The sequence below is a fragment of the Seriola aureovittata genome, chromosome 7 (genome assembly GCF_021018895.1).
Source record: "Seriola aureovittata isolate HTS-2021-v1 ecotype China chromosome 7, ASM2101889v1, whole genome shotgun sequence".
Classification (NCBI taxonomy): domain Eukaryota; kingdom Metazoa; phylum Chordata; class Actinopteri; order Carangiformes; family Carangidae; genus Seriola; species Seriola aureovittata.
The window spans coordinates 21,589,312-21,661,400 of record NC_079370.1 but is presented as its reverse complement, the minus strand read 5'-3'; the positions used below and the strand labels follow the sequence as shown (position 1 = coordinate 21,661,400).

The 72,089-nt window shown below is 41.6% G+C and overlaps 1 protein-coding gene across 4 annotated transcripts; it reads left to right on the top strand.

Annotated features, from left to right (window-relative positions):
• The first annotated feature begins 14,854 nt into the window (after window positions 1-14,854).
• On the top strand, window positions 14,855-62,803 carry LOC130172556 (zinc finger protein 516-like). Of its 4 annotated transcripts, XM_056381357.1 has the most exons (6): window positions 17,722-18,024; window positions 43,583-45,908; window positions 49,201-50,529; window positions 54,112-54,216; window positions 56,051-56,121; window positions 58,871-59,072. In XM_056381357.1, the coding sequence occupies exons 2-6, from the start codon at window positions 44,156-44,158 to the stop codon at window positions 58,928-58,930; spliced, it is 3,318 nt and encodes a 1,105-aa protein (XP_056237332.1). In that variant the 5' UTR covers window positions 17,722-18,024; window positions 43,583-44,155; the 3' UTR covers window positions 58,931-59,072. The 4 variants fall into 4 exon arrangements, with proteins under 4 accessions (XP_056237330.1, XP_056237331.1, XP_056237332.1 ...); XM_056381355.1 differs by lacking the exons at window positions 17,722-18,024; window positions 56,051-56,121 and adding an exon at window positions 14,855-14,922 and having other exon boundaries at window positions 58,871-62,803; XM_056381356.1 differs by lacking the exons at window positions 17,722-18,024; window positions 56,051-56,121 and adding an exon at window positions 14,976-15,143 and having other exon boundaries at window positions 58,871-62,803.
• Window positions 62,804-72,089: the final 9,286 nt, after the last annotated feature.

Here is a 72,089-nt window from a genome sequence, read left to right as displayed (position 1 = left end):
AGATAACGGTCCTACACAGTCCTGCAGGGAGTGACCAGACGCTTAATGGCGGTGTTGAAACCTTGAGCAGAGATAAATAATTTATTCTTTGACAAAGAATACCTCATTAATTTTTCATTACAGCATATTTATGGGTGAATCATGAAGATGTGATAGCTATGTCAGTTTAAATTGTCAGGTGTGTGGCGCAGGAGCTACCGTGCCTCTTCAAACAGTGTATAGATCTGACGGAATTATCTCACAGTCTCGGTTTGCAAGCTCATCTCAAGGAGAATGTGACTTTTTTTTTTTTTTTTAAACGCAAACCATTAACGTTAGGTGTTTAAATGTCTCATTAAGACGGAGAGAACGCTAAAAAGGTGAAGTGAAAGCAGGAGCACACACTTCCTTACTGTGTCTTATGGCTCATGAGAATAAAAAGCACACTTCATAAGCGACGAGCGTGCTTGGGGAATTCCATACAGTAGTAAATGTCACTACAAGATGATTCCTCTATAGGCACTGTGTTTTGTCAGGGTTTCTATGTTAGGTTGGCAACAATTGCCAGGCAGCCAGTTTGTCAGGTAACCAGTGTTTTTATTATTCTTCACACGATTTAGAACTCAAAGCCATATTCACTGTGTCAGTATGGTCATAGGTGAGATAGTGAAGAAATATTTAAACAATAGACTAGAAACATATAGCAGACATAAATCATAATGTAAGATTTTTAATTAATTCCCTCCTAGCTTTTATTCTCTGCAGTGTCAAACACTAAAAACCATGGGAACCCTTTCAGTGTGACAGAGACAATAGCTCAGAAAGTATTTACAACAGCACTTCTGACAGTCAACCATAACTTCCTGTGAGAGCAGCAACTCTAAAGACCTCTGACAGTCGACTGTAGAGACACACTGAGGGCTTGAACACACAGCTCTGTGTGTTTTGATGCCATAGTAGACAAAATGTACTCCTATGACAAACCTTAAAGAGGAAGTCCAGATTTTTAGGGCTTTGTCCTTTTCAGTCAGCGCATTGTATGTGATGAAAGACAAAATCTAATCTTTGCGTCTGTCTCTGTAATAACTGTCTAATCTGTAGACAGACAATCATACATTTAGTCATTGTTGACAGCTCGCATTGTTCTGAAAGTGGATGGTTACATACTTTTAATCGTATAATTAAATTTGGTAAAAGGCACAAAAGCACTGTCAATGCAAGATCTCTCTTCCTACAAGACATGCACCATAAGCAAGCATAATTAGTTTGTTTAGTAGTGGAAGAAGTACTCACGTCCTTAATGCAAAATAAAAAGTACCAATACATTAATGCAAAAATACTCCTCGTCTCCATAGTCCTGTATTCAAAATCCTACTTGAGTAAAAGTACATAGTATTATCAGCAAAATGTACTTGAGGTATGAAAAGTCTTACTACTGGCTCTGCAGTAAAAGTGGCTGTGTGACTGATATATTATTAGAGTGCTAACACTGCTGCATCAGTATGGAAGTACTATTGAAGCTGCTCGAGGCAGAGCTGGTTTATCTCCCTCCAGACCTTGGGGTCAGGCCCCTCCAAAGGGTCCCAATATAAACAAATTCTGCTGCACAGATTTGTTTTATTTTTTCAGACATTTCTCTAATCTTTGTTTTTTGGGGGGGTTTTTATGAAGCATTAGATACTTTTCTTCACTCTTTGGGCCTCAGACAATCAAGTTTGTTGGTAAAAGCTATTTTAGGTGGAACTGTTAACAACTTAAACTTGACAAGAGCCCAACTAGACACTTCTTTTATGCAAAGGGCCACAAGCCAAAAATGTTGGAAACCAGGAAATCACTGGTTTAATCATTAAACCTTAATGTTTATTATATGTTTTTTTACGTAAATTTTTAATTTGTAAAGTTACTTGTAACCACATCTTCCAGATAAATGCATTGGGTTGAAGTATACAGCAGCAAAAATGAAAAAAAAAAAATAATAAAGTACCTCAAAACTGTAAATAACTGCAGTACTTGACTAAATGTACTTTCCACCACTGGGTAAGGGAGTAAAAATGTTGATCTGACAGCTTAGAATTGTTGATATTTAATGTCCTTCTGTAAGTGTAACAATTGAAATTTTGTTTTGATAGGTAATGAAGAAACTAAAAGTCAGTGCTGGCATTCAATCGCAATCAAATTATTTGTCTTGATATTTTTCTTGCTAATTGTTGAACACACTTGGGCTGGGACTTACTTAGGAACAGCCAGAAGAGCCCGAGGATCTGAGGCTTCTAGAAGAGCAGTAACTCAGCAATATAACTGGGGGCTAAACCAAGAAGTGCTTTATAGGTAATCAATAAAATCAATGAAGTCGTGGGTGGGTGATATGATCTTGTCCTCAAGTATTAGTTAAAAGCCAAACAGCTGCGTTTTGTACATGCAGACAGTGTGTGATCGTTTTTTGGCTCTACCCTACCATTGAATTAGAATTTTAAAAAACTAGATGATATGAAAGCATGGTTCAACAACAGGTTGAGAGAGAAAAGACCTGATCTTTGAGGTGCTTCTCATAAAACCCCAACTATATATAAGAATAACTTGTTTTTCAAACGACAGGTCGCTGTTAAATATTACATCCAGGTCTCTTGTGCAGGTTTTACATTTGTAGACAGGGGGGCCACTGTGTTTTTGTAAAGTCTGTTTGGACTTTGGAGGACCATAAATAATGATTTCAGATTCTTTTTTTCTTTAGCTGGAGAAGGTTTTGGGACATCCAGCATTTTATTTCAGACAGACTAGATTGTATTATGAAAGTTGGTTTCCTCACTGGTCAATGCATTTGAGTATCATGTATTGATTATTATGTGTATGAATGATATATCCCAGTGGCAGCATGCAGGAAGGGGGGCAAGGATGGAGGCTTGGGGAACACCACAGGTCAGCCACACCACAACCAAAACAGTTCTGTTTACTAAATAAGATTTGAAGCAGTCTAGGGCAGTATCCCTGATGTCCACCAACTTCTCAAGGTGATCCAATAAAACAGAAAGTGTGTCGATTCAAACAGTCTCCTGCAAGATATGTGAGCAGAAACCCAATTCAAATTTATCAAAGATTTTCTGATTACTGCTAAAAGAAACCAACTTTAAATAAATAACCTTCTCTAAAAAACCTAGCAGACAGAGAGCTATTTAGTATGGATAAAAGTGTGGGACTGTTAAAAACCTTTTTAAAAAAAAAAAAAAAAAAAAAGCCTGGCATGCATAACAGCTAGAGGACTTGGCGAAAGTTTGAGTTTGATATTTGTATTGTGTTCTTTTAAGTGCACCTTCGTTATTTAGAGATTACCTTGATTTTTTTTTTTTCACTACAGACTTACAATTAAAAATTGAAAATTTCATTTTGAGTATGCTTTTGAAAAACCACAGGACAGACTTTAGTTAGAAATACTGCTCTTAATGTAAGAAAATGTTTTATTAGTGACCCCTTTGTGACCCTTTTAGAATCTTCTCACTGGTGGATCAGGTTTCAGTCTTTCGGAAACAATGCGCTAAATATACTATTTTCCTTTCCCCTCATTTTTGTTTGCATGAGACGACCTGTGAACATGCTGAAAGACAGTATGTTTCATTCAGAGCCTACATCGTAAAATACTGTTTTTGGAGATAGAAATTCCTATCCATTGTCCATCAGCTTAAACTACATTCAAACCCAAACACTCAAGAAAATGCTGTAACCCTTGTGCTTGATGGCCCATCACATGATTGAAATACACAGTAATTCCCAGTCTATGGCAGAAACGTTCCTGTGGGATTAGTGTTGTGGACAAGACTCCTTTGTTTTGGATTTCAGTCTAACATTCTTTCTGCTCTCAAATCATTTCACAACTACACAACTGCTTTCTGTTCAGCCACTAAAAACCCCGAATGTAATCAGCCCAATCACACCGACCTGCGTATTGTTTTAAACATATCTCATTATTCTCTTAAAAGCAAAAAAAAGAAAAGATAAAAGATAAGCTTAATGTGCACCACAAACTGCTTTTTCATTACAGTAAATATTTCTGCTACATATTCAGGCGGATAGCAATTAAGCGTCAATAACCGTGTGTCTATAGCCAAGCTATATGCCTAGTTAGTACAATGCGGTTGTGTATCAGAGAAAGGGGAGTGAATGAGAGACTTGCAAACGCTTTCAAGAGGGACGCTCTAAAACTTCCAATGCACATTTGTCATGCTTTTAAGTGATTTACAAATGAGAGGCATGCAGGCTTTGTGAGCGAGACAGAGAGAGAGAGAGAGAGACAGAGAGAGAGAGAGAGAGGAGAGAGAGAGAGAGGACCTTTCAGTGAGGAGCTTTGTGTGTCCCTGCCTGCCCACAGCATATAGATGGAGCTGGAAATTGTGTTTGTGCGTCATCAGTGATCATTAGACCAGGCGATACATGCAGAGCCACTTGCAGTATATGGTGACGAAGGGGGGGGGGGGTGGGTGATGATGATGAAGTCATAAATGTTTTTTATTCAGTGTTCTTCATAGAAAGGAGGAGAAACAGTAAAAATGGTGAAGTATTGTTTAACAGCGATAAAGGTTTGATTCAAATGCGTGGATATTCAAAATGTGTGTATAGGTGAAATAAGTGTGTTCATTCATTCATTCATGTCCACTGCACTCCCCTGACACCCCACCCACTCATTGCCATGCACACATACACGTGCACAAAAACACGCGCACGCATGTACACACACACACACACACACACACACACACACACACACACACACACACACAGACAAACAATTACTCTTTCATTTTCTCACACACACACACACACACACACCACCACCACTACCACTTCCACCACCAAACAGTAATAGTATACAATATCTTCAGTAAACACACCAGCTCCCAGTCAGGGACAATATCTTACTGACTTTTGACTCATGTATCACAACTTTAGTTCAGCGTGCTGGGCGGCTTGTTTCAGCCAGGCAGCCCTTGAACAAAGATGAGAGGGAAGAGAAAAAAAGACAGAGGGAGGAGGGACAATCTAAAAAGCCACCCATCCCCCCTCTCTGTAAAAAAAAAAAAAGAAAAATGCATGCCTTGCCATGATTTCCTCCCTCACCTTCCCATATGAGGCCTGTGTGTTTTTCAACTTGTACTTCCCATCTTTAAGTCCTCAAGATATGTGAAACACTCCAATTTAGATTTTATGGCATTGATTTGACTACATTTGTTTTGGCAACTTTGCTGCTCGGGGCAACAGGTTTCTGTTTGTGTATACTGCTTAGATGTGCTACTAAACTTCGATAAATGTTGTTTCAGTGTGATCCCCATACAAATATACACTCGACATGTCCTCAGTGTTTTTGGAATGAGGTCATAAACTCACAGATTTCAATGTCAGCTGTTTTGAACATGGCTTCTGTGTTGGAGCTATTGTTGCCGGCTGGAGCTCTGTGTGTGTGTGTGTGTGTGTGTGTGTGTGTGTGTGTGTGTGTGTGTGTGTGTGTGTGTGTGTGTGTGTGTGTGTGTGTGTGTGTGTTGTGTGTGTGTGTGTGTGTGTGTGTGTGTGTGAGAGAGAGTGTGGGTGTGTGTGATCCAGGCTCCACTTTGCAGAAGGGACTGGGGGTGGGTAGGGTGTTGTGAAGTGGGATGTTGCTAGCGGTTTTGGGGAGTAGCAGACCGACCCCCCCCCCACCACCACCTCCAACACACACACACACACACTCACACACACACACTCATCAATGTATGTATATAGATAGGACTAATTACAAAGTCGGTTTGAGCACTCGGGGCAATACAAACAACAGCTGTCTGTGGCATAAGTAGGAAAGTTAAACACACATTTGTGTACACAGACACACACCAAGACACACACACGCCTTGGATATAATTAGCAAGATCAAGATAAGTGGAGGGCAACTCAAGACGTCTGAGTGTGTGTGTTTTATGCAGTGCAAAACAACTATTTGTAAGTTTCACGATTATAGATAAATGAGCGGCAACTTTGTGGCAAATGTTTGTTTACCAGAAAATGTCCACAAAGTTGATCAATGTAAATCTGGTATTACTGTGAGTGATGGAACAAGTATTCAGATACTTTACTCAAGTTATTATTAAATTAAAAGATTTGCTATCAAAATCCTAAATGTTGATTTTCCTATATTCTCAATGGCTTCATCTTTTCCCTCTGTCAATACACCTTTGCATTTCCTGCATTACTCGCCTGCTAATTTGCAAAACTGTTAGTCTCTGTGGATTCTAGATGTAGACAGTACGGTTAATGTTAGCCAATGTGCTTTTTAGCTGTTCTTGGAAAGAAGTGAAGAATGACTAGAGAACCACTAGCTGTCTTATGGTGTCCATGTTGCCGTTGCCTAGCAGCTTTGTTTTCACGACTTAACCACTTGAACACGAAGCGTGCAGGACTTCACATGTTATAACCACAAGCTCACGAGATAAGGCAGCATAACTTTTTCAGCCAGAAAGCCGAGAGAGGCTAATAAGGAAATCACCTGCTGTAGCTGTTGGCTGGAGTGACAGATTGCATTTACTTGGCCTTGCATCATACATCAATAATAACATTGTTTGGGTCACCAGGTATGAAAAATCCTATCGGCTTGTATCTGTCCTTTCCATTTGCTAATAACACAGATTTCATAAATGTTCATAAGTTTATGATTTTTTAATAAGTCATCAATTATACAGTTATAACTTTTAATGAGTAATCAATGAGGGGTTCTGATCACTTATCAAGTTGTTGATGTTTAGTAGGGATTTTGTAGCCCATTTCTAAAAAACATTACTACAATATTTACTCCATTAATAAAGTCATTAGTTACAACTTATAAATCCCTTGTAAGGGGTGCCTCATTAAAGTAAGTAAGTATTAGTAACATTGATTTGAACTTCTCAGTACTGACAGAGTAGGGAGTGTATGTGGGGGTGGGTGATGGTGAGTGAGTGTGAGTGGTTGAGGGGAGGGTTAGGTGAGTGAATGTGTAAGCAGGTTTTAGATATAGCACTATTTCAGATTTTGTAAGTGTCTGCAATGCAGGTAATATGGGTCCTGAACTCCAAAGCTTCTCCAGCATGAAATCATGTTTCATGCATTGTAAGACGTGGAGCAAAAAGTGAAAAATAGTGACACTGGGAGCCACCTACATTTACTCATGTCAGTGTCTTTACTTTTGGAAGCTGAGGCAAAAAAATAAGAAAAAAAAAACATGCTCTTTATTTAACATCTGCAGCACAAAGGCCAATGTTTTAACAGTTTAGCATATTCAAAACATGATTTGTCAACATCAGATAATCTAATGCAACCTTATAGGTTTCAGGGAGCCTTAATTGTAATTTGGTTAAAAAAACAAACAAATTCATTTAAAATAATTGATCAAATTATTGTTAGATAGATAGAGGTAAATATAATATGAATATAAATAAATGAACAGGATTTTGACTTTTGTGTCTCAGGGTTTCTTTGTGTCTCATTACTGCACATTGTTAACTACACTACTGAAACCCAACTGAGACAGCAAAGAAGGACATTAATATGTAATAGAGTGCATTTAAAAACATTATAAGCATTTATAACAAGATATGGTTCCTGTTAACATTTTGCAGAACTCAGTATTGTTAGAAATTGACTATAAATTTGCTGATATAACTCTAGGTCCTTTGTAACTGTAGCTACTTAAATAGCCTGTTGATAACACTAACACACACATGATTGTTTTTTTACAAAAATTGCAAAATCTTCAAGTTGTTGTCTGCAAACACAAGAAATTGTCAATGTCATTGCTTCTGTAAATGCTCTTTTACTGCAGCCGCAAAGTTGCAAATATTCAGTTGTAAGTTATGGAAATATTCTTCAATTAAAGTTTAAAATAAATGTAAATGTATGCACATAAAACTGTAACTGCATCATTGCTTAAAAAGCAGTCTCTCGTACATTTAGTGTATTTGGGTCGCCTGAAAGAAAAAAAGATTGACAACAATCGTTCTCACCAGAAACTCACACAATAACACACACAGATGGATTGGGTTGTCAACAATTTTTTGCATCAGCCTAGTTTAACTTTTTTTTTATCACATCATGTGATGTAAGAGAAAGAAAACCTAGTAAGGCAACAAGTAACAGATGCAGCTTCTCTGTCTGCTTAAAAAAAAGCCTATTTTTATGCACTGCCCTGACATGTTTTCAAGTGTTTCACTATATAGCAGGTGCCAAACCAAAGAGTGCATATTTGAAAGACCCATAATTAACTGACTATTGACTATAACAGAGCAAGAAGAGCAGCAAAAGAGCAAGAAACAACATGCTTTTTAAAGCCTAGACTCTAATTAAGTTAGTTAGCTAACCAGCTGAGCTTTTAACACAATGAATGTATTGCTAACAAAAAGTGATTTCCCTTTACATTATAACAATCACCTATTTTTTATTACTTACATTAGATTGTCTGTGCTGTTTAAATTTCCTCTTGTTTTGTTCTCTGGCACCTTTATATTTAACTCAACTAATGATGTTTAACCCTCCCGCCCCTCAGAAAAAGTTTGCATAACTAGAACCTTAGCGTGAAATGTTTAACTGCCTTGTTAGGGGATCTCACAAACACATTTCAGCAGCAGTGCATGTACTGCTGGTTAGAGAGCTCGCTAAATTGGAGTAATAGAGCCTCATGCCAGACAAAAATGTGAGTTAAGTCCTTCAGGGCAAGGAGCTGCAGAGATAGCCAAACAAAAGATAATCAATATCATATGGTGTGTCGCCTGGAGTCTAGACCAGCCTCTCGCCGGCATACTCACCACATGCCTCTGAGCGGTTGTCTACCGCCAGATTCAATGTCAGACACAATGTCAAACAGGCAACACGTCTGGGGCAACGTGTTAATTGCAATGTCATCACAGTAATAAACATGGTGGTAATATGACAGCTTTCATCACAAGGTATCATTGTGGATGTTAAAACGTCAACTTAGCGTGAAAAGGAAACACTAAATAAATATTTGCCCACAGTCTTACACCTTGCTTTGAATTGACAGAATTTTGAAGAACTTGTAAGCTGGTGGTAACAAAATGGGAAGTCGTGTACATGGCATGCTTGGCGTTCAAGTGGTTAAGTGTCAAGAACACCGCTGCCAGGCAACGGCAACTGCTAGCCAAAAGACTCACAGAGGCTAACAATTTAGCCAGCTAGCAGGCAGGTAACATAATGCAGGAAATTCAAAGGCATAAAGACAAAAGGAAAAGATGATGGGAATAACAAAATTTTCCTCAGATGCATTATAAATTTATTATAAAAACGTGACTACAACTAAAATTATAAAGTAGCTATATGGACTCTTCTTGTGAACACGGTAAACACGACCCCATTCCAAGGCTCCACATATGATTTAGATGTTACTCAATCCAAATACACATCATACATATTTAGAAAAGACATTTTCACATAAATTATGGCAGGTATGTTTTACTTTATGAGAAAAGTGGAAGCGATACTACGAGAAGTCAGTAAAAAGGATATTATACTTTTTTTAAATTTTTTATATAGTGCCTTAGGACACGATACGCATAAACACAATGCACAATAGTGGTGGCTTCGAAGTGCACTGTGTGCCGATGTACAGGCATACACGCTAAAATGTATACAGCCTATACAAGCTTGAGGCAACTTTTCCTGTCCCCCTACTAAACACAAACACACACACACACAGACACACACACACACACACAGACACAGACACATTACCAACACCCTCTCCCTCCTCTCGATTTCTTTTAAACCTGAGGACAGATAGAGTCGCCTCTATGTTTGAGTTAAAGGGCTACAGCATGAATGGATGCTTCCTCTCTTCTGTAACAAGCTGCATGTAACACATGGGTCTCTGTCACCAGTAAACTAAACCATGCGTGCATGTGAGTGGCAAGGTAGAACAACAGCTCCCTGCCTGACTTCCTGTTTGCCTTGTGTAAGTCAGACATGGGATCCCTAATGTGAGCTCTGCAACACGCTCGCAGAGTGACATAAGATTTGATGATGAAATCCCATGCTGTGATATTCTCAGCGTATCCCTGATGGCTGTTTGTGTCTTATTGTTTGCTCCAGCGGCACCTTGTCTCTGAACATGCATGGCTGCCTTTGAATGAGCCGGAGTGTGTGTGTGTGTGTGTTGTGTGTGTGTGTGTGTGTGTGTGTGTGTGTGTGTGTGAGGAGGGGGCAGTAGTTTTGCTGTAGGGAACATGTAGCTACCTTTTGAGTGTGTGTGTTTGCATGTGTGCACTTTTGCCCACCCTGCAATCTGCTTGCACACTTTTTGTGTCATATTTTTTCATATGCAGTGAATGTGTGGCTGCACTGGCTCCTGCATCTGCGTGTGTTCAGGGCTAGTTTGTGTGCCTGTGTGTGTGTGTGTTTTTTAGAGTGATAATTCTGCTGAGAGGCAGGCAGACAGTAGGGGAGGGTGAAGGAGGAGGAGGAGGAGGAGGAAGAGGAGGAGGAGAAGACAATGTCAGCGCTGCAGTATGATCCTATATCCATCAGGCTGCCTCCTGCAGTCACCGCTGCTTAAAATGCACTGCTACAGAGACACACACACACACACACACACACACACACACACACACACACAGACACAGGAAATGGCCTCAATCACTGTAGCTCACAGTCCACAGTTTCTCATTCCAGATGGGATTATGATGTTATTATTGCACGATTACACCACATAACTATATTAGCAACAGAACACAACCTGGGACTTCTCAATCAGTCACCTTCCCTTTATACTGAGAGGACTTTTCAACAACCCTTCCCTCCCTCCCTCCCTCCCTGCCTCACACACAGAAACCACACTGTACACACCCTCAACTAACAACAGCAGGAGTCAGCCATTTACCTTTATCTTTATCCTCCGTGCTGCTGCTGCTGGACAATTAGCTATTATAAAGATTTAACGATGTTTGTGCTGTGATGTCTCGCCATTTTTATGCTTCTGACTTTTATGTTGATCCAGTGACGCAACAAGATTTGTGTTGCATTGGAAGTTTTTTTTTTTTTTGTTGTTTTTTTTTTGCAGGTGGATGTTGTGGCCCAGCTGAGAACAACACTGCTAAAATAGCAATGAATGATCACTCATGTGGGTGGATCCACCCTCACTTCCCCTCCCCACCCTATGGAATTTGATAAGATGGAAAGGAAAAGGTGGTCAAAAGAGAAGAAGAGGGGGGAGGAGAGGAGGAGAGGAGAAGAAGGGGGGTAAATTGAGAGAGATGTGCAAAATTTAAAAAGGGGAAGGAGGGGAGGAGTGTAACCAGGAAATACATGAGATCCAAAAGCTGTTTCAGATCGAGTCAACAAGATAGAGAAAGAGAGCGCAAGAGAGTGAGAGTGGAGGGAGCAGCACTTCCTCCTGTAACGATGAAGAAGTTAAAGAACCATGTCCTTCTGATTTGAAAACCACATACAGTCACAACTGAAACATCGCCTCAGGAAGAAAGAGATATATGCCAAGAGTTACGCTAAAAGGCAAAAAGGCTTCTATTATTTCACACAATCAACAGTAAAGAGGAAGAAAATGTGGATTCTGCCAGTGAGATTTATTTATTCCATACATACAAAACGTATTAAACTTGAGCTTCATTTTCTTGAGTGCAGCTGAAATGAATAAGGCGTGGCACCCTAGTCCAAAAAGGGTGCTATTTGCTTTATTCAAAAGAGGTAATGTGATATCGCTTAAATATTTCAAGTTGTACAGCGAGATGTGGGCTTCCTCCTGCTGCTCCCAGATACTGTATGTGCTCATGTGCTGGTTAGGCAACAATGCACACCACCACCACCCACCTCGCTCCCTCCCTCCTTCCCTTCACCCAACACTCCCTGAGGTATCTCCTTGAGGGTTCTCCTTGCACTCCTTTGCCAGCTGACAATTAGCATGCGGTCGCTAATGCACTACAAGCTAATTGAGCACAAGGGGGCTGGAGGTGTCAGTCACTGGAGAAGGCTTGTAAGAGCGGTGTATCCCGGCACCGAACACTGCTGCCATTTTAAGAGTGAAGTGAACTTTAGTGAAGCGTTTGAGAAAAGTGGGTCACATCATGAACAAAGGTAACAGTAAAGCAAATATTTTGCACATGTTAAGTAGACTATGAGAGGAGCAAATATGAATAATGAATTGCCTTATGGTTCTGGTTCACATTTATTACTTATAATGCTCAAAGCAAATCAACATTTCCATGTGACTTGTTTTATTTTTTTCTTGAAATTCAACCTGTAGTCAGGTGACTCAAGCACATACAATAAATGTAAATAAGCGCTGGCTAGTGTTGTGCACATCATTGTGTTGGATACCAGGGGTAGCTATTATAAGAGCTGCCCTGAGGTGTGCGTTTGTGTCTGCCACGCATGCACAAGCAGCTAGGCATGCGAGAGTGTTGCAAATGCACGCCTGCATTGTTGACTGCATGCACTGCTGGTACAGTAGGTAGTGGAAGATTTTCCCCCTCCACCTTTTTAAAGGTGAAGGTTCACTGTTTTAAAATGCTGTGTGGGTGACCTGCAGATTGAAGGGCGGTCGACAAAACGACAGAGAGGCTTCTCTGCTGACTGGTTCGGAGAGAAAAAGAGAAAGAGAGACAGAGGAGACAGCGAGGGGGAGGTGGGGGGGCACCTTGGTGTGCGTTTGGCCTGACATTCCCACTGACTTGGAAAGCAGGAATGAAGAGAGAGAGAGGGAGGCTGTTTTAAAAGACGGCTGTCTTATAACAGGAAGTATCTGAACAGTGACTCACACACACTACAGGGAGAGAGAGAGAGCAGGGAGGCTCTGTTCATTGTGTTGTGACTATGTATCACTAATATGTGTGAGTTATACATATTTATTTCCATGCATGTAATGGTGTGTGTGTGTGTGTGTGTGTGTACGTAAATGGCAGTAGATCATTTTTGGCAATGTACGAAAGGATGTGTTTTAGCAGTAGCCTATGTTAAACACATCTGTGTGTGTAAGGAAGCCCATACGCATGCATGCATGTGGGTGTGTATTATGTGTGTGAGTAGATCACATTTCAAGAATGCAGCACTGCATTTTAGTAGATATGTGTTTGTGTGCTGAACGGGCTATCAGTGTGTTCTCATGTGTGTGTTTCTTATGTGCTGAGTAGCTCATATTTCTTCAAGGACATAATGACTTACCTAATGGTCTTGATGTGTATGTTCCCCTGTACGTGTATGTCTGCACACATGTGGATGTGTACGGACATTAGCAGATATTATATTGGAGGAAGCAGCAATGCATTGTGATACACATTGGTCAATGTGCGTGCGTGTTTGTCTTTTCAGTATATGTGTGCAAATGCTCAGGGAGCCCGGGTGGAGCTCCAGAGGAGGAGGGGGGGGGCGCATATACAAAGCACTGTGCCTGCCGTCACAATTCAAGGGCTCGTTTCTGATAAGATGTCTGTGTGTCTTAAGTCACTGGTACATCAGCAGTCAGCAACAAGGCTCCCTCTCACCGCACGCATGCTGAGCAAACAAGGCTGACCTCTGCACAGCACCCACAACAACACCATGCAGTGACGGTTATTACAGGAGTTCAGCGTATACATCATAACAGCAGCATTAAGTAGATCTGCACCGCATCATTGTTTTCAGGGAAAAATGTGTGGTGATAAATGTCCTGTGACGAGGCACTCATCACTGAAGACACTGATCTACACAGATATGTAACTGAATAAACATATTTGTCCAAACTCTTTCGCACCCTTCCAGTCCTGCAGGTTAGCCCCATTCTTATTTTGGCTGACATTTTTTCGGGTGTGTCAAAAGGGAACAAATTAATAAACTAATGTCAGTATCTTTAATCTTATTTTTCAAAAGCGGAGGTCAAGTGAAGTAATATTAGAGCTACAACTTGCAGCTACATGTTTGTCTTAAAAGCTTTGTAGTTTGTATTAAGGATCTAGTGGACTAGACTGACCTTTGATTGTTGCTGTGTTATTCTGTTTGTAGTATGTATGTTGAACAGGATTGAGAACCTGCTTGACTGAAAATCAAGCAGTCAGACTGTAGTCATGCATTCCAGCAGCATTAATGTGACAAAACAAAAAGCAAATAACATAACAAGAGGTACATTTTAAATAATTGTTACACTGCTTTAAATCTTAAAATAAATAAATAAAAAGTACAGGGGAAATTCAGCTGAATAATGTAACAATATGTAGAAAAAAAAGAGGAAGTAACTTTTCCCAGCCAGTGAACCATTGAAACATGTTATTACTTCATATTTTCAGTTATTTTATAAGAAAGTGGCCATTACAGTAAGATCAGATTTGACTGCATATCCACACAAACGTTTCATTTCCTCACAAACAGCTGTCTGGGTGTTGCAACAGGGTGGATCAAGGGGGACTCTTCAGCTGTCAGTATATGACACTCGATTGGCAAAGAGTTCAATTACATCACCATCTATGATTTTGTGTCCTTGCTGAGCTGTGACGTCATTTAGACTGTCAGCATTGGTCTGAATAAATCGGTAGGGTGGACATTGTCGCTGTCTTTGCACACTTTTTTAAGTCCTTTGCACTATCAACAACTTTTCGCTGATGAGACAATAGCAGATAGTTCCATTTAATTCGGGAGGAACCATTCTGCCGCGGAATAGGGGCGTCAGGAAACTGTCAAAAAAAACACATCGTGGCACTAAGCTGACAGTTTCAGAGCAGGTATTGCGCAGCATCACGCCACAAATCGTGTGTTTATATATTTAATTTAAAAACAAAACGTATGGATGATATGCGAATAACTGCGGAGAGGAATCCCCCTTCCCACCCCCCACGGGACAGAATGGACTCGACCTACTCAATCATGCACTTCAGCATACACTGCAAAGAGCATGCTTTCACCTTTAGGATTGTCTGTGCTTCTTCTTGAAGTCACCCTGGATTATTCTTTTGGATAAAGCAGGTACGCAGATCTCACGGTTTCCCTTCTCTTTTATGCGCGTGCACAGTTTACTGGACCACTCCATGTGTTCAGACTGGGCTGTAGGTGGAAGGCGATTGTCTGATCTTGATTTATAAATAGGTTACATGCAGGGAAGGGTGTAATGGATGATTTAAAAAAAAAATACATCTTCTTTATCTCATCCTCCTGTCGGTGATCAACTCGTGGCAACAGAAGCAGAAGTGAGTAAGAAAATATAAATTTTTTCCACTTGTCATAGACACGAACTTGTACCAGCTTTGATAATACTTATGATGATCCCTGTGAATCGTCACACTGGAAGTCAGGATTTAAAAAGCAGGCTAAAGTCAGTTATTGGAATAAAAAAATAAATTTAAAAAAAGATGTGGGAATGAGCATGGCAGGTCTCATATCCTCCAACAACATCCTTGAGGTTAAGCAAACTTTCCAGCAGCTCACCATACACACTCATCTCTTCCTCTCTTCCTAGAGTCATTTTTGGACAGCACACTTTATCACCGCAGCATCAGACAGACAGATTTGTGGCAGCAGAGAGTTATAAGTACAGTGGACATGCAGCTCAGTGCAGAAAACATCCAGGAGAGGAAAGAAGAGCAGTTTCTCCTTCTCTCTCTCTCTCTCTCTCTCTCTCTTTTTGTATTTAAAGATTGTTTTATTCACACGGAGACAGACACACAGGGGTGGAGGTGGACGTTGGGGGGAGGGAGGGCGGGGGGCTGTTACCCATATTAGGAAGTCGTGTCCTACATAATAGACACGGCACAACTGCCAGTGAGCAAGGCACAGGTGCCGGCGGCCGGAACGATCGAGACTCTTTCTTGTCATTAGTATGAGGATCTGAAACCGCTGGAAGCTCTCTGCTCTGTCGCATTTCTTCTTCTTTCAGTCTCTGCGCCAGCTCGAGCTCTCACAACTCATCTGCATGCAGTGTGTGCGTGTGTGTGTGCGTGTGTCTGCGTGCGTGCGCGTGTACGTGCGTGTGTGTATGTGTGTTTTCGGGAGGTGGGGGGATGGAAACATGTGGCGAGTGAGGAGGAAGGGGGGTGTCGATTGGTTGTTTCGTGTGTGTACGTGTGATGTGATGGGGGGGGGGGGCTATATAACTTTGTTTTCCCAAATTATGATGCACCTCTAGAATGCCTGCTGTTATGGTAAAGGAACACAGTAGGAAGAGAGGTGTGTATGTGTGTGTGTGTGTGTGTGTGTGTGGGGGTGTTAGGATTAGGGGGGACAATCCGAATGTGACGATTTCTGTTTTAATTCCATTGTCTGACGTGTGCATATAGGTGACTGTACCAACCGAAGTGTGTGTTTGTGTGTGTGTTCGCGCAAAAGTAGCCCAGGTACCGCTCGTGCTATCTGCCTGTGGCACCAACATGTCTTTTTACGCACGAAACCGATTGCGCATGTATGGTGGTGAGACAGTTAGTGATCTGGGGGCAATTGTTCAGTGTCACCTCCTCTCCTCTCTGGACACTTCAGACTAAACACACACACACACACACACACACACATACACACACACACACACACACACACACAGGAGCACACCAGCTGATCCACCTGGTAGGAAGCGGTGGAGACATGAATGAAACAGGAACAGTGAAATGTGCGACCCTCGTTTGTGGACGGAGGTTTAGTGACAGGGACTAAAAACAAAGGGAACAAACTTTTTCTGCTTCTCCTTTTTTTTTTACGCCCTCGATCTTGTCCTCGGTGTTTCGCCCACACACGCGCGCGCGCGCACACACACACACACACACACACACACACACACACACACACACACACACACACACAAGGCTTCTTTCCATCCATGGTGCGTTCAGGTGCTCCCATAAACTCCGACATTTCCAATATTGACTCGTACAAGTTTGATCAGAAATACCCCTGTTATGTTAGAACGGACAAAGCTTATCTTGACTGTCTATTGTGACACGGGGGATGTTGGATGATCTCATGTGTTTATCACAAGACCATCTACGTGGGGCTATCCAGCAAACTTCCTTTAATGGTGAGGGAAATCATGGGAAATGGATTGGTCATAGGTCTTCAGACTTCACAAAAAAACAAAAAACAGTAAATTTAGGCAAAAAGATTCTGATGAAATAAACAAATTATTTAACCTATGAATCTTGTTGGTTTACCTGTAAACTTTATTATATACATTAATAAAACGTATTAATATGTAGGGCTGTAACAATAATTTCTTTCTTTAATTAATGAATTGTTTTGGTCTCTAAAATGTCAGAATACCAAGAAAATCTCCAAGATGTCAAAGTGACATCTTCAAATCTCTTCTTATGTCCAATCAGCACTCCAAAACTAAAGAATATGGACTAACATAAGACAACAAAAGAAGCACATCCTCACCTTTGTGAAACTGGAACCAGCAAATGTTTGTCATTTTTGCCAATTAATCGATAAGCCAAAGAGTTTCCAACCTATGTGCCAATCGATCAAAACTTTTACAGCTCTATCAACAACATAATGTAGGCCTGCCACCACTTGAAAAACGTTTTCTTGAATAACCTAAGACACTCAGTATCCCACAATTCATTGCCAACTCTTTTTTATTTTGATATAAAGGCTTAGTATAGACTACATAATATGAATACATATGAATCATCATATTTACAGATAGAGTAGAAAACTCCCCTTTTCTGTGGAAAGTGTATTAATAAGACCTCTGGACCTCCCCATTATTTAAGTTAAATTCCTAAGTAAAAATCACAGATTTCTCCGACACCACCTGAAGGCAGCACCAGTGAAACGACAAGAGACGAGAGAGCGAGAGAGACAGTGAAACTGCGAGGGGGGAGAGGGAGAGAGAGAGAGAGGAACCTGTACTGTGCTACAACACAAGGAGAGAGGAATTCGCCAGAGATAATAATAATTTTACGCGATTTTGGGAAAGTTGAGCCGCGGGTCGCTGTTGTCAGCCGCAGCGCCGGACGGTGGAGTGGAGCCTATCTGCTCTTTATCTCTGCTGGATCTGGACTCTTTTATATTTGCTTTTGGAGCTGCTGCACCGGTCCTTTTTGTGTGTGAGAGTGTTAGAGCTGAGCGGTGTTTTAACTGGTAAGGAAGTGACTGTGTACAATTATTATTGTTTGTAATTGGGAGGGTGTGTTCGTCGGGGCTGCTGCTACTGCTACTGCAATCTATTGCTGTTACAGACTCTTTGCTTTAACCTAGTCATTTCCTTTAAGAGTGCAAAGACAGGACTGACTAAGAAACGGACAGCAAAGTATACATGTGCTACAATGGAGATAAGGGTCATTTTGAGGAATGTTTGACTGATATGAGACTGGAACCTTGCGAAAAAAGAGCTAGAGTAATCCCTGTGATACATGAAGGAAAGATACTGTAGAAATAACAGGCAAAACGGACTTCATAAAGGAATTTTATAGTTATATTACAGACCTTATAACAATGTTATAAAGTACCGCAAGACAGCTATAAACTTCTGTCTCGCAGCAGGCGTCAATGAGTGAAAATTATAGCTATAACATAAGTGATAATAGGAAAAAAAATCCATAAAGCCAAGGATATAGATCACTATATAAGCTATAAAACATCAAGGATACGTATTATAGGCACGTTATAGGAATATTAAAGGTCTGTCATAGTGATTCTCCCTCAGGGGCAGGCTGGAGTAGTATCAGAGGAGATAGTTATGTAAAACCATAGACCATAGTTTGCAGTAGAGAGAGAGAGAGAGAGAGAGACTGTGTGTGCACGTGCTCGCGCACGCACGTGTGTCAAAACATGTCATTCCATGTTGTTAGTAGTTTGATGAATACAAATGATAAACGTTAAAAAACAAACAAACAAAAACAAAACTACACATTGTCTTATCTGATGTTGTTGGAATTTGACTTGGAACAGCAGCCTAAATAGGGCTTACTTTGTTTCGGTGGAGTTCACACACAAACACACACACACACACACACACACACACACACACACACACACACACACACACACACACAACACGTGCAGATGTACGTGCACGTGCACACCCACACAAATCACTACAATATTCTTGTTGTCACTTGCATGTAGAAGGGTGAGTTTTTCTATGTTGTTTTTCAACTTGTACACATTTCCCTGGTCTCCCTCGGTGAAGCATCATATTCTCTGTGGTATTCCCTCAGTATTCCAGCAATAATCCCACAGTGTGCATAGATCCTCAATTTTTTTTTTCATGTTTTTTTTTGCTTTCTTTACTTGACAGCATTTTTTTCCCATCTCCTTTGATATTGACTTTCTGTGTTGTGCTATTTCCCTCTGTACTTGTTGAAAGGTACAGCGTTTTCTTCTGTGTAAGGTCACACACACATACAGAAAGAGAAAGAGATAGCGAGAGAGGAGGGAGGGTGTGAGGGAGGGAGGGAAGAAGAGAGGCAGAGCGTTGTTTTGCAGACAGGATTACATTGTCTCCCCCATGTCAGATTTCAGACATTATGTTTAACACTTCTTCTAGAGCCTGTAGCTCTCACTCTGTGGTTCCACAAGTGAATACAGCCCAGACAACATCGCAACAACAATAAATGAGCTAACTTCCCCAAACTGACTGTTGGATAATAAATAGTCTATAAGAGCGCCACCTGTTCTCCTAATCATGAATAATACCAGGAATAGATTTGAAGGTAAACACATTTAGTCGGTAAAGCTTTAGGGAAGGTGGAAATAAATATTTTTCATTTAATTAATTCCTGTGTTCTGGCAGACTTTAGGTCATTCTTGTTTTTTACATGTCAGTTTCAGGGAAAGCCACAAACCTGATGACTTCAGTGTGGGAGTTTTCTTATAATGTCATGCAAGTGTCCGAACGTTGTCATGTCTGAGATCACTTGTTGACCATTGGGAAGAAAAGCGGGGGACGAACGTGACCTATGTTTAAATGTGACTTGCATGTTAGTTGACTTAGCAGAAATCTGATTCGTGTGGATACAAGCTCTTTCCACGGTTTTAAACGACAGCCTGTACAGGAGAAATTTGATTTTTTTTTTTGTTTTGTTTTTTTTAGGACGCCTGTCGCAGATGCCTCATATTTACGAAGTGATCCCTCGAGAGCTCACACATGACTCGAGTGAAGCTTTTTGTATTTGATTGCCTTTCACCATTGTGTCTCCTCTCACACACTGAATAAATGCTGCATACATTTGGCTTTTGTCAATAGGACGATTTGTCTTTTGTAAGCAGCTTGTGTGCTTGCTTTTGCATCCCCCGTGCTTTATCATGATCAAACTTCCAACTCTACCACGACTCTATCTCTCTCAAAGACTTGACTTTTTTTTCTTTTTTTTTTTTTTTTGCAAAGTTCACCCTACCCATTACACCCCCCTTTTTTCCTGTATCTGTGGGAGTAAAATTAGCAATTTCATTTTTTTTGTCTTCTCCCTTCAGAATGTGGAAGTGTTTTATTGGTGTGGCGAGAAACAATGAGGACAAGGCAGGGCTTTGTGGTGGCAGAAATGCATTTTTAACCCATGTGAATGAATGGCGCCTCACATTCCACAGCAGCAGGCCCTTTACTGAATGGCAGCACTAACTCGGCTGTTTTCATTACTCATTACTGCCTTGTGCCTTTTCACCATGGACATAGTCATTTACCTTCACCAACTGAGGGTGGGGGGGTGGGGGGGGTTCAGCACTACAAAGACTCTGTCATAGTAGATTTATTTAAGGTAATATCACTATGTTGGATGTGAGGCAAACATTTATTATTATACATTTTTTTTAAATTAATTGATAAGGGATTGGTTCTGCTGTTTTTGTCATACTCAGCAGTTAATAATAAAGCTGTTGTAATCAAAAAATGATATTATTTATGACAATGTGTAACGTTAAAGCCAGTGCTCCTAGTGATGAAGAGTGGAGCATTTATTCACATACGTCCATTTGGAGTTTGCGGAGAGCATAACAGAGCTAAAAGAGACTCAGTGTACGGCTTTATATGTTGCGCCGTATCTGCTGAATGTGTAAATAGGCAATTGCTTGCTAGCTGTTAGCCATGTCAACTTTAAACTGTGACAATATGTCAATGTTGCATTTACACCATGTTTTTTCCAAGTGGCTAAAGCACATTACTTAACAGGGATTTAAGAATGATATACTGGGTTTATGATCTTGGTTGGAAAAAAATCATCTTTCATCTGGCTTTAGTGGAGCGAGACATTTTATACAACAAAGTGAATTCTTTGTAAAGTGTGCATCTCCCGGGCTGTATCTCTGTACTGTTTTGTAAAATGGAAAATGGCTGTAGCTTTACTGCTTATTTCCATGATGAAATACATTTTTTATTGTAATACTGACAAGTGTGAGCATGGACTAAGGCCTCTGTGGGTGGTTTCCAGCGCCTTGTTCAATCCATGTCTGAAAGCGTTCCAGTGCGAGCTATAGTTGAGGTCTACATGTGCATACTTATGTCATAAACTGAATCCTTTCAGTTCTTTTTAGAGTGTAATTCCTACCCTGCTTTGACTCTGCTTCTTCATCTCTGTCCAAACTGCTCATGTTAACGTTGTGCTGCTTTGAACTAGAATGGATATGAAAAAAAGTAAAGGCATCAAGTCACAAGTGAGATATGTTTTCCTGCTGAGTCAGTTAGGCAGAAGTCTTACACATCCTATTCTCTCTGTTTTTTTTTTCCTCCCAACTTTTCCTTGTGCTTCAGATTGTATCAATCCTTTTCTACATGAGAGCAAAGATGTATCTGCGTTCACAGGCTTAAATAACTTTCTGTGGCATATTGAGGTTGGATTATGACGAGAGGCTGCAAACAACAAGTGCAAACTCCATTTTAACAGCTGTTCCTTTTTTTTTCTTTTTCTTTTTTTCTTGGGGAAACAAAAAGAGAATTGCGCGTGTCTTTGCTGGTGGTCCAGACAGTCACATCATTTTAATACAGGATCTAGTGTCTATTCTGTGTTGATGGCATTGATTCCCTGCTGCATGGTGGGGGTTTCCACTCTGAAAGGGCAATCTCTCTGTGTTAGCCTAGAAACACCAAGCTCCTGGATTGAATTATAAATGAGCCCTCCATGGGAAACGTATTGCTTACTGCCTAGGATAATCAGAAGGAATTTAGATTTCCTGCAAATTGTCACACTGCACATCTGTAGTAAATGTCTATGTTCATTCCTTATGAAAAAAAAAAAAAAAAAAATCTTGGATGCCAATTTTCTTGGAACTTTGGTAACAGGTGTGTAGTTAATACCTTTATTTGGGTCACACCTGCATCCTCACCACCCATATGGATCAGTAGACTGTATGCCAAGCAGCACTGTCCAGGTAGTAAACTGTGAAGCCTGATAGCTGTCCAAATTAGACCTAAAGAAAATGATGTAGTAATCGGAGGATTAAGATTGGGGGGGGGGGGTGTTAGAGGAGGTGCTGGCGGGAGGGATTTAGGCACAGGGCCATTTTACCCTTCACCCATGGTGGTGGGGAGGGTAGAGAGGAGCGTGGTAGTGGTGCTGCATAGGGCTCAACTGTTGCATATACAGGTACTTTTTCATTAAAGCTGCCTGTCGTTGATATTTTGTGCTGAGATTTTTATCTTCCAATTGTACGACGATGAGAAAAGGTCTCAGTTTTTTCCCCAGAAGTTCATTGTTGTTGTTCAGTGGTGGAAAACCCCTCTCAAACAGTATGGCATCGTGGGAGATGGTCATTAGAGGTCTGTGTAGATTTGGAAAAGGGTTTTTTTTTTTTATCACATAGAAAGTAAGTAAAATATATAACAGTATGCACATGTATTCATTTGCTCCATTCTTGGAGCATTATGTCTAAAGAAGCAAGTAAACTGCAGTGAACAAATAAACATCAACTCTACTGGAAACAAAAAAAAGCAGCTACAGTGATGTAGAAGCTTTGGAGCACACTTCTTTTTTCTTTTTTTATTTTACCAGGAAGTCCTGGCCAAGATAGTTTCCATACAGACAAACATGAAATACCACATTTATGACATGATAGCAATATTTGAAATCAATGGCTTTTCAAGAAAAACAGCTACACGTCTCATCCACCGCTTTCTTTATGACGCCCTTAAAATTTTCGATTGTCATTTAAATTGCAGAATCCAAAATTTTTTTTCATTTTGACAGTTTTGTTTACTGTAATTATTTAATATAGCTATATGTTTTGACACTATGCCATCATCAGGCTAATTAATAAGAAGATGACGGTGTTATTTATACACGTCTTGATATTACCTAAAGTTAGAATAGCTGAATGTGAGTCTGGAAAAAACCCACACTAATTAGTCGTAGGTATGTTCATTTTTTTAATAGGTGTTAACAAAAGGCTGCATTTTTACACATCCACAGCTGTTTAACATTGACAGCTTAATGCAAAACAATCAATGACAACATCAATTAAAATTCGAAGCAGAATAATTAAATGGTCAAGATCAAATTAAATTGAATATTGAAGTAAACTTAAGGAATAAACCTGCTCTTCACTCACAGTAATTGACATGTTTTCAGTAAAGATTTGAAGTTCATGTGATGAGCACAATCTCTAAATATTTTAGCGATGATAGAAGGTGATTACAGTTGCTCAAATGTGCATCTATGAAAAACACGTCCAAGTGGTTTCACAAAAATGTTTTCCTCTGACTGTATTTTTTTGTTTCTCAACTGTATGTTTTTGGAGTAAAACCTCAAAGTTAAAGCCAATAAAATGTAGCATTTGTAGCCACTAGTGAAATGCCTTTATGTAACCATTGTAAAAGAGTCAATAATAGGTAAGCAGTCCGTGTGTGTCATGACTTCTTGTGTTTGTGCTTGGTCTTGATCATCTTCATCTCATGTGGTTGTAAGTCTGCAATAACCGCTGTCTGCATCCTGCAAAAAACCCAAATGGGAACATGCCCAGTCAGACTCCCACTGGCTGTACTGACTAAATAATAATTTCAGTAGCTGTCCAAAGACAAGAACCAAATCTGAAGCGGACCACACTGAGTGGCTGTTAATCTGATAATCAGGGTCGGATATCGACCCCATTTATCAGAGCAACTCTGTTTGTATTAACTGAGGGCACTCACAGTAGCATTGGCCTGCAGAGTTGGAGCTCCTTGTCAGTGCATAGATTTCATCAGTTGAATTGAATAGGATGTGTTGGGAGTTTTACAGAAAACAGAATCTCACTTCAGTTCAAATGGAAGCACATTAACCACATTGCAAGCTGCATTATCCATCACCGTCACTCAAGCTGGTTTCCCATCTTACCCATTATTGATGATCCAATGAAATAACAATCACAGGCACACAGCGCTGAGCTGAATGTGCTGGATTCATTAGCAGTGCTTATCAGGTTTGAGCTGACATACTGATCATAGTTAATAGATTTCTGCCTGCGTCTATGAACCGACGCTTGGCATTGTTGCTGTGATTGCTGCGGGATTAAAGAAGAGAAATAAGCTTAGCTGGGAGAAATAGCCCAGAGAACCACGTGGCTGTGATCAGGGATTGAGAGAGAGAGAGAGAGACAGAGAAAGAGAGGGAAGGGGAGAGCTGGCGGTGGAAGGAACAGCACTCTTTGTCCAGCCCAGATGTCACTGTAGTAGACTACCATTATTGATCCACTGCTTTGCACACACACACATCCCGCACACCGCAAACACACACACACACACACACACACACACACACACACACACACATGCACTCATACCTTAATTAGATAGCATTAAAATGGGAATTTAAGAGAGGGTGCTGCCAATCCTGTTACATAAACACTCCTTTACTTTTAGAAAATGAATGTCTCAGTACACATTATCCTTTCAACCAGCATCATACAGAGCACTCTGAATGATTGAAAACATGTAAAATAGATCCGTTTAAGCATATTCTGCTCTATCTTACACAGTGCATCACATCTTGTACTCGCCTAATCATTCATCATCATATGAAACCAGCTTTTCTTGCCTCTGCATTCTTTCTGCCTCATATATCTAGTCTGTTTATCTCTGTGAGACTGTGGCCTTCCTCCAATTTGATACGCCACTAGATGATATGCAAACTTAGCATGTAGGTGTCTGTCTGTGTGTGTGTGTGTCTGTGTGTGTCTGTGTGTGTCTGTGTGTGTGTTTTGCAGGGGTGACGGTCGGGCATGGTAGGGAGGGGACATGACAACCAAACTTAATCCAAACTCACAGCAGCCCAGAGGGCCGTAAGGGTTGGGTGGGGGTTGGGTGAGCCGTTTCCTAAGCAGGAGAGGCTCCTTTTTAGCATTCACCATCCTGTTCCAGTTAATAAACACACTCTAAATGGGAATAAACAATAAACAACACATTAAGTCTGCGAATAAAAAAAAAAAAAAAAAATGAATACACAGGCTTTAATTTATCCAAATTGGATTCTTTTTAAGATTCTTTCTTATGAGAAAATCCTCTAAAGCACAGGAAGTCGTGCTGTGTTTGCAGCTGTTTTAGAGTAAAGAGTAGTTAGTTAGCCAGGTGATGTGCAGACACAAAAGGAGCTTCACTTATAGGAACTCTAACAGAATAATCCAAGATTTGATTGACAAGTGATTTCTGGGAAGTAGGCAGCAGAAATGACAGGACACGAGGACTGAAGTTGGAAAGACACACACAAAAAAAACTTTCATTCTTACTTTAGTTTCAATTTGATTCAAATAAACCGCTAGCTACCTGCTCCTCCCCTTCACACACACATACACACACACACGGTATTGTCATAACTCCCTCAAGGAACTACTTTTGCTGCTCCATTTGAGTATGAAAACAACTTAGAATATGACAAACATATATGCTCCTCTTCTCTTTTCACTTCATTTCAACTGCCCCACATTCACTGCATTGTTAGCATTATCTATCAGTCTGCAAAAGTCTTTCTCTCTCTCTCTCTTTTGTACAGAGTTAGGGAGAATTGGGAGAGAGTGGACGTAGTTAGTGCAGACTGAAAGCCAGTGATGTTGCATGTCTGACTAACTTAGGGAAACAAGCTGGAAATGTCTCCAGGCTACTGCAGCTAATCATTCAGCCCACAGAGGAACTGATCGTTAGCCGCTGATGTCAGCCTAACCTTGCCGCGATGCCTTTCAGTGAGTGGGAGAGAGGGGGCACAGGATGGATGGAAGTTTGGACATGATCCTGTCAAAAATGTTTGCTTTTCTGATCATAATAGGGCAGGAAGACAAAGACTTGTCAATTATGAGATTTTGACATATTAAACCAACAACAAGTAGTGTTGTAGTGATTACTTTGCTTTTTAAATGAGCAGGACTGAACAAATGCTGCTGTTGATGTGCCTGCTTGTCACTATTGTTAGGTCTTTGGAAATGAAAAGAAAGGCCAGACTCACTCATATGGAAATATAGGGGCAGTTTGACTTCTGCCAGAAACTGGTTGTCTGTCTCAAAATGAGTCAAAGGGATTAAGAATAATAACAGTTCGGTATAAAAGCTTTATTATAAGCCAAATGGAAGAGCTGAAAAATCCAAATGTGGGCATTTCCTGTGATAGTGAAATTTAACCCTTATTTGGGAAGCATCACTATCCCAGTCTTACTCTCTTCATTTTTGTAAGGAAGGGAATAAACAGGCATGAGGAAACAGGATTTAGGAAGTAGTAATAGGAGCGACTCTGGCAGAGTCAAGCAGGCTTTAGGGTCACTGAGGACGGAGGTGAGGAGGAGGAGGAGGGTCGCCTAGGGGCTAATGAGCTCTCCCCAATCCAGAGATACAGTTGAACACCAAGCATGCGTGCAAGATGAATGCACGCTGGATGCAGGAGCAGGTTGCAGGCCATTTGCATCCATCATCTATGCTGAGGGGTTTCTATTCAGCAAGAAAGGGAAGAGGAAAAATAAGTAAAAGCCTTCTTTTTTTCTTTCAGCCTTCTCTTATTGTTCTGTCTCCTTTTCACCTAAATGGCTCTCAGTTTGACAAGATGCACACAGTAAATAATAGTAAAGGGAAATTGTACCCATTTTACACATCAGGGGAATAGCCTACTGATGCCTTTGTGGAAAAAGTTGTATGCAGCCTTTGGTGGCTCCAGAGGGATCTGCTTAAAGTCTGATGAACTGCCTCAAATGATGTCACTCGAGTCAGCATTGGGTGGGGTTGAAGTGTGGCATTAGAAAGAAACGAGTTTGCAAGACCTCTATAGCCTGCTCCTCATGTCTGCTGGACACTACATTAGCCACCACTAGCATAAAACGCCCAAGTCTTCGACCGAACTCTCGTTGGTCTTGTTGCATTGTGGGTAATGCAGGCACTAAGGAAGAAAAATGTGTGGAATACACAAGTGAGTATCTCTGGTTTTGCTGCATACATTTTTAATTAAACCGTCCATCGTCAATCTGACAACGTTAAAGAGGTGCGATGCTCAATCGGTGAGGTCCTCTTTTTAAATGTCCGCACAGTGGCTGTACATACGCCGGTGTGTTTGTATCCACTGTTAAAGAGTAGAAACATCAGATTTTTCCTCGTCCAGATTTGTGCTCTCTCATTGTGTTTCCTGGGCTGCTGTTTGCTACTTACCTCAGTTCCCAGCTGCTTCTCTGTCTGTCTGTTGCTCGGGGGCCTTGCAGTCAAGTACACAGGGAAGAAGAGACCAAAGACAGGGAGCTTTTTAGTGCCCCTCCACCTCCCCACCACCACCACCACAACACACACACAACCCCACCACACCACGTCTACCAGCAGCAACAGCACCACCACCACCACCTATTTCCATTGGCTCTTGATGTTTTGTAAAGAATCCCCCAGCACACTCACACCCTCCCTTCAGCTATCCCCCTGGCCTCAGTGCCCTGTTCCCACATTGTATCCAGATGTGAGGAGGATAGTTGAGGGGAGGAAGGTAGGGGCCCCTGGTAGTGCCCCCCCACCCCCACCCCCATCCCTCACCACCCATCCCCACCCCCGACTCCCCAACCCCAGCCCCAAACACACCATCCCAGCCAAACACCATCCCAAGACTGGAGTTTTCCAGTATAATCAGCTGAGGACTAGAAACAAACGAGTGAGACCTACAGAGTAGATCCCGCTTTATTCAGACACTTAAATATTCCGTGATTTTTTGAGTTGTACGTACAAGCACAAACATCTGTATACATCGTCATGGCCTTTTGTATCATCAGTGACTGCTTCTACGTTTTTCCCTAAAGCTAAAACCATAGAGATGAAAATCTGTCGCTCTTGAGGCTGACTGGCTGTGATCATCTAATCCCCGGCCGCAGAACTCTATTTAAAGAGCACAGCCGTTAATCCCATCAGATTATACCTGACCAACTCCACAAAATCACCCAATTAATAGTCTTAAGGATGGCCACAAAAGCCCGTCTTTCCTAAAAAACATTGAAAAATCGGACCCATTTATATCGTCTTAATCTCATACTTAGTCACCAGCAGGAAGACGGGCAGGGGTCAGCCTAACCATAGCTCCTCATCTAGAATAAGAGCTAACAATGGGAACACCATATCTGCATTTTCCTGTGAGTAGAAACAATATTTTGCTCTTAACCAGACTGAGAAATCTTAATCTGAAATGTACATCACTACAGCATTACACATGCTATAGGTGCACTATCCCCTAATGTGGTTATTTAAGGCTGTAGCTGGCCTCTGCGCATACTCTGATATGACTCCTTGTTAATACTGATTTGTGCCAGAAGTCCCACAAGCAGTTGGTATGCTTAGGTTTAAATACCTAGGCAGCAGGCTCCACAGGCACCATTGTCCCAGATAGATCTGAGGTGCAATTTTGTGTGCTATACTTGTATGTATTAAAATGATTTTTGAAGGCTGCTACAGCCAACACTTTAATTCAAGCATCAAATAATTTTGTGTCAAATTTCAGTATTTTTAAAACTGACATTTCTTTTTTTCATATTAGACTCTTTTCCAGTGTGGAAAAGCCCTTAAAACACCATTCATATCAACAAATATTAAAACAAGTGTTTCTCCTTATTGTGTGGAACAAATTCAAAATACCCCACTCAACAAGTGTGCTATTGATTAATTCTACAGTGAATAACTAATCAGTTAAGCTGCAGTGAGTAGTCTTTGTGTAATCTGCAATAAAAGGCCCTCATCATCTTATTGTAACTATAAATCTCTTGTGTATAGTGTGACACAAGTGCAGCTCCTAATTGCTGCTGTTGATTAAGTATTTACAGTGGAACCCCTTCTGATCCTTTCATAATATTGTCTGTACATCACAAACCATCTCTCTGTTCTGTCTTTGTAAGCTGCTGGGTCTTTGTGTTTGCCAGTTCATACCCACAGCTCAATTTGATTTGCTGATCATAGATTCATATAAATGCATATAACTTAACCAGCAGACTTTCTCTCTCTTTTTATGTGTGTGTGTGTGTGTCTCTCTTTAGAAGTGAGTCGTCTCCATTTTTAGTAACCCCATCCACCAGTCTTTGACTCTGTGTTTTGCATAGTGTGTTGTGTAAAGCTGCCCACTGGTGCGATGTGGAGAGAATGACAGTGTGCGTAATCCTCTGTCGCTTATTTCTTGTGTAACAGGCCTGTTGGTTTTTAGTGGTGGCTGACTGGCTGGCTGGCTGGCTGGCTTAATGGCTGTTTTGCTGCCTGACTGATGCAGGTAACTCCCATTGGAAGCGCCTGCTCTCTCTAAGGAAAGCTGCACAAACATGACTGCTTGATGCAACCACGGCTTTCTCCTGTGGTATCCTCTCTTGCTCCTCTGAGGTAATAGTCCTACATTAAGTGGAGTGCAGAGTGAAGCTGATATTTTGTGCTGTTTTGCACAATTGTGAAAATGGATGAAATTCACCACAGCTATCTAAGATTTATAGTCAAGTCTTTTTTTTATTTTTTATTTATGTAGTGCCAAATCACAACAGAAGTTATTTCAAGGCATTTCTCATATCGTGCAAGTCTAGACTGTACTCTTTATAATCTTGACTATAGAGACACGACAATTCCCACCATGAGCAAGCAGTGCTCATGGTGGCAGTGTCAAGGAAAAACTTCCTTTTAAAAAGCAGAAACCTTGAGCAGAGCTAGTCAGACTTCTCCTTCTCCATATGCTGGTATTACTGCGACAGTGACAACTGCTACTATTATGTGACCTTAGTATCCCTTTATTTCTTATATTGCCCTGATTTACTAGTAAAAACATATGACACAATACTATTTTCTATGTTAAGAGTGTATTTTTGGAAAGATACAAACATCATGTCATATGCAGAGACTCCATTCAAATTCAGACACATACTGTGTCTCCTGCTAGTTGATGAAGGCCGAGGCCAAGCTAGCAGCCTGCACTTTACACTGCAGTTTGGCTCGTCCATGATATCAGGGTGAGTCCTAGAATAACCATTAGTCATTGATTATTGGTGTGTAATGTGAACTGACGTAGAATAACTACAGACACTATGCCACTATGCTGTGTGCATTATAAGAACAACATATAAACATATATAAAATCCTCAGGTGAATGATAGCCTGACTCTTCAACTCTTCAACAAAGCTGTAATTAGGCACAGTAGTATATTGCTTTGAGCTAAATGCTAACATAAGCATGCTAACACACCCACAATACCAATGATAACATGATGGTTTCTAGCAGGTACAATCTTTATCATACTCACCATGTTAGTTCTTTGCGTGCTGACATTTACTAACTAGTAGCAAATCAAAGTACTGAACAAATTGAAGTTTTGATGGATCTATCTATCTATCCATTTATCTATCTATCAGTGCGGTGCTTAACAAAGACACAGTATATTTCCTATTTACTACGATATTATGCCTAGGAGAGCTCCATTAATATAACTAAAAGGAGAAGCAGTAACACAGCTTTAAGAAAATAGCTATGAAATAAGTAAACATGAAAAACAACAAATTCCTTGAGCATGCCAGACCAAACTCAAAGTGATTGACTCGGTATAATATGCTGTAATTGCTGTGTACCCCATGTGAAAGAGTTTTATAAACCCTTCCCAGACACTGTTTCCAAGCCTATGGAAGACAGTTTCCTTCATTTGGAATAAAAGCTGGACTTTTTATTTGGCAGCAATTTGTTACCATTAATATCCCAGTGACATTATGCAGCCCATTACCAGACAGGTTGTCAGCCTGACATTCATGCCAGTGTGGGTGCTGCATGCTTCCAGATGCCGACCTGGTAAACCCACTACTGTCTAAACACAGCAACTGGTGCAGATCAGGTTGTGCCCGTGAGCTTTATTGCAAACAGGCGGGTTGAGGAATGCTGCTTGTTTATCGACAGGATGCTGTGATCTGGTTTTCTTAAGCCCACCTGCATCAGAAGGGAAAATGAACCAGAGGAATGACTGAATCTGGTACACAATGGAGTTTTTTTCCCCTTATTTTGCAACGTTTATATCTTCCCGCATATGACTTTCTATCATATGTCATGGATGTAATTCTCTTAGTCATCCTGTTATTCTTTTCGTATTTTGAACTTTATATATATATATACAGTATATGTCATCTATGTAGGTGTTGTTTTTCTTCGTTCTTTGTCATATTTTTCGAGGAAACATGTCACATCGTAGCCGCCGTCATTTTTAGTAGCTGCTTTCATGAAATTGTCTTTTCGAGTCAAACCTCTGGAGACAGATGTTTTCCGTCATTATAGACACTGGCGGAATTTTTTTTTTTTTTTTCACAGGTTACTCAGGCACAGATATTGGAACTACTAACCTTTTGGTGGGACATTTCTTTGATTTTTAATGTTTTTTAAACTAAAACATCTGTCAAAGCAGAGGAAAATGTAACTCAAATTTTCTTGAGAACTCAACATTTCCCACACACATCCACCCACCCTCGCACAAACACACACATATATACTGTTGCACACACGCCTACTTTGGGTACTGCACACTGAAGCTTGATTGGAGCGGTGGGGTTGAGATTGTAACTATACTAACAGATTGTCTCTGTAGGACTATTGGATGAATGTTGAGAGAGTGGATCCTGGCCAGTTTCCTGTGCTGTGGTTACACTGCAAAGAATATATGTCATAACAAGCTGTGTAGTCTGGTATTGAGTGCTTGAGTCATCCCTTTTTAATGAAAGTTTGAGTGACAAAACACCAGACAGCGCTAATAACCAGAGAGACACATTTGTTTTTGTACCAATCTTCTCATTAGGCAGTAGTGATCATTAGTTCAGATTCCAAAGAAGTGAGAGTACTCCTGTATGATGGACATTTTCTGCAGTGTGCAGCCCACAGCCAGCATTTCTCTCTCTTTCTTGCTCTGTGTCTGCCTCGATCTCTCAAATCTCCCTCTCTCTCCCTCTCAGTCAGCTCTTATTATCCCAATCCATCTCCTGCCGTGACTTTACATCACTATTTACCACTTATCTTCCCTCTGCTGCCCTCCCTCTCATTATTTACTCTGCCTTTTCTACTCTCCTTGACATGCATCTCTCTTTAGATGCTGCCTTGTTTTCCTCAATATTAGTTTAGAGTTTTTCCACTGGGCAGGTTAACAAGCCGGCATGATTTCATCAATGTGAATCAGTCAGCCTGATAAGACGTGACCCAGATGGGATCTCCAGCTCTTTTTATACAGCCATCCATCACGACCCCATAGCCACATAAGCCATCTCTCATAGTAATGCCTGTCATTCTGTGTATGAAAGAAATGTGTCATGTAGCTTCAGTGCACTCTCTAGAAAAACTCTCTGTCCTGCATAAAAGAGAACGTTTGTTATTCTCATCTAGCAGCCCCAGTTCCTGTGTGGTGCTTCTTTTTTTCTTTTTTTTTTTTTTTATTATTTTTGGCTATGAAATCCTGGGCAGATGTTTCAGGACACACACACACTGGCTTGCACACACACAAACAAAAACACTCTTAGAATATTCCTTTAGGGACTTATGATGGTCAATAATGAGTTTATGGTAACCTTAGTAAACTTTGAAATGCTTATAATAAGCCCACAGGGAATCTGAATATGTCTGTAGGACAAAACAGAACCTTTATTGGAAACTCATTACACTAATCTTTTTTGTTGAATTTCTTTTGAAAGAATAGTTTGACATTTTGGGAAATACTCTCATACGATTTATTGACAAAATTAAATGACAAGATAAATACCACTGTCATGTTTGTACAGAAGCTAAGACCAGCACCTTACCTTAGCATGTATGCTAATAGCAGGGGAATACAGCTAGGCTAGCTCTGTCCAAAGGTGAGAAAATTCATGTAGCCTACTAAACCATTTAAAGCTCAATAATTACACATTATGTCTTGTTTGTTTCCTGTACCAAGGTTATATGCTAGACTATTTCTCGGCCAGGGGAAATAACTCTCAGTGTTGTTTATAAACGTTGTTAGTTTTAGAGGTAACAACAATAACAAAATCTGGCTAAAAGTCAAATTTTGTTATCCTTGGAAAGAGCCAGGCTAGCTGTTAGCCAGGCTACAGTATGTATTTTTAGTTTTTTTTAATCTAATGTAGTTTGATTGTAAAATCTTTAGTAACATTATATAGACAGTGTCTTAAAGGAACTACTTGTAAGTTTTGCTATTGCTACATAGCCAACATTAGCATTAACAGCTGATTACTTACCAGACTTGGCAGAAGCTTCAGCCGTTGTTGTCTTTATAATACAAGAGGTAATAATATGCCCTTTGAGCAGTGCTACTTCTTCAGGGCAGATTGGACTCTATAGTGACTTGGTATTGGAAAGTGATGAGACAGTCCAACTAGGCTGGGGTTAGCCGGTTAGCATGCTAAGTTCCATATAAGAAAAGAAGTGACAGCTCTGGGCAAGTAAAGGAATGAAGTTTGACGCTGAACTTGTAACATTTCTTCTAGACACTAAGCTGTTAATACTAATATTGACTACGTAGCAAAAGCAAAACTTACAAATAGCTCCTGTAAGGTTTGTCCAGACAGAAATCATTCAAGCAAATTCAACTGCTTGGATATTAACTGTAAGCTTGCTATCAATGGAAGAACCCACTGTGGCCATGTGTTTGTGTTGAGCTGACTGAACTTAGACTTCACCAGAAACTCAAATTCTTCTTGGTATTTTCCTCCAGTTTCTCTTCCTTTTCTCTATTTTCCTTCTCTCTGTCATTTATGAAGTAGACTCATGAAGCTTGAGATAGGTACAATTTTTTTGCTTATCTCCCCTCTTTCTGTAGATTTTCCAATGACTTTCCATTGACACACACCCTTGTATTGTCTATGTGGTTCTCAGTAGTGAGCTTAGGATGTTTATAGGTGTGTTATTCAAAGCAAATTATAATGGCTGTTGTAATCCATTTTTTATCATGTGATGTATATCAATATTGAAAAAAAATAGTTTCCAAAGAATAGTTTTCCAGAACCTGTTACTGTATGTGAAATGTATGACAGTGGTGGTTTGTTTAGTACCCCACTAGTGACTTATAGTGGTGATAACAACTTCTATGGTAGTTTTATCTCATACACTATCACAATACCTTTCCTCTAATGTTTCTCCCATGATCCTATAGGGATTTATTGTGTCTCTGTGATGTCCAAAAAGTAATTCATAGTGAATCTATATGGCACTGCTTTTTATTTTCTGTGAAATCACACATAGAGAGGTTTCAATACTCAATACAGCGTACTGTACACAATAACACATTTTCCAGGGGTTGAAATTGGATTTTACCCACAGGTTACTTTGTTTGGAGTTGTGTTTCTTCATAGCATAATGTGTATGTGTATTTTTTGGTGTGTGTTTGTACTTTAGCGCAGTGTGTGAACCACCTCGCAACAACAACAACTGCCTGTTTGAGCCCACACAATCTTTCTGTAGTAGAGCCATCAGGAGATTTCTGTGGAAACCCTCCCATCCTGCCTGCTAGTATGTGTGTATGTGTGTGTGTGTGTGTGTGTGTGTGTGTGTGTGTGTGTGTGTGTGTGTGTGTGTGTGCGCAGGCGGCAGGGAGAGTCAAAAGCAGATCTATTGCCCTGTTATGTTCTCATATCTCCTCTTGATAACTCTTACAGGATGTGTTCTTCAGATTTTGCCTCAAGGTAAAGACAGGTTTGAAGGCACAGAGCAAGTAACCAAAAGCAAGTAACCAAGTAAATGAGTAGGCAATGAAAATTCAAACACATAGTGTATCCATACACAGAGTGCTAATGCAATACCTCAGTGCATGTTCATTAAAGCATGCATTGATGGTCACTTTACCTATTGGGGAATGAGACTTCGACCTGCCAGGTCCTTGCTAACTCATTCTTAATAAACTGAAACTGTTGTTTTGAAAATGACGTGCATTTGAGGTTGAAATTCTTAAAATGATGTGTAGGTGAGTTTAGTATGAGCATTCTTGGTGGTTACCTACAAGTCAGATTCCTGTAAAAATAATTTCCTATAATAAGCAGCAAAGGTTGACATTCTCTTTTTTTCCCCTTCTGGTAGCCAGCTGGTGTGGTGAGCATAGGACACAGGCTTCTCACATAAATGTTGCTGTGTGAAATGACAACTGACTGTGATAGATTTTACCAGCTCTAATTAATGTTAATTCCATGAGTCAGCCAACAAAATGAAAGTCTTGGCTGTTGTCTTATTAATGTAATGCTGCTGTCTGGGGCCACTTATGTGGGGCCAAATATGTGTGTAAGATTAGTTTGAGACGTATGCTCTGTGTTGCTAAAGGAACACTTTGGCAACTGATACCGCACCACTGGATCAAACCCATTCCCTGATGTCGTTAGTGCGTGTGCGTGCGTGTGTGTAACTAACCGCTGAGCCATCTCGCTGCAACGAGCAGCAAAATAAAACGGTTATATCAGAACGTGTGACAGTGTGAAAGACTGGTGGCCAGCTTTGAGGTCGCCGGTCTAATTACACTTCAGAGAGACTGATTTAGGTTCAGATGCAGAGGTTGTTCGGGGGTGCAGACGGATGGAGGAGAGCGCAGAGGATGGGGGGGGCAGGGTGGCTGGGAGAGTTGTGAGAAGAGTGGACAGCAGAAGCACGGAGTGAAAAGAGATGGCGGAGTTTCAATTTAGATTTAAATCGAACACTATTACCACGAGTGCCTCTTCTGCTTTTGCAGCTATTACACCAACAAGTTGCAGTTTTACCTTTGGTCCTGGTCGGTTTTATCCAACCTGCTCCGGCCCATACTTCCTCTGTATGCCTCTAATTTCAAAGCAAAGGGAAAATTAGAAGGGAACTGATTTAGTAGCTATTTGCATTGATTGGAACAGAAAACGATGAATCATCTTCCATCAAGCGTGATTCTAAATGATTTGTTTGTATTTGTGTATTGGACATGAATGTCTGAGTGTCCTTAAATGTCCCTCCTTCTAAGGAAAATGAGCAAGATCCTGTTACATAAGCACATTTTGGTCATCCTTACATCTACTCCAAGAGTTCAGGATAAAGATTTGGATTTAGGTTTAAGGTTAGATTAAAGTCTACGCCAGGGTTGAACTTGGGTTTAAGTGTTTGGACATGAACGATTAAAACCTACAATCCTGTACAAGAAGAGTTTATGCTGTGACTATAGCTATTGTTTGTGAACTGTAAGGCAATTAAGATCCGTGTAATGATAGTTTAGTCAGCGCTGCACAGTGACAGTAGATCTCAGTGTTTGTGTGTGTGTGTTTGTGTGTGCAAGTGGAATGCTGCTGTGCTTCAAGGAGAGGGGGGGGGGGGCTCTATGGGCAGGAGCACCCAGGGGTTAACGAGCGGTGTGAGAAAAACAGGCAGAGTTTGAGAGGGAGGGGGAGGGAATCATGCGTGTGCGCACACACAGGCACACACACACAGGCACACACACACACACACACACACACATACACATATGCAAACACACACCGAGTCCCAGAGGAAGCTGAAGATGGTCTAGCCCAAGAAAGCAGGCAGCTCTTATTGGCTTTAAAATGAGATAAATCATAGCAGGAGGTACCGTTCCATGTCAACCAGTTTAGTCCATATTGATCAGTTTAGTGCTGTTATTAAGAATAAACAATGGACAACAAACAAAAATGGAAAATATATACAATTTTCTAAAATCCTAATTTGGTCACAATCGATAAATGCACACTCTATATATGAGACTGAAGTCATTGTGAAACTGGAAATGTTTTTGGAATTTTTTAAACATTTAGTCTGACAGACAATGAAAATACAGATCAGTATTAAGCGACGTGGTGCAACAGACAAAAGGCGACTTCCAGGTGCACACCTGTCACATTGAAAACCAGTCTGTTTTAACAGGTAAATGGTCAAAACATATTTCAGTCATTTACTACAGTTTTGTTGGTGTGTAGTTTAGCTAACAACTGTCCCCTTCCCCTCTGGACCCATCCAGTAATCCCACTAGCATGGAGTGGTCACCAAAATGTAACATGACAGTATTGACCCAAACACCTGCCACTTCCTACACACACACATACACACAGACCCAGTGGACTCTTTTCTATCCAAAAGCCCTTCTCACGCAAATAGAGTAGGCAGGCAGGATCCCCTCTCAGCCTATTTATCGAGGAGGGGGGGTTGAGAAGGGACAGACAGCGTGGACCCCCTCTATTGTTCTGGCTGGGTTTAAGGGATGGGGGGTACGGGGGGGGGGGGGGGGGGGGGGGGGTTAGGGATGGAACTACGGATAGGATGGGAATTGGAGACCCCAACAATGCCACAAGGCCCCCCACTGCTCTTCCTGCTTATGAGCATGACCTGCTCTGACAGACCAGGGACAGAGCCCAACAAGAGGGAAAACTATAACATCACTATAACAGCCCAAGCTGAACTTAAATTGGTGGGAGACGAAGCCTAAAGTAGTCCTAGATTAGACCTAAATCGGAGTGAACCTGGAGTCAAAGTGGAAAGCAGAAGTGCAGTCAAAGTAGAGACAACCTGTCGAACTACAGTCAAACTATATAGAATTTCCTTATGACCTGGATACCTGCTATATGAGCAGATATGATCAGCCAGTTTTTCATACGACAGGTATGATAGAGGTGTGGTTAGAGCTGTTTACTGTCTATATATTTGATTTCTTTTCCCAAAAGAGTCAAACAAAAAGCAGCACATCTGCCAAGCTATAGATAGATAGATAGATAGATAGATAGATAGATAGATAGATAGATAGATAGATAGATAGATAGATAGATAGAACAAACTTTCTGTGTGTGGGGAGTGTGACGTGGGGTGAGGCTGAACAACTGTTGAAGTAGAACATGGCCTGTCAACCACAAAGTTTGCAAAAACTTGTTTTTTTAATTTGTTCCACAGCTGACAAGTTTGTCACCCTAAAATTGGCCCACATCTCCAGCTTGTGTATTTTGCGAACAGCATGTAGGTATGTGTGTGTGCGTGTGTGTGTGTGATTCCAGCTGTGCCTTACCCCTCTCTCTCTTCATCGTGGAGCTTACAGCAGACCTCTTTGTCTGCCGGTTTAGAGCAGGGTGGGAGGTGAAGAGCAGTTTGTTCATAATGGATTATTGATTGGTCTGAGAATACACTGGCTCTGCACTGTGTGAGTGTGTGTGTGTGTGTGTTGGGGGGGTGTGCGTGTGTGTTTAGGACTCCATACCATCCCCTCTGTCGCGCTCTGAGCACTGAATGTGTCCACTTTGTGAGCAACTGTACGAAGGATAGCAAGGTTTTTTGTAAAGTGCTCTCTGTATGTTATGCTCTGTGAAGCAGTGAGTGTGTGTGTGTGTGTGTGTGTGTGTGTGTGTGTGTGTGTGTGTGTGTGTGTGTGTGTGTGTGTGTGTGAGCAGCTCTCTGTATGGGCCGTTAAGCTTTCAATGCTGCCTGTATGAAACAGTGTTAAAAGCCCACTGTGTGCTCATGTAGACTTTGAAAAGATGTGTGTGGACAACATTAAAAGCCCCTTCTGTTTTGCTTCATGATTCCTCAGTTCCCCTACATGTATGTGTGCGTGTGTGTGTGTGTACTATTTAAACAGAAGGTCCACTCTTTATTTTTCCCCCACTGTGTATTTTTTTCTTAACCTCAAATGCTTGTCTCTCTGTGCTGCTGTGTGGGAGGGAAACAGATCCCATCAGGGCTGAAGGATGTCCCACACGAGAACGACCTACAGTTATTATCAGTGATAAGGTGACAGTGCGAGTGAGTCAGTGTGTTATGAAAGCCAATCTCCGCACCCTTGGGTGCAGGAGATTTGTGTCATGGCTGCCTCTGAGATGATTGCTATGATGAAGGCGCTTCCTGGCTGGATGACAGTGTTTTCTGTCACAGAAGAGCGAAATAGTAAGGCTCTGCACCTTCTGCTTAACCTTTGTATGAGTCCCTGTTAAACTGCAATGTTGCTTAAATAGTAGACTCTCTTTTGTAACCAAATCTGGACACTTTTTTTTATACTATTGCACCAAATGTGTTTTGCAAGCTGAATCTGTGGCCTCTAGATGGGGCAGATGAGCAGACTGCAATAAACAGTTATACAAACCAGCTGGTTTAAAACCAGATTGTGGTCCACCGAAACATGTTGAGAAGTATAGAGCTGTTTAATTTAGAGAGCAAAGAATGACCTCTAATATGATGAATATATAATGTGTATATGAATATATAATACACAGCTAAAGTTTGTACAGAGCTGATCTAGACAATGTACAACTAGATAATGTTTTTGTTTGTGATGGTGTCAGTATTTCATTTTTCTATATTAAACTGTTTTAGGTCAAACATTCTGGCTTTGTGACAGAACTAAAGTGTGAAAACGATAACAGAAAACCTGACATCTGTAAACAGGTCCTCTGCTTGCCTGCATGCTCAGTTTGACACTGTTTGTTTCAAGATTCCCTCCAGATGTGAACCTCGGGAGTCTCTGACACAGAAATAGCTACACTGCTCTGCGAAGGTTGTGTATGGATGGGAAAATAAGAGCGGATTTCCTCCTCTTGCCGGACCTCAACCGCTACGGTTCAGCGTTCAGAAAGCAGAACAGCAGAAGTTGAGCCTTCAAGGAAGGAGAGGGGAGAAAAAAAAAAGAACAGTTTTCTCAGTGTTTGACACAGCAGTCATTATCAACTGAGTGTAGGCCTCCACTCACTCCTAGTGACTCATGGAGGGGCAGCTAAAGTGTCCATTAATGGCATGTCTGATATTAGAGCAGTAACGTTTCCAAGTAGGGTTAGACCGGTCTTAGTATTTAAAGGAGGAATTTTCCTGCAAGAAAAAAGACAGTTGTTGGGTTTCAGAATATAGCATTTAAACAGACTAAACTAAAAACACAAATTTCAGTCCCAATTTCAGCTACACACTATCTCCAGTCTTATTAATACTGTGTGTGTGTGTGTGTGTGTGTGTGTGTGTGTGTGTGTGTGTGTGTGTGTGTGTGTGTGTGCGCATGTGTGTGTGTGAGGTTAATTAGCTGGAGGATGTCATTGACAGTCAAGGTTTACAAACTGGATTGATTGTTCCTGCAAGCTTCAGGAAGGCATCATACCCATTTATTGTCCTATGTTGGCCTTTAATAGAGCTTTGATGCCTCTTACCTTTTTTGATGACTTCGATGATTGGTAATCTTGTCCGTCTCTCCTGGACAGTTTCTCCCTCCTTAAGCCAATTTGTCTTTTTTTTTTTTTTTTTGGTCTGTATGGCGAGGAGCCTGCATTGTTTCCCTTCTGGTGGCTAATCTCATTACATTTAAATTTGCACATGTGACTGTCTGGTGGGATGACAGGCTTACTGTTGAATAGTCTCTACCCCCTCCCAGCCCTTCTTACCCCCAATCAGCAAGGCCATTTAATAGGAAATAAGATGATTATCCTCTGTTTTTAGCGCCAGAACTGCAAGAAACTACTAAGTCATAATTAGTAATATTAGGATGTGGAGACAGAGAGCAGATGGAGCAGATGGAGGGGAAAACTACAGTGGGTGGATGAATGGAGTTGGGCCGCTTTGTTTTCTTTATTTTGTTGTTATCCATCATCACCTGATTCTCTATCATGTCATGTGTTGACTGTTACTCATGCTTCTTTGTTCCTCATAGAGTGTGAAGTGTATGGCTCTTTTACTTATTCTCATTAATTCATGAAATTTTCTTCTTTAGGGATTCTTTTGGTAGGGTTAGGTGCATATACAGTTTGTGAATGTGTTATGAAAGTGAGGCACAGGCATGAGTCCTATCTAACCCTGTAGCTGTGTGACTATAATGAATACTGTACATAACAGAATGAATCAATGGTGTCATGGGCTGAAAATAAGTAAAACTGAAAACCGCACACTGCTGTGCTGCTTTATCTGACTGCACTGGGGACACACATCAGAAAGTTACAATATTATTTCTCCCACATGCATTACTAATTCTAATACTTTGTAAGTTTTGCTATTGCTACATAGCCAGCATTAGCATTAACGGCTGTTCACTTTCCACTGAAAAAGACACATTGCAAGTTCAGCGTCAAACTTTATTCCTTTACTTACCAAGAACTGGCTCCATCCGTGGAAAGCAAAGCCAATGTTAACTCTTGTCTCTATCGTGTCTTTTCTTGTACTCCCCTCAACACTTTCTGATAGCGACTCACTGTAGCCACAATCTGAAGACAATCTGAAGACATAGCACTGCTCAGAGGGCATATAACCTCTTGTATTTTAAAGACAACAATGGCTGAAGCTCTTGCCAGGTCACAATCACTCCCAGCAAGAAACCATGTTTGGCGACAGAGAAAAATTACAAATTGCTCTTTTAAAAAAAAGAGTTTTATAACCATGCAGCCCTGCAAGGATGGCTGTAAACTCTTTTTACAACAGTAGTTGTTGAGATATTTCAGTCTGATGGTGGACTGACTGAGCGTCACTGCCATCCACAGAGGCAGAAATAACGTCTTTTTAGATAATTGATTATATTAGATATAGAGGTCTGGATCTGAAAATACAGTTTGTTTCAAAGTAATGTCAGCCACAGCTGCACTTCTGGCTGGTCTGCTGGAGTATGTGTTCACTGGAAGCCTTAGCTTACTAAGCACTCCAGGAGGAAGCATGATGAACCATTGAGGCTGTGCTGATTTCAATAGCATAAATCATTCTAGATAGATAGGTGGCTCTGGTGCAGGGTAGTCATTTTCAGTGCGAGAGTTTAAGACATATGATTGTTCTTGTGCTAACTTCCCTCCTCCACCACCTTATCCTCTTATGATTATGATCAATTATCCACTTATAATTAGAGCCTGGCAGTAACTCAGCTTAAGGGCTATGGCACTTTATATAATAGCCTGTAATAATGCTGTCACTCACATTTCATATAGTCCATACTTTCAGGCTCCAGCATCTGCTGAAATTAATACTCCAACTTCCCATGGAAATTTCATTTCATGTTTCAAGTTTTGATCTTTATCTGAAAGGAATTTAAAAGTTGACTCTAATATTGTACATAAAAACTTGTCATGTGTAATAAACAATGTTTTATTGAGCTGACAGGGTGAAAAGAAAAAATATGTGATTAACCTCTAGTGAGAATATTGTGACTTTGCAGCAAGAAATAACAGTAGGTCATAATAGTGAAATGTGGTGAAAAAATATGACAATTTTGACATTCATATAACATATTACAATTTAATTGATGTATATAATTACAGCAGATGTCACTGACAACTGATACTCTTTATGAAAATATGCAAATTATGGAAATATTCCACCCACTGAAGGAAATATATGCAGTATGAAATTAGTCAACACTGTTAAAGTCTTTGTCTCTTCTTATCACCCTGTCTCTTTCTCTTTCTGTTTGACTCTCTCCCCGACCCCATTCAACTCCCGTTTGAGAAATAGAACAAAGCAAACTGTCTGAAGAGCCACTTCCTGTTGTGTACTTAAGATCCCTGTCATGTGATAGTGTCAGTTTAGGCGGGTGCGTGAGGCCAGTATGGGGAGGGAATATGGTAGCACTGCTGATCTTGCTGATGTGAACATGACCCCCCCACCACCACCACCACCCTGATTGTGTAAAGTGTCGACTCAGCCAGTGTGGCGTCAGAGCCCCCAAGCCCTGCACAACTCATGCACAATCACAACACGCACACATACACGTACATGGTGGTCTGCAGCGCAAGCCTCAGATACATAGTGGACTTTATACATGATAATAGCTGACCTACACTCAATTTTTACATATGTAAATCTTTATAAGGTGAATTCTAACTATATATAAGGTGAATTCAAACTCATATATGTTACAATGGATTTGGGGATTTACAAAGGGGTGAACAATCTGTTAATAAAATGGGGATAAACATAACTGTTATTACTTGTGCCATACTTGATTTTGAATATCACTCTCACAGATGTTTGTATTTAAGTGAATCTAAAAGAACATTTTCACATTTTCCCCTTACACTTTCACTTATAAACAGCTTGTGGGTTAGAAACCAGAAATTCACATGTCTCTAAATATGTCAGGGATTTCATTTCTGTTGGTGGTTTGGCCCATGATGAGGCCTTAACTTAGCTACCTTTTAATCCACCATTACATTACCAGACAAACATATGCAGGTCTACCTTATGACACATACAGTCCATCTACATAGGCTACTGCAGCCAGCTTTGCTATAAATGCAAATGGTAACTGACTGTGGCTGAGAATTGAAAATGTTTTTACTTTACTAACATGTTCCTTGTGTCTTTTCTCTTACCCCTCCCCACTTGCTGTCTCCCACCATCTCTCTCTTTCTTTTTCATTCTCAGGTGGATGATAATACATGAAGGCCGTGTTATAAGAACTCACTGTTATATGGCCTGAAAGCTGCTGATACACATAAAAACACAGGATGAAGAAGAGAAGCCAGTGAAATGAAGAACAGGAGTTTGGTGGATTAGCTACGCTTACACCCAGACAGAACTCCCCCGCTACTGACATAATGATGACCTGAAATTGAGGGAGAACTTCAACTTTATTCTGAGAAAGACATTTCAGTTTTACATTATAAGCTAGGCCTTCATTAGCCTAAAGAGTACATTTTGCTACATGCATCTAAGCAAATGTTAACGCTGGTGCCAGTTGCATACAGAGTTTCAGTCGTCGACTCACTGACAGTGCTAGATGAAGATGGATAGATGGTGTGGTGCCCAGTAACTAGAGAGTGCTAAATGAGCTGCTGTGTTAGCAGCTGGATTTCTGGATGACTGAAGGCAGATAGCATTTTTACTGACCAACAAGGCACAACTAGACACCTCTAGATGTGCAACTGCAGATAGCAGTAGTTTCAAGTTTTTTTGAGCTTGTGAAAGGCCAGATTGACAGGGTAGTTAGTTTGTACCATGAATCCTAGAGACAGTGTGGAGGTGATGGAGACCCAGGCGGCAGGTCAGAAGGAGAAGCTGGTTGGAGACAAGGCCAACCCTGGAAATGAGATTGAGGGTGAGGATGACAAAATCCCTGGGACTTTTGACTGCAATGTCTGTGGACGCAGCTTCCCATTCCTCAGCTCTTTGTCGCAGCATATGAGACGCCACACAGGTGCACGCCCTTACAAATGCCCCTACTGTGACCACAGGGCCTCTCAGAAAGGCAACCTCAAAGTTCACATCCGCAGCCATAAATTGGGCACGCTCTCGAGCCATCACTCCAACGAGGATGACGAAGGTGTCGCAGAGGAGGAGGAGATGAGTGTTTCAGAGGGTCTTGATGGAGGTACGAGTCCAACTAAGAGCAGCTCTGCCTGTAACCGGATGATCAACGGGGATAGTGGTGAGGAGAGTCGGAGGAAAGTGCCTGCAAGGAGCATGAAAAGAGAGAAGTCTATTAACGACCAGCGACCTTACTGTTGTCGTCTTTGCGGGTACGAGGCCCAGCGAGAAGACCAGCTCCTCAGCCACATTGAAAAGGTCCACATCACAGCGGACACAGAAGAGGAGACGGCTGTTAAGGAAGAGGCGGTGACCGAACCTGATGTCGTCCAACCCCAGAATGATGGGACCTTCCCCTGTGAGACCTGTGGTCAGGTTTTCACCCAAGCCTGGTTTCTTAAGTCACACATGAAGAAACATGCAGGGATCCTGGACCACTGCTGTCGCATTTGTGGACGACGGTTCCGCGAAGCTTGGTTTCTCAAATCTCACATGAAAACACACAACACCAAATCTAGATCACGGTCAAAAGCAGACTTAGCTGAGCATCCAGCCACCATCAACGATGTAGCACAGGATCCTGATATCGTTACTGGCTCTGTAACATCTATCTATCAAATGTGCTGTAAATGTGGGAACCTGTTTCACAACAAAGAGAGTCTGAGAGCCCATGACAAGGTCCATAGTCTCAGCTATGGAAAAAAATCCCAGAGCCAATGCAGACCCAGTGATGATGAGGACTCACCAGCTGCTAAGAGACGTTTTCTTGACTGCTTAAACCTCAAGCCTGTTGAGGAAAAGACCCTGGATGAGCAAGAGAAGATTCTGGGTCAAAGAATCCCAGAACTAGATCCAGTTTGCAGCTACCAGGCCTGGCAATTAGCCACTAAAGGAAGAGTTGTGGAGCCAGTGGAGCCTAGTTACAAGGCCTCCTATGGGGGAGGAAGTATGGGGGAGGAGGCCCTCGCTGGAGCTGCTGTGGTTTTTGAGAAGGAAAGCAGTCGTTATGTCCTGCAAGGTCAGGAGAAACGCAGCTCAGGCAGACGTAGCAGCTCTGGGTTGGGAAGCCATGCCTCTTCTGGAGACCGGACACCAGAGAGCCTCAGCGACTCAGAGTACCGGCCTTCATCTCGCCAAGACCGACGACGACCATCCCAATCGCAGGCTTCGTCCAAGTCCAACGAGTGCTTTGAGTGTGGGAAGGTATTTCGCAGTCGTCATCAGATGATCGTCCACCAGCGGGTCCACAGGAAGGATGGAGGCAGGGCATCTATGGGACACAAGGAAAGAACTGCAAGGGATGACCGATGGGGCTCCACCAGTGATCCAGAGTCAGGCTCCCCCAGCCGGCCATGCACCCCGGGGTATGGAGACTCTCCACCAGCCTCCACCCTTGGAGATCAGGCCTCAGAGATGGATACCGCAAATTCTGGAGAGCTTTCAGGTTAGTCAGTGGTCTTAGTCTTTTCATTGTACTTTGATTTAAAATGATCGTCTCTAATCAAAGGAACAAAGTAAGGATGCTAAAGAACTAACCTTAATATTGGTGGTTGGTAAATGATTGTGATTCATTAATTGCAGCTTTTTTTTAACTCTTTCATTCATTTCATCACCCATACAGTATAAATGAAAATTAGGTTAAATGGAAGAAATTGATTATAGTATCATGTCTTGGGACCCAGAATTGTTTTTTTTTCACCATTACTACTTTTGTCTTTTAGACACTGATTTAACTTTCTAGCATAAAACAATAGGAAAATATAACTTACATACAAGTAAATGAATGCCATAAGCATAAGTACACGGTGGGATTTTTTTGTGGCAGAAATGACTGTAGCCCTTTCCAAGCCTCCCACTTTAGGCCTCTGGCTTTGTCACTCTGTAGTAAACATCTGTTGATGAAATGTGTGTAGGTCCAGTTTCCACTCAATGGAGTGGGAACTGGAGCCACCATGTGGCTAAATATCAAGATTACATCTGACTTGAGCTCTTTTATTGAGAGCTGTACACAAATACTATCAAATATGGTCAGTAAACTTTAACTGCCACTGAAAATGCTGTTTACAACAGTGCAATCATTTCGTATCACAGAGCAATAAAGCTAACAGTTATGTGAAACTTTGTGCCTTTCAGTGGCATGTCAGTAGAGCAGAGGGCATTTTTGGAATGCCTATCATTTTTTCACCTCCACCACCAATAAACACTGCAGAGCAAAAAAAAAAGAAGAAAGCCTACCCATGCAAGGGCAAACACCCATAATCACAGCTGAAATATGCTAAAGGAAGGATTCCTGTGTATGCAGCACTTGAGATCTCTGGCTTTTGTCTTTTAACTTTCAAACACACTGAAAACACTATTTGTACAGGTTAGGATAGTGGATAACTAAGAATTGAAGTGATTGTTTCCATCCCCCCCCTGTTAGTACAGACATTCAAAAATAGCAGCAACATTTCTTCAGGCTTGATCGAGCTGTGTGCTATTTCAGGTCTTCCTGTCTCAGGAAACTCCCCTCACCCCCTTATCTGTGAATATGTTTTTTCGCTCTCCTTTGTCTGTCTCTTTGCCATGGAAATCTGTCTGTATGTTTACTTTTACTTTTCACTGATGTTGTTTATTGTATAACAACTGATTATTTGACTGGAGTAGAAACATAACACTCCTGTGCTGCAGCAGTTTAAGGTGTGGTTAGCTTCTTTTGTAATAGTAAATGTCCTGTGAAGAATTCAGTCTCTCCAAAACCATGGACATCCTGCTGTCTGATGGCAGGAATTGCATTTGAGGTACAAGCTCTTTCTAGCTCAATTGTACATAAAGGTACAGCATGTTATATATCAGATTCAAAACCCACAACACTTAGAGACATGGTAAAATGTGATAGAATCTGTTGTTGCATTTTTATATCAAATTCATTAGTAATTATGACAAAACCATCCAAGAATGATGTATTTAACAAAAGAATATTCTTGACAAGATATAAAGGCCTCTGTCGATCTGTCCATCCTTTTTCCTTTTACCTTTCTTCCCCATCCCTCTGACTCTTTCCTAATCTCTAAGGTTACCTCCTGTGACCACTGTCACTCATCCACTCTTCTTACCAATGAGCCAGCCAGGCTGCCTGATGTCTGAGGGATTGGTTATTTATAGAGTCACCTCCCGATGGAGAGGGATGCAGGCAATGGGGAAAGAGACACTCAGAGGACACTCTAGTCCCAAATACTCTGATGTCCCTTACAGCCATTTAGCTGCTTTTTGGGAATGCAAATGAGAAGCTGCAGTGTACTGTCTATGCGCAGATACTGACATTGGCATAGGCTTTTTGACAAACCGGCTATATTGATGACAGTTTCCTCTGTGGTAATCAGAGAAATTCATCATTGCAGCTGTGCAAGTCTTTTGGTGACACAGATTTGTGGTTATAATAGATCATAGTGTGTTTCTAATAATGTTGACTCCTCCTCTAAGAACTTCTCTAAGTATTACTGCAGTGACAGACTGTGGGCACTATGGCATGCTTTGTCCCAGTGGCCTAACTCATTCACTCTGATTCAGGATTGCACTGAAACTTTAGAAGGATAATAAGAATATTGTGCCTGATATTCAATTATGTACATCCATTACTACAACTCTTGACTGGTCAGTAATCAATTAATATAAGACCAGTATCAGTCTTAGAAACAGGGCACATCAGCCTTACCACCCTGCCTGCTAAACTGCCCAGCCCTGGGGTTTCACCTTGGCAGAGTCTGAGCTGTGATTGTTGGTCAGTGTTGCCAACAGGAAGCAAAATGAAAAACAGATGGCAGGTTACTGTTGTTGTTGTAAAAATGGGGAGGGGTAGTGGAGAGTACAATAATGTAATATCTTATTCATTAGATCATAGCAGACTATAGTACAGTGTTTGTTTGTGTAAGATGATGTGGCCTGGCTCTGATACTCATTACTATAATTCTTATTCATATTGTTTTTTTTCCTAATTCTGGAAATTGTACATTGTGGGAGACAAAGTTTTCCAATTTTCCAGTAGAATTCACTGAACACATGACATATACACCCCCTAGTGGAGAGTTTATGAAGCTACACATCAGGAACCACCACCATTGACTCAATACAATAAAGAAACGTGCAGTCCAATGCAACTCCAATACAACATGCAATAAATAAACCAACCTTGTAAGTCTTAATACTCCATTTGTTTTAATGTGTGAAAAAGGTGTTTATTTAACTCTATGTTAATGTTTGATTTTACAGTTTGTGATTGTTTCACATCATCTGCACCACCGTGCATCCCAAAAGTTACCACAGACACCGACACAGTCTTAACTAACTGAATATGATAATAGAGTTGTAAAAGTATTATCTATGACAGGGCTCACCCTCTTTGAAAAAAGCAAGTTGTATTCAGATAAATTCTTGGAACATCTTACAATGTTGTGATTTTACAGTTGTTGTCTATTTTTGTGCATGTTTTGTTCAGTTTTCTTATAAGTAATAATGCTAGTAATGGCAGAAAAGGTTCTGTTCACATGTAAAATGAAAAGAGAGGAAATGGGAATAAGGGCCAATACTGCAGCCTGGTGGCTGTTCACTAAAACTACATGAGGTTGCAACAATATGAATCTGGCACAGTGAACTGAGGTAATGAGCTCTGACTTATGGCTGGTGGTAGAGAAGAGTATAATCTAGACAATTCCCTTCACAGTCATTGACCTTTATGTTGTCACAACTCTTCCTTACAGATGAGAAGCCTTACATCTGCAGCCTGTGTGACTTTGTTGCCACAGACTCGCAGGCTTATCTGACTCATGTTCGTGTCCAACACCCGCCTGCCCCCGAAGATCGACCCAGCCCCATTCCAAGCCCCGGCTCCAGCTCGGAGAGAGGCACCCCTAGTGGTTATCCCAAGCTGAAGAAAGCTCTTCTGCAGGGGCTGAACAACTCAGCATCACCTTCGGCCTACCTTTCAGCTCGATCATCCCCACTCGATCCCAACATGACCCCTGTGGACCTGTGTGTGAGGGCTGAAGGCATCAGGGGGATAGGCTCCTTAACCTTGGACAGGAAGAGCCTCCCTAGTCACAAGTGCTCCTTTTGCTCTCACTCCACCCGCTACCCTGAGGTGCTCTGGATGCACCAGACTGTGGCTCACCGCATCAATAGCAGTAGCTCCAATCTGGCTCCTAAATGGGCCTTTAAAAACAACTCAAAGGGCTCTAGGGACAGCTTGTTATCCTCCAGGAGACGTACCGGTCCCCCACCAGTCCTGGAGGGAAAGGAGTGTCCGCCACTGCCTCCACTGATGCGCACCCAACGTACCCAGCCCCCAACTTACTCCAGCGAGGTTCTAAAGAAGAGCAAGCCACCCAGTCACGCAGCCACACCATCATCATCCTCTACACCCTCCTCCTCCTCGTTCTCCAGGGGTTCCTCATCTTCCTCAGGCTCCCAAGCTGGGAGAGTCCCCGCACGGCCGGGCAGCAGCGCCAGCAGCAGTGTCAGACACAAGGAGGACCAGAGTCATCAGTCTCGCTTCAGACCCAAAGTGGATATTTACCCTCGGGGAAGCTCGCTGTCATCCTCAAGCCCGTTAGAGAAAAGCACTGGCGCCCTCCCACGTTCCTCAGCCCCGAGCCCCAGCTCTGCTACAGCTTCCAGGATGGCAGACCGCTACTTGATGCCTCAGGAGGGCCTCGGCTTCATGCTATCCAGCAAACATGGCCTAGCAGAGTACAGCCGCGCTAGGGGCTCCCCTCATCAACTGCTTCCCAACTCCCACAGCCAGGGCCGGGCTAATGCAACCAGGCCCAGCACCATCACCCATAGCTCCACAGCAGGACACAACTATGGAGCCTCCCAGGCACATGGAGGCACTCCGCACACATCCTCCTCCTCCTCCTCTTCTTCTTCTTTGCCTTCAGAGGCTCGTGGAGATGTAAAGCAGGAGCCAATCGCAGAGACGCCGGAGATGCCAAGTGACATTCTCAGCTTCCTCAAAAACTACAGCCCCCATGAGCTGGCTGCCCTCTACCACCGATGGGGTGTAGCCAATACTCTGCTGGATCCCACTGGTAAGCAGTCATTTGGCTGATTTGTATTATGTATTTAAGAAGATTTGGAGCAATGCAATGCAATGCAATGCAGTGCTTTTTGTTAGTTAAAGTCCCGTGAAACACCTCATCATCAGCTCAAATACAATATGCCCAGAGCGTCTTGGCCATGGTGAAAATGCCAAATGTCAAGAGTTGAAGAGGAATGTTTTCCACTGAGCATCTTGTTCCTGAGCTGCTATGAGTAGAACTGACTGGACTTGACAAGCTAAACCGGGAAAAGACACACACACAGTCACATGAGTAGATCCACACGTAATATATGAGCCATATTCAATCAGATACACATATTTATCCTCACTAACACACAAACTCACTCTCTCTCTCTCTTTCTTTCTCACACACTAACTCGCCATCTGGCAGAAAGTGATTGACAGACACATATACTGCTCCATTCTGACAAGATTTTTGAATAATGAAGAGGAGATCCATTAAATCAGCACACACGTTTGCTTGGTATGATAAAAGGCTGTATCTAGGGCAGCATGTGTGTCTGTGCATGTGTGTCCATATGTGCTCAGGTTTTTAGATGCAAAAGGAGTTTGGTGTGTGTGTGTGTGTGTGTGTGTGTGTGTGTGTGTGTGTGTGTGTGTGTGTGTGTGTGTGTGGGTTTTTTTATATATTTTTTTTTACTGTGAAAGACGTGAGAGAACCTTTGCTACTCTCAGGTCTGCGAGGCATGCCTAGTCTCCAGCTCCACTCTCCCAGAAAGCTGTCACAAACTGTTTAGGTCACGGCTCTGCCTGACGAGAGACTCACACAGATGCGAATGGAGGGAGGCAAAACAGAGAGAGAGAGAGAGGGAACATAAGAGGCAAAGAGAGAGATGAGACAGAATAATTACCCCACCAGCTGCTTTGGAAATGGTCATTACCGAACATCCGTATTATTTGCCCATTTTCAGTTGTGTCTCTAAGGTCAAGTGGGGCTGTATGGAGCCAGGGGTCAAAGACAACAGCCCCAGAGCAGACACATGACATCGCTGTCACCCGTCCAGGCACATATCGTCACGATCCGCCTTAGCCCTTTGAGTCACATGCTATAAAGTGACCTTTTTTGAGCAACTGAGTCTTTCTCCCTTTTCTCTCTGTAATATGTGCACCAGCGTGTGTGTGTGTGTGTGTGTGTGTGTGTGTGTGTGTGTGTGTGTGTGTGTCTGCTTGTGTTTTCCGTCCAGCTCTGTCTTGTCTTTCATTAGTGCATCAGTGAGAAGGGCTGGCGGCCCAGAGTAGAAGTAGAGTATCCAAAGGCCAGCAGTCGGGCTGCCAGAGACACTCTCTGTCACCTCCTCCGCCTCCCTGTCCTCCTTGTCCTGCTGTGTCCCTCCAACACTCACCACTTTCCACACGCATACACAGACACACCAAAACATACACACAACCAGTGGGCACTGCCCAGGTATATGCCAGCCCTAATTCTTGGGGTGTTGATGTGTCTACTGCGGGTTTGAGCAGTAAGCGGGCCCCTCACCGAAAACCCCCCCCCAAACCTCCGGGCCTGTTAACTGTCAGCAGGAGAGGTCACAGGAGTGCATATGTATGTGTGTATGAGAATGTGAGTGTGTGCGGTCACAGTGTCATCAAACAGATCCAACAATCTTTAAATGCTTTTTCCTCCTGCTGCACTATGTTTACATTACATTTATTAAATAGCTATATAAATAATACAAATGTAAATGTCTGAAAAACAGTTCAGTCATCATGCAACAACAGGTTTCTTTAAGCTGAATGGCCTCTCTGTTTAGCCACTCAGCATGCATTCTGTCTGCTTTACCCAAACACAGTTGGGCTTCATGTCCCTTAACAATTAATTTTTTGGTGGCATTTTTCTTATGCTGCCTCATTATAGTTTCAGAACTCTCGTTAACTATGTTCAGTTGGAAATATGCTGCTTTTTGCCAGGGTTTCATTTTGGTTTTTAAATTGGTCTTAAAGTAAAATCCATGTAGCATTAAAACATCTTTAGAAAGTTTTAAATTTAATTTTGTTCACCTTCAAGTAATCGTGATTTGCGCTTTATAGGATGTATATAATGGAATTGGAACAAGAAGTGCAAGGTGTGTTCTCAAAGTGTAAAAAAACAAATACCAAAAAAAAAAAACATTAGTCATGGTTTCTGTGAAGTGACACAATAATGTATGTACTGTGGGTTCGACATGATGAGTGGGAAAGTTAGACCTCTTCACAACCTCCATGAAGAAATTGACCAATAAGAAAATAATCCTGATCTTACATTTAGCCATGTGACAGGATTTATGAGCTTTGAAGTCATCAAAATTCAACAAGTTGCTTCTTTTTGCCATTTAAAGCCATTAATATGTAAAGGTGACTTGTGCTGCTGCATCACTCTGTGTGTGTGTGTGTGTGTGTGTGTGTGTGTAAATGAAGCCAGTGTGTGCCACAGCCCATGCCTCACTTGGACCAAACACACACACACAAACACACACACATGTATAATTCCTGAAATGCATACACATGCAGACACACACACACACCTGACATGTGACACACGGGCAGCGGAGCGGGCACATCACAGCCGGGGCGTTTTAATTGCCTGTAATTTATGCGGTGTGTGTGTGCTGTGTGTGTCTGGCTGTCAGCCTCTGAGATGATGCTGTGTGACAGCTGCAGTCCAGCCCCTGGAGCTAGCCGCTCATAATGACACATTAGACATACTAATGATGCTTACGCGAGTCCACTACTGACGCTACCTACCTCCACCGCTCCAGCCAGGCTCTGTGCTTATGTACACCCACTCTCTTTCTGCCCATTACTGACCTTTACGTCTCCATTCAATCTCTGCAAACACTGCCACGTGAAAATGTCTTCTCCTTTGGAATAAACTTATACTGATGTCCATAAACTGATACTGATGCCCACCTCTGCCACCGCTCGTCATGGGAAGAGTCACATGTGGAATCTCACATGGGAATTCAAAGCACATGTGATTTTTCGGACTCATTGACCTGTGTAACTGAACATGTGTCTTTTTTTATTTATTTATTTTACTTTCTCTTCATTCTAAAGTTTTTAGAGTTTCAATCTACAAATTTTAAATTTAAAGTAGAAGTGTATAAGTATATAAGTGTGTTTCACCTTTCTTTAAGGGACTGGCATTATAGAAAAGTCAAAATTGCTAACAGCACAAAACACCAGATCAGGACCACATTTGGAAAAAACAAAAAAAAACAAAACATGGAGGTGTCGCAAGAGAGGCATACTTTGAATTTTTCGAAGTGTTTTTAACTCACCAGTGTTGTAAAAGTCTGGAAGAGTTAGATCCATGTGATTTTTGGACCTCCTTTGAATAAAGACTTGTTGATTTAAACTGAGGAAGCACTAGAACTATCCTCAACACAGCTGAATCTGCCCACAGTTCATCCCACACTCTTCATTTATTTTTATGATGTCCATATGAAAAACTTCAAATGAACCAATGACTCCTTGTAGATTTTGCTTCTTTTTTCTTTTGTGCTCTGTTTAATTGTGTGTTCCTCTCCTTTTCTGTGTGTGTGTGTGTGTGTATGTGTGTGTGTTGGATCAGGGATGCTGAGGTCCCTCATGCGACAGGGGCAGTATTTCTGTCACGAGTGTGGGAAGAGTTTCAGTCAGCCCAGCCACCTGCGCACTCATATGAGATCCCATACAGGTAAATACAGCCAACATCTACATCAAAACACACTCAGAGGAATACAGATCACACACGTACACATACAGTTCATGTAGTGGCCAGACAAAACAATAGACGAACAACAATACTATTTCTAAATCAATACTATCGCCAATACTATCGGTATGCGTCACCTTTTAACCCTTGAGTGTTGCTGAAATTAGCTTTACATGGTATTTGTTTGGGGTCAAACACACATTTATTTGCTATTTGCAGTAAATAAAAGAAGTTTTGTGTAAAGTGTAAAATTATTTCAAATGGAAAACAGAATGACATCATCAAGGAGCAGCTGCACTGACATTAAGTGACCTGTACAGCACGTGAGAGAGGTCTTAAACCTGTCGAACGACCTCACCCCACCTCCTGCTCTTCATGTATTGTTAGACGTTCCCATTTTTCTGGCCACTCCTTCAACAGTCACTCGTTCCTGTGCCACCTGTATGCGCACCTCGCCACCTTCGCAGCTATTTATCCACCCAGAAACGCTCACATGAGATATAGCGATTATATGCGCGGGTGGGGGATTCACGCTCTCGACAATATCTCATCGTCTGACTCTCCATACGTCGGCTACGTCCCTGCATTCTCCGAAATAAATCAAAACAGATCTTTTTGTTCAGTTGAGTGTGACAGCCAGTCTGTGAGTCCTTCCCCGCCCTGGGCCGGGCAGCTGTCTCTATTTTTTAAACTGAAACATGATTTGCTCCAGATACTGACCTGTGACAAATTGTATACATTATTAATCACATGTCAATTAGAGAGATGGAATTGTGCATTCTAATGAAGCAGAACAGCATTTGTCCATGCCAGCCTCAAGAATCCATTTGCATGTGTCCCGATGCCATTCACCAAACAGCTTGATTTAGACGTCCTGCCTTTTCCTGTACTTTCTCCTTTTCCCCCCTCTACTTTTCATTTTCTTGTCCCCTTTCCTTTCCTTTTTCTCCTTTCTTCACTTTTCTTTTTTATTCCCTTTCCTTTTCCTTTCTTTTATTCTTTGCCGTCATCTCACTCTTTTCTCTTGTCCCATTCTTCTTCGTTTTCCCCTCATTTCACTTTTTCTCCTGCTCTCTTCCTCTCCCCTCTTGTTTCCTCTCACCTTTTCTCCTGTCCTCTCCTTGGCTGCCTGCTTCCATCCCTCCACACCTCTCCCCTCTTCCTCATCCTCCTCCTCCTCTCCTCTCCTCTCCCCTCCCATCTCCTGTCCTGTCATGTCCATCAGGCGGGCCGGCAGTGATCACAGTAGACAGTGAGTTAAGTAGCTTCTTTATAGAGAGTGTGAATGATATGTGGCACAGCCAGTGATTCTAAGTGACAGAGGCCAAATGGTAAGTGATGCAGTGCTCAGCTTCCCCTAAGCCCTACTGTAAACACACACACACACACAGTACATTAACACACACACACACACCCTTGCATAGGCTCTGTAAACACTTGCCGAGGCTGTAATTAATGTTGTCACCAGCGGTTGTCTTCAGCATGGACGTGCACACGCAGAAAAGGCCAGCCACCCCGAGGCCTCCATTAACATGCGTCATATTAAATCACTGACTTGCCTCCACCAGGTTCCATCACCATCATCACCACCATCATCACCATCATCACCATCATCATCACTGCCAGCCCCCCTCTATTAGCAAGGGTGCTGGTGGCAAACACTACACTGTGCGGATGGTGGTGGAAGAGAAAAAAAAAAAAATTCTTGTGTGGATCTGGTAGAGCTTTTAACCGAATGCCCCCCCTCCCCCTTCCTCCTCCTCCTCCTCCTTCTCCTCCTCCCTGCCCCCCCCCCCCCCTCCTTCTCCCCCCACAGTTGGGTTTGATTTTAACGGACTCCACAGAGGTACTGACGCTCACACCACCGCTTCTGAAGCTCCCAAACAAGTATGTGGCACGATGGCTAATCACTGGGCTCCCCCCATCGCTTCTGCATGATTCTTATTATGACTGTCTCACCTCTGCATGTGCGTGTCTGTGTCAGTCCTGCACACCCCATCTTGTTGTGAATGTGTTTTTTTGTTTTGTTTTTCCATTTGTAACACTCACATATGGCACCCTCTGCACCTGGCATTAACACCTTGCATCCTCACATCTGAGTTTTTTTGTGTTTGTTTTGTTGGTGCTGGATCACACCTGACATCAGCATGTGTATCCCCTCCACATATCACAGTTGTGTCATTGAAAAGCTTCAGTCTTCGTTTCAGTTTTGGTGACTTTTATGTTTTAATGACGCTTGACAGATTAATGGTTCTTTTATTAATGGATAAATGGCAACCTGACATTTTTAAACCTCACTGGATGAAGTCAGAAGCACATATTGGGGTTTTTTCTGTACTTCTTTAACTGCTAATTTTTCACTTAACACTGACAAAACTGTTGTGCCAAATTGCAGATTCTTGCAATACACGATTGCTTCCCTTCTTTGTGTTATAAATACAGTTTGGTTTGTCTTTGTGTGCACTAAATTTACTCCTATGAATTTATGAATGGCTCTATAGTACATTTTGGGTGCCTTCAACCATCGTCTTTGCTTCATTATGTAAATAACATAACAGAAATTATCATAAAAACCTTGTAAAAACAGTTTATGAAAGCTCTTTAAAATGTTAAGCAATCAATCAATCAATCAATTCACCTGAATGACCCAAAGTGGTAGAATTTGATTCCAGTGGAGTGTCCAGCTACAGTCCCATCATCACTGCACAAAAATCAGTATCTCATCAGATATCAAACAACAAATATCCCAGATACACACAACACAGCCGTTCTGTTCTGACTGCCAGGAGTCTCGTCTGAGCTTTTGTTGGTAAAAATCCCTCATATCTTGCACAGGAAGTGATAGGTTTCTGTTTCTGGCTTTTTTGGAGTGCACATCAGAAGAACTGCACGCTGGTAGTTCTTATGAGGAGTGATCATACATGCAAACATCTGCGACTGCAGTCAAAATATCCACCCGTCTGTTGTTGGCTGTGATTCACTTCCCGCATCACTTCACTGAAACACAGGTGAAAAAAAAAAAAAAATGTCCAGGACAGGTGACACCTTCACATGTGGTCACTGTGTTTCAGCTGGAAGTGTCGGCATGTGGGGTAAAGATATGTAGTTTAACGCACGGAGGAGCTCCACCTAGAAGAACTCTAACTTCCTCACCAACAGACCTCTTAGGAGGTGAAGTGCAAAAACACCACAACAGACATAGTGACTAAAGCTAAAATCATTAGTTGATCGATTTGTTGATTAGTAGAAGGACAGAAAAAAACAATTTTAACTATTTCAAGTAGAAATTCTAAAAATCCAGCTCATCGAGTGTGAGGATTTGCTTCTTTTCTTTCTTTTATGATAGGAAATTGAATATCTGTGGATTGTCGGATGGACAAATAAAAGTCCTCTTAGCTCCTTTAATGACTTTCAGAGTTTTCAGAGTCAGTGACGGAGACAAGCATTGGGGTAGAGAGAGCAGAGGAGTAAATCTGTTCTGCTTTGACATTCGGAGAGAGCTGGGTTCTACACACTGCGCTTCCATCTTAATTAATCACTCACATCACACACAGACACACACACACACATCCGCATGGACTCAAGATTTACCGCACACTATGAATGATGGGAGCAGGCGCGGCAGAGGGGTCCAATTAGATGTAGTGTTGACGCTGCTTTACGGTGACGATAACCTTTAGCATAATGTAGTGCACCGGTCCCGTCAGCGATGTTTCCTCGCAGGACGATGTCATGGAGGTTCTCGCTTTCCTCTCACGTCTCACCCTCGCTGTCTTTCCAGCTGTTTCTTTTTTTTTTTTTTTGATTTTTGTGTGATTAATTATATCTTTTTTTTTGTTTTTATCTCCCTCTTTCCCACCCCAGCTCCCCCCCTCCCTATCCTTTTCTCTGTTGTGTTTCTGATGATGTATGATAACAGCTATATTTCCCTTTTTCTTCTTCAGGGAGAGGGGTGCGGGAGGGGCACGGGGAGTCATTTGTTTTCCCGCTTTGATATTCCTCCATTTATCAAAATGATAATTAGGTGCAATTAAATGGCAATCTCATTTGTTTTGTTCAGGTGTTTGTTGCTTATTTTTTTTATTATTTTATTTATTTATTTATTTATTTTGCCGAGGTGTCTGTGCCATTGTAGGTCAGTCTAATTAGAAAAGAGTATAGGGTGTATAAGTGTGTGTGTGTGTGTGTGTGTGTGTGTGGGAGTTGGGGGCTGTTTGATTGAGAGAAATGCACAGAGAGAAAAGTAGGACTGCTCAGACAGGGGATGTGTGGCGCTTCTCTCCAGATGGCAGGAAACAGAAAAGGAAGAGTTTGTCCATCTGGGTCAGGATATGGAAGCAAAGTTAACTTTTTAAGTGAAATTAGGTGTAAAAAAATGAAATGTGAACATTGGTCTTGACCTGCATAATGTTTCCCTACTTTTAGTTAAATGCCATCATGTGTCTTGGTTTATGTTTGTCTGTGTTTGCGTCTTTTTTTTTTTTTGTTCCCACTGCAGCGAGTCTACATCGTTGTGTCTTGTTAAATCCTCTGTATATTCACAATTGCTTAAAATGTATTGTCCTCTCCAAATCCTGTGGCCTCTACCTGACCTATCAACCTTTTGTGTGTGTGTGTGTGTGTGTGTGTTCCTCAGGGGAGAGGCCATTCTGCTGCCAGCTCTGCCCATACCGAGCCTCTCAGAAAGGGAACCTAAAGACGCACGTCCAGAGTGTCCACCATATGCCTTTTGACAACAGCCAGTATCCAGACACAAGGAGCTTGTCACTGAGCCAGGAGGAGCGAGGAGCGCTGGCTGCCAAACAACCACCAACACCACAACAACAATAACAGTCAACCCTCTGATAGACCAGGATCTGGACTCGGGACCAGGCTAGTCAGGGAATCACACAACCGGACAACACCATCAGCATCACCATAAAAATCACAGGACTGGAAGTTGGACCCAAGACTCACGACTGACTTTTTGAGCCTTTCCTCTCCATCCATCATCCTTTAATGACCTTAGAAGAATTTTCTACAATGAAGGTTCTTGTAGTTTTTGGAAGCTTTTTTTTTAATTATTATTATTATTGTAAAGAAGCTAGTTAAAGCTGTGCTAGGCAATTGTAAAATCACAGAATAGAGCCACAGAAGAAGAGTGTCTTGTCTCCTAATGGAAAGAATTGTGCAGTTTGAAGTTCAGGTGTCAGGTGTGCACACAGGCGGAAACTTTACTCCACACAGAAGAAATGAAGAGTGAAAGTGTGAGCAGGAAAGCAGCTTCTTCTGTTTTTTTTTTTGTTTTTTTTAAGTGTGAAGTTTGGCAAAAATGAGGAAGCTGTGTGTAGTTTACATCACCTTATTGATATTTGAATATAGTGGCCCTCAGAATTGATAGAGTTACCTCTTGCTGCCATTTTGGAGGTACCAGTGCGTAAAGTTGCTTGATGCAGCTTTACAACAAGGAAAAACTTAACTTGAATACAATTGCGTTTTAATCGCGGACTGTGGCGCTGCATGGCTGCTGTGGTTGGCCCCCTCTCCCATTACTTTTTTAGCTTTATTGTATGGATTTGTGCATTCCTCAGGACACCATTCATCTAAGAGATGGCATGAGAGAGGAGACGATGCACTGCCCTTCATCAGCAGTCAACTGACACGTTGCAAGTTCGTCTCCTCTGGGCTCTAAGTCGTGAAGATGAAGACTTTGCATCTGCGTGTGTGAGTGTGTCTGCGTGCACAAGTGTGTTAAACTCACTTCCCTCCACTCCAGAGTGCAGTGACCACTCTGAGGCTGTGCAGCTGATGATTAGAAGGAGAGAGAGAGAGTAGTGGAGAGAGGTAGGATTAAAGAGAGAGCGAGAGAGAGAAAGAGAGAGAATGCTAATGGGGGTTTCTGCTTTAGTGCTCATTAAAAAGAGTGTGCGTTTTTAATAGCCAATATAAATGAGCGTACCATTTTTATGGTCATTCAATTATTGTCCATTTAAGAGGAAGGGAGGGAAGTGGAGGCAGTTTTCCTCCATAACTCCATCATATTAGGGAGTGTTTCCCACACCGACACTTCTGACTTTGAATTAGACTCCAAGCAGTGGGAGTGGCAGGAAGACGTTAGTGGATTGCACAGACTTAACTCCAACTTATGTACATGCAAAGGAGAATGTGGTACTGCTAGTGTTAGCTAAAAAGATGCAGCTTAATATTTCTCATTGCTAAAAGGCAACTCTGACTTTTTGGCCTGTCGACCGCCTTAAAATATATGTGATTAAATCTTTGCTACCAAAATCTTTATGGTAGAGAGCCTGTCATCAGCACACGATACCTTAACACAACGCTTCCCAACTTAAGGGTCTGGACCCATAACAGGGTCGCAATGTAATCCGAGGGGGTCAAGACAAGATAGGAGAAAAATCAAAAATGTAAATTCTACACAAAATTAGTTTTTTTTTCTGAATTTTCTATTCCCCTTTTTTGTAAAATAGTAGAAATCATCTAAAAAAATAAGCAATCTGAGAAGGGGAAAATCTGAGCCAGGCTCGCCGTTTCTCCGTTTCCAAGTTTTGTGTTAAGCTAAGGTAATTGGCTGCTAGCTGTAGCCTCATATTTAGCGGACAGCCGTGAGAGTGGTATTGTTCTTTTCATCTAACTTTTGCGAAGAAAGGAAATATTTCCAAAAATGTCCAACTATTGCTTTAAAATTGTCAGGTTTGCTCAACAAATTAACAAGGAGTATAATCCAACATGTATGCTGTGTATTAGCAGGCACAGAACAAACAACCAGAGATTCAGAACTGTTTTTGTCACCAAATGTTTTTTGCAGACTAATGAGCCAAACTACCATGGCATGAGTCAAATTTGTTGAATTGTGTCGTGAAGATTTTACATTGTAGAAGGACAGAGTGAGGAGGCCAGAGAGAGAGAAGGGGAGAGAGAGAGAGAAGCCAGAGGTCGGGGGTCAGGCTTCCAGAGAGTTCAGGGATGAATACACAAGGTGCAAAACGCTTTGAAGCCTATTGGAACTGTAGAGCCGTCACAGCCTTAACCCAGGTGTGAGTGAGAGTGTACATTAATGCATGTGTATGTGCATTCTTTTCAAACCTCTCCATACTGTATAAGAGGTTCACTAACTTCTGTGTACTCCAGCCTCCCTCTAGATGCTTTGTATACTAGCCTACCTGCTCTGTGATGAAAGCCTGTCTTAAGTTTGTTGGCTGGTATAAAGGTATCAACTGTTCTTTGCAAGGATGAACAGTTTTTGGGGTTAATTTTTTTTCCTCTGGTGCCCTGTGCTTAGTTTTCTCCCCTCAGCGGTCTCCAAGATTGAATAAGCCATGCCTTGACACGCTGGGGAAAAGAAAAAGATAAGAAAGTAGCTCCAACTTAAAGAGCAGGAGTCACACTGTTGACTTTTTGATCGCAAATAATCTAAATTCACACCAGTTAAAGATCACGGAGCAGACAGAGTACTGTACTTCCCATCTATTTTGAGACCTCAGTAGTTTTTACATGATGATGAAATGGTTGTGAGACCGGTAGGTTGTTAAGAAAAATGCATACAATATCGTGTGCTTGAATATGCCTAATAATACACACACGTGTATGTTGAAGGCGTGGGTAGTGAAAATACTTGAAACGGATACTCTAGCCTTCGAGGTAGTGTAGTACTAATACCAATGTACAGAATTCCCTTTAAGATTAACTCCTCAGTTATGAATTTGTACTCCGAAGTGTGACTTAGAAAAACTACGAAGCAGGAGTGAGTGTATGTAATATAAACTGTATATCTGTAATCCACTTTTACCAAACCCTTTATATACAGCAGTAGAAACCAAATGGCATTACTAGTGCACTTAGACTAGGTTACTGCTTTAACTGTTCTCATTTTGTCCAATTCTAGTTAAGGTTTCTTTGAGAATGTCTCTTTAATGGTGCCGGCTAACACACTTCAATGTCATTTCTGTTTTAGAGGCTTTTTTTTTTTTTTTTTTTTTTCTTAGGGTGAGTCCGTAGATTTTAATGACATGATTTGTTCTGTGACGGCTGTGTGGCACAGCTTTTTAGCTATGTTTCCTCATGGACAGTTTGATAATACTAGGTGCAGCAGTGCTTATTTTTTCATAAAGATGTAAGAGTGTGTTTTTAGTCTCTCTTTGCTAAACTGTAGGATTTGTTCAGTAGCTAGTCATGGCTGCCCTCCCAGAGGGGCTGGCAGGTGTTGTTCTTTCTCTTTGGTTGGGTTTTTATCATGCCTCTTAAGTTGTATTATTTGTTGTCCGTATTGCTTTTTTTATTTGTTATGAACTTCATGATTAATTTACCTTAGAAGACATTATTATTCCAAATGTATTTGGTTGATATCTGTATTTATTATCACTTCAAAAAGGATGAGAGGACAGAGGCAGACAGGAGCATTTGTTTTAATTTGATTTTTCTGGGTTGTTTTTGTTTTATACCATGTCGTTTTCAAGCCAGCAAGCCGATGTGAAAGCTCTACCTCGTCTGAGCCATTCTCAGTTCTGTTACACTTTTGTACATCATTTCAAAAAGATGTAATGTCATGTCCACAATAAAGACACACAAAATGGCACCTGTTGGCAGCGTTTCATCTGGTTTCGCTTGTTTTTGCCGCTGTGACTGAACACGTCCAAGTATAGATGAAAAAGCTTCACAGATTCACAGTTTTCACATTTTATTTTTCCCTTTTACTCACACTACTGGTGTGAAATTTACAAAGAGCCACGCAGTGCACTGTCTGTGGATATTGACAGGATTAAAAACTGAACATATTTTGTATTCCTGCGTGTCTCTCACACACGGCTTATTCTTGGCCGGGATGCTCGTGGTCATCAGATGTTACTGTCAGCACTGTGACCACAAGCTGTCCTTGAATATCAACCTTAAGTATTGAACAGGGTCAGTCAGTCTACGTTCCCTGCCTCACTGCACCTACAGGACATAAAAACCCTGTGAAACATATGGTGTGATTTTATTTTCTTACAATTTAGGACTTGTCATTTTACTACTATGTAGGCATATGATTTGCATTGTCACCGGCAACAGAAAGATTCTCTGTTCAAAACTCATTGGGGCCCTTAAGTGTGAAGTTCATATGTTGTCCCCATGTTTGTCTGGGTGAGTGCTCCGGTTATCTCAGACAGTCTAAATGCAGGTCAGGTGAATTGGAAGCTCTAAAAGTTACGAGATTCAGATCTGACTCAAGATTGAGTAATATACATTACACAAAATATTAGCAGGAATGAAGTTCATCATTCAGTTACTTTAACAAAGATAGAATATTCCTCAAGAACAAAGTGAATTCACATACTGTATAACTTTTGGCCCGACTGACTGTTATTACATGATTGATGGAAATGTGATCTCTCATCTGCCAGACCATTGTCATTATAAAGGTTGCTGGTCCATATCTTTGAGTAACGCTGCGCGGGGATTCTGGTGTCGCCAACCTTTAAGTTACAAAAAGTACTTTTCTAGTTTAAACTGCTGTTTAAGTTCAACCCAAAGATTACACACTGTCATACCTTGGAGCTTGCTTTGCCACCTGTGTATGAACTGATCTTTTTCTGTACAACAGTTTCAAGGTGGAACTAGCTATCAGAGCAGGAGGGCCCCTCTCTATCTTCAAGAATCTCTTGAAGACCCTTCTAAGAGCACCTCCTCTCCTAACACCTCTAACACCCTAACTTGCCAAACCAGCACTTACTATGCACTTTCGGTGCACTTCTTTACTTGATCTCCTTGCTCTTATTAAATACATGTAGTACTCAGTACTTACTCCAAGGTCTCCTGCTGCCCTGGAGCTTTAGTGATGTCCCTCACTTGTAAGTCGCTTTGGATAAAAGTTTCTGCCGAATAACTAAATGTAGTATCTGCTCAACCTGCAAGATCCATGGTGCCATCTATTCAACAGTTATACAAGTCAATAGTCATACATAACTTGATTGCGTTTCTTCCCATCTCCTCATAGATCATATATACTGTATATCGTTTTTTTTTTTTTTTTTTTTAACCTGACACTTCACATCCAGGCAACATAACTGGTGTTACAAACACATCCATTTATCAGGATGTTTCACTGCCTTTAAACGACTAAAGGCATCATCTTAGTGGGATGGATGAATACTGTAGGCGCTACCCTTTAGTGCTGCTACCCTTTAGTGCTGCTAACATACCTGCTTTTCTCTAGTTAATGTCTACCACTTCATTCCAAAATAAAGAAAAACAAATAAAAACTACTGTAATGTAATTGCAAAACTTACTGTAAATTGTCCCACACATGCTCTTAGGTGATTAAAACTCTACCACACTAACCCGCTTCTCGAATACAGTCTGGTATTTCTAATAGCCCCTTCTGGCTCTGACTGAGCTCCACACGTAATGTCCATTGCCTGCAGAAGAAAAGTGAGAGTGGTCATGATTTATGAAGATGTGAAAACAGATCAGACCTACGCCATACTGCAAGCTGTTCCCTTTCATAGCATGTGACACATTTGATGGATAGTGACTTTGATGTTCGCCCGGGCCCGTTGGCACCTTGATGTCCATGTGTGGCCGTGCGGTTGAAGTCGAGCTGCCAAGCAACTGTGATGAGAAACCCTCACCCTTCAACTACGAGGGACCACCTAGGGATTCGTTGCTACTTTGCCAGTCTCTTTCATGTTCGGTGTCTACGTGCACCATCTGTCTGTCTGTTTGAGTGACGGCTGAATGACGGGTTCCTCTGAGAACATGGCACATAACGTTAATGCCAGGCAGGCCTGCGGGCTGAGAAAAGACTGCAGCTGCCCGTCACTCTACTCAACCTCATCAGTCACTCTGAAGGCAGACGTGACGGCCCTGAGCTCCCCGAAAAACCTGTTCGCTGACATCTCTTCTTTCTGTCACACAGCAGACAGAAGCTGACTGACTGACTGAATGACTGACTGAGGTGGAAAATACGCCGAACGTCAGGCTGACTCAAATTTGATGGATAGGTGTGTTGGAGAACAGAGTATAATGTGATTTTTTTATTTCCCGCTGTAAAAGAAAGCTGCTGTTGTTCTCTTTAGAAGTCTTTGCTTTTACAGAGGTGTAACCACAGGGGTATCAACACATTACTTTTTCCTATTGCACAGAGAATGTACAAGGTCTTTTTTCTTTTTACCTTTGCAAATGCATGCTTATAGCTTATCTTGGACTGCATGAGATTGTACTGGATTTGGTAGCTGATTTGTGACCATTCAGACGGCCCAACTTTAAAAGGATAATAGACTGTATTTCACTCACTGAATGGGAAAGACTAAAATGACTTTTAGACTAAAGGCTAAAGGCTGCATGATGTTTCAAACGACATGTTTTCTGGGTCGTCAAACAATGTAGAAACCTCCCCTCCACCACACCTTTTTATGCCTCTGTGCCAGTGACAGCCATTGCCGGAGGCATTATGTTGTCAGGTTGATCATCTGTCCACCACTGCCACTCTGTAGATACGATATCTAAGTAACACCGCCAGGGACTTTCTTTAAATTTGGCGCAAATGTTCACTGGGGCTCATGGATGAGCTGATTAGAGTTGTGGTGGTTAGAGGTCAAAGGTCAAGGTCTCTGCAACCTTTTAGGAATTCATACACAAATTATGACAAAATGCACTTATAGTCCTGACAGATATAGATGTTAACTGCAACTTGACTGGTTGGCAGAGGAAAACAAATGTGACGCAGTAATTATAGTCGATACTGAAATACTGGGGGGCTATGTCTAGCAAACTTTGTAACTTTCCAAAACCTGCAAAGACAAGCAAGTCCATTTCATGCAGCAATTAGGTGAGAAAGTAGGCAGGATTTAAGCTCCCTAGTTCTCTTTTTTTCCATCCTCCCACAACTATTTTCATCACTTTTTTATTTCATTCTAACTAGTGTACCACCAAGAAGAACTTCAAGGAGTAGACTGTCCAAAAATGTGTTATCCCCATTTGAATAATTATCCTGTCTCGGACGTCTCTATGACAGGCTTTTGATCCTGCCTTCGAGTTTGGAACAGAACAGAACAGAACAGAGATCAGAACTGCTTTAAATCTGTCTTTAGATATGGTTGGACAACTCTTCAAACTAGTTTGTTTCAAGAGTACTCTGGGATTGTTTGACTTTTTTTTTGAAATACTGTTATTCGCTTTCTTGCTGAGAGTAACTTGAGAAGACTGATATCATTGTCATATCTGTCCAGTAAATATACGGCTAGAGTCAGTAGGTGGTTAGCTTAGCTATAGTAAAGACTGGAAACGGGAAAACAGCTTTTTGAAGTCGTTTTTATGCTAAACTAATATTTATTGTAAATAAATGAACGTGGTATCAGTCGTCTCAAACTCTCAGCAACAAAGTGAATAAGAATATCTTCCTAAATATGGAATCATTGCCTCAAAATGTGGAATTTTTGAAGTGGGTCAGTGGTTCTTCAAGATAGGGTCAGGTTTCACAACGTCTTACTGTTTGTTTGGAAAGATCATTACATATCACAGTGAAATTATTCTTTTTTTCTCAGCATTTCTAATCGAGAAATACATTACTAATAACTTGATTAAACTTATTCAAATTCTACAAATGTTTAAAGCTGATATGGGTAAGATTTCAAAATTTCTTACTTACTTTCTTACTAGGCTTCGACAGAATTCTTTCATGTCTTTACAAACAAAAACTCAAGCCATCCAACTCGACACATTGTAGCTTTCATTAAGTTCTAACCCTTGTTCCAGTGTCATTCTCCATGTTTCGAAGCCTTGCATCTCATCCATGTCCCTCTGGTATCGCTCGTGTTGTTGCTGCATATAAGAATGAGCTGCAGTCATTCCTCTGGAGTAGCTTCCTCTCTTTCTCTTTGCATGTAACCCTTTGTAGCTCTGCTGCGTACAGTCCAAGTCAGAGGGCATGATCTATATCTGCCACCAGGGAGCACTATCCCTCTCTAATGGCTGCTAAACGGCCTTCCTCGGGAAGACAAGGGCCACATCATACACCAAATGGCACTTGTATATGTACAATAGCTGCGGCAGTGTGGGCAATGGAGGGGTAAATATACTTAAAACACACTACGGCGTAAATCAGCATGGCAGCCTTGACTACAGTTACCACCAGAGAATCCGACTCCTCCGCATTTCCCAGGCAAAAGGCCAAACGCATTTACAACACTTCAAGTGTCTGCGACACAAGAACGCCCTCTCCACTGTGAAATATGTAAATATTGCACTAATCAAAGGGTGGTGGAATCGCAAAATGCCACGGAAAGGTTATGACCTGGAGCCTGTGCTAATAGGGGAGTGAGGGAGGGGGAGGAAGAGGAGGATAGAGGAGGTGGTGGTGGGGGAGGGCTGGGGGTTGAGTTGTGGTGTTGGTGGTGGTGGGGGGGAGTAGAGGAGTGACAGCTACCACAGGCGTTTCTCCTGCCTGAGGAGGACCTTCACATGCTGACCTCCGCCTCCTGCACTCCAACGCTCTGACAGTAATGAATAGGAAGGGGCTGTTTATGCATATCAAATGTTATTTACTCTCCCACAGTCAACTGTAGCCACAGAGGATAGAAAGAGAGAAGAGCAACAAAAAAAAACCAGGATATTCCCAAAGACCGTGGGCTGCCATTAGAACAATGTGGACAAGAATGCAGAGGCCTCTGCGGTGCACTGAGGTTAATCTATCTATCGCAATGAATTACATGACATGGTTTTTGTGGGGCTTTAGCTTGACTTGCTTCTAAAATGCTGCATTGTTCACTGCCTTGATTTTCTTCCAGGATTTGAGTGCCTGACAGATACAGAGTACCTACATGAAAACAAGCCCTTGTAAGTATATAACTGAACTTGACAATGAACTCCTCTCGATATCTAGCCACACGATTATTTACTTCAACTATCTCCTGCTCTACCAAACTAAAGTCTATATCCAGAGACAGAATCAGGGGGATGTTAACATACATTCTAGTCATGTAATATATTTTTAAGCAGGATTAATTCTTTTCCACATTGACATGATTGGTCTTAAATAGCGCAAACCTTAAAAGCCAGAGGGAGGAAAAGCCTGAGCGGAATTATTCAAGGGAATGACGTTCGACGAGCAGCTCAAGAAAATGACCTTGAGCGCGAACAATGAAGAATCAGCCGCCAGAAAACGTTTGTGTTTTCTCCGAGCCTGCGTGTCATCGTCATCGGTTTACGGCTCGGCTTCATTTTCCGTCAGCCCTTGTGAGAATTAAGTTGGATCTTAAGTATGTAAATGAGAACCTATTCTGTGCCCCCCACCCTCTCTTATATGAATCCCAGGACAGACCATGACATTTAACATCGCCTTCACTAATTTGTGCTTAATAGCCAAAAAGTGATTAGAATTAACATTAATGACATTTCATATGTCTCCCCTTCTACATTCATTACCCCTTCTCTGCTGCTGATACTTAACCAGCTAATGCTGGTGGCTGATTCTTGCAGCTTAAATTTCACGTTACACTTACGGCAGAAATCTTTCAGTTGCCCTTTTTTTTTTACACTTGGCTTTCTTCTGCTCCTTTGCAGGAAGACAACAAGGATGGAGAATTAAAGAAGGGGAGGGAGGGGTGGTGCTATTAAGCCCTTAAGTTGGGAATCTATTCTATCGGTCACACCCTCTTTACCAATTGACATGAGCATCGCAGCAGATTAAGAATAAGGGGGGTCATCTCGTTTCTGGCTCAGCGCCTGTCCTATCACCCTCAGCCCTTCTTGTTGAAACAAATGCTGTTCGATACCCTTCATCTCTTCTTCTCCTTCAGCGGTTTGAACCTGACTCTGCCATAGTTTTCTTCCCAGCAAAGCCAAATCACAGAGGATAACAGCGCCTGAAGAAATGTTAGTGTTTTATTATCTTTTCTTTTTTTTTCTTGTTATATCTGTACTTGGAGGTGATTATTGTGTGAAAAATGAACAGTGTTTCTATCAAACGACAGTCTCCACCAACCCTCCGCCCTCCTCTCTGGTAATTAGTAATGGTCTGCAACCTTGTTCAAGGGCGCTGAGCTTTTCCCATGTGCTTCTATAGAGAGGTCACCCAATCCTACAACAAGCATGTGACAAAGGTGGTTCCACATCGGCCTCAGCAGTTGAACATTTTTAATATGACGGTAATTTAATGGTAAACCAAGTATCATAAACTCATGTAACATCATGCTTACGTTTGTAAACGGACATATTCTTTTTTATTAATAAGATATTTTGATTAAACATTTTAAAATTGAGGCAGCATTTTCCAGTTATTTTCAAAGATAGGCTGAATCTCTGCACATTTTAGGGGAAATTTTATTTGACTCTATATTAAGAATTGAGTACAGCCTACAAGAAACAACCAATAAACTGAGCTTAACCAACATCAAAAAAAGTCAGCATACTCATATTAATACTTAATTAACATATAACAAATAATTTCAGTATCAGTATCATTTCTCTTCAGTAACATTGCCGACAGTATGATAACACTCAAGAGTAATGACAATGTTCCATTTTAGTGCTGGCCCAAAATAAACAAACTAATCTTTTCTCCTGGTATTTTTGCAAGTTCGATACAAATTGAGTTTACAGTGGTACGTCCTGCTTCCAGGAAATAGTCATTTGCTCACAACTCTTAAGTCAGACACCAACAAAAGCTTTCACCTTCTCTCACCCACTCAGCTTTTATGTGCTAAAACACTAACTGCCAGCCATATAAATTAAAGCTTTAGAATTTCAAATAGTGTTACAGTCTTACTTGAGAACTGTGTGATAAAGTTTAGTTTTAAGCAGCGCAGGTGGTGACTGAATGACACCTTTTTTTCCCCCGGGGCTTACTGTAGCTGTGCATGTGCTCGCTACTGAGACTGTTCAGTACTGCAAATGCGTACAAACCCATCGACTGAGCTGCTGCTGATTCCAGCTCTTGTACAAGCTCGCTGCACTTCCTGTACGTGCCGAACTGCAGCCTGTCTGCAGAGTGCGAATTATACAATGACAATCAGCGGGGTCAACTGTTTCTCAAGGGTGAAAGGGAACCCAGAACAGCGCAGGCACGTGCTTCAGTGAACTGAGGTGTTGGGCACACATGTATTTTAAAATTGTTCCATTACCCGACCATGTGAAACTCCTGAGTGAAAGCAAAGGGGGTGCCTATTATAAAAGCATTGGAAATGAAAAGGCACGCTATCGACTAGCTAACATTAACGTTCAACCATAGATGCTCGACACAGTCTAATTCAGAAACACATGAAGGTAAGAAAGTGAAGTGTGTTAGACAAGCTAGATAGTTAGCTACTGCTACTTACATTTACCTACAGTCTTTGTCCGACACATGAGAGCAGAGACTTGAGGACGGAGCAACTGATGGAGTGAGGCAGGCAGATGAGATGTTAGAAATGGAACAGTCCAATCTCGGGATGCCACAAAATTCTACCAGGCACGAACATGGGAAATATATTGTAATATTTACAATTACAGGTACAAGTACAAAAGATTATATGAACGTTTTGCTGCTGCAGTTTGGTAAAAATACAAAACTTAAACAAAGGTAAGTGTTAATATTTGTTTTACATTTTGATTTGAATACTTGAATCGCCTCCAGACCATTTCTTATATTTGCGTCTGTCATAACACAACATACATAGGAGTTGGTAGATTTTTGTTATTTTGTTATGGTAAGAATAATATACATGTAGCATCAACACGATCGTTGCAGTAAGCTGATTTCTTAAATGATCAGCTTTGTGTAGCCAACACTTTCATATTTTTGGAGGGTAATGATACATATTTGTTTACTGCCTCTAGACACCAGGACATCATGTTAGTGTGGCCTGAAAAGTGCACAACACCTAGTACCGGAAAATTTGAAATACTAGAAATTCTTGATACATTTAGAGGTTTGCACCCCTTTTGTACCGGGGGACAAAAACACTACCAACACAACCCAACACTATTACATTTAAATCAAAAGAAGCATTTTAAAAGCCCATTAATTAATGCTTTTCTGCAGGTTTAACTGATTTTTTATTAAGTCTGTTGTTTTGTCTCATTAAGATCATCAGCTGGAGGGCAGAGTTTAAACACCTTTTTTGTTTACCACTGCAGCATCGTTGTAATACAAGGATGGAGGACAGAGGTAGCAGTAAATGAGGAAAACACTGAGGGTTGTTGTGGACAAAGGGAGAAGAGAGGGTATTTCAGTGCAGGACTAGGGGGTTAAAAGGGTAAGAAGAGCTGGGGGTGATCATGGGTAATGGCAGGGGCCTTTGCCGCTGACAGACAGGCCAATCTCCCGCCTGGACAGACTCAAGAGAGATGTGTCAGTCTCCGCCGGCACCCCGGGCCAGCCGCACCACCACACCGCTAAATGTGTATTGGCAAAGTGTCGGTGCCAATGCCATTAGCCAGCAGACTTAAATTCCCCTGTAATTTTCTATGGCGCTTCTCGTTATTGGCACCTCTGATGGGTCGAGTATTTGAATCCTGGTTCACTTTTAATGGATGACCGGTGATGGTGAGCAGCGGGGCGATTTGTTATCACTCTTACAGGACACGTCCACACACGCAGACGCACACACACACACACACACACACTGGTGGTATGGTCCTTCTAAGGACCTCCATAGGCACAGTATTTCCCATTGCTTCATCCTCATCAAACCCTTGTGGTCAACCTAAATTAACACACATTTGTAATTAATATTAGATTTGATAAGATCATTCTGAACTCTATAAGTCACTGTCGTAAACCATAAACCTAGTGGAAGCACATAGTTAAAGATTAAACCATGTGGTTCACAACATTTGTAGCTTGTGACTCATTGTCACATTTTGTCCATGAGTTGTTAGCTGTTCCACCAAAGAAGTATTAACAG

What these genes read in the sequence shown, in the direction of transcription:
- LOC130172556 (XM_056381355.1), top strand. Translation starts at nt 44,156, where the DNA reads ATGAATCCTAGAGACAGTGTGGAGGTGATGGAGACCCAGGCGGCAGGT. An exon ending in AAATTCTGGAGAGCTTTCAG is followed by an intron (nt 45,909 to 49,200) that starts GTTAGTCAGTGG and finishes TCTTCCTTACAG; the next exon opens with ATGAGAAGCCTTACATCTGC. An exon ending in TACTCTGCTGGATCCCACTG is followed by an intron (nt 50,530 to 54,111) that starts GTAAGCAGTCAT and finishes GTGTTGGATCAG; the next exon opens with GGATGCTGAGGTCCCTCATG.